This window comes from Alosa sapidissima, chromosome 3 (assembly GCF_018492685.1).
Source record: "Alosa sapidissima isolate fAloSap1 chromosome 3, fAloSap1.pri, whole genome shotgun sequence".
Taxonomy (NCBI): domain Eukaryota; kingdom Metazoa; phylum Chordata; class Actinopteri; order Clupeiformes; family Clupeidae; genus Alosa; species Alosa sapidissima.
The window spans coordinates 23,032,316-23,103,695 of NC_055959.1; the positions used below are offsets into that span (position 1 = coordinate 23,032,316).

Below are 71,380 nucleotides of genomic sequence, written 5' to 3' on the forward strand. Positions count from 1 at the left end.
CTGCACTCCCATGCAGGAAATACTCCCCCAAACTAGAGGCCCCCCAGCTCTTCATGTGCTCTTGCCCTCTACTGCACGCACGTGCACTGATACACACACACACACACACACACACACACACAGTACAACTACCTCAGCATACAAATAAGGCCCCTGTACCCCCGTATAACTGCCTGCCCCTATGATCTTTTAGTCAGGCTTTGATGGATTCAAATGACAAGAAAGCACTATTTCCTCTTGCAATGTCTGCGCAGTCAGTGCAACTCTACTTTCCATTCTGCTTCTTGTACTCCCATTGTATGAAGGACGAACCCAGTGTCAACATCTTTACTTCCAACTTTCCAACCCTTAAATACCTTTAACACCACCCTCATACTTGCATATGAGTATTAGTGAATACCAGCACAAATGGTTTTAAACATGTGTGGCACTGGTTATAAACACATTCTTCTTTTCAACATAATGTTTGCATTAATAACTTGACCATGAAAAAATATAATGTCCGCAACACTGCCTTTGACTCCCAATTATTCACCATTTGCCTGAAGAAGACCCAGCAGGGTCGAAACGTTGCATTAAATAATTGGGAGTCAAAAGCAGTGTTGCGGACATTATATTTTTTTAGTTTTCTTTTGTCCTGCACCTGCCAGAAGGTGGGATGTGCACACTATAACTGTTTGCATTAATAACTTGACCATGAAAACATGTCATTCAAAGGGTGATAAAAAAATTAAATATTAAATCATGTGAATGCATTATCCTCGAGTAAACAAAGAATTTGTATCAAATTATTCTCATCTTTCGACTCTCAGGCAAATGAAAACGGAGCCTCTCCACTTCCAAAAATCAGGAATGCTAGCTATAATTGAATCCGTGTGTTGGAACACAGGCATCGTCTGTGCGCCTCGCGGCCATCCGACTGCGCATTCTTGACTTTACGCATAGAAAGTACTTGGACTTAAATATTTCAAACGAACTGAATAGTTGCATCACATTGCAAAAAATGTTGCCTTTTCCGACTTGATGGGCTTATATAGATTTTACATTAACATAATTGTGTCTGCTCTCGAACCGTTATGGGTCTCGTTTTGCAAGTAGCCAATGCGCTATGTTGAAATAAATTATTTGAGGAATGTAAAGAGGGATTTGTAACTTGCAAGATGCAGACTGTACCCCTCTGTCGGTTTAGCATGTTGATATACGTTACAGTATCTATGGGATTTTACCGTAATCCCATGCCATATTTCAATACAATGCACCTTTCATCAGTCACGTGAAGGTAGCTCGCTAGTGGCTGTCGCGGTAAGGGCGGGCCGGACCGGGATGACGTAGAGAGGATGTGAGAGAGAGCCGTGGAGCACAGATGTGAGTGTGATGAAGGGGACGCATCACCAGCTGGATGGTAGGCTATCTGGAGCGGCTGCCTAATTGAAGCGTCCACTGACTTCAGCCTGAACCCTTCTTCGTCGACGCAGGAAATAACAACAAAAAGCCATACGGTGGCTTCGATGAATTTATGCCAGAATTAGCTACTCACAAATCATGACGTGTCTGTCCATGACAAGCAAGCGTTCCTTAGCCGACGTTTAGCCAAGCAGTTGTATTCGACAGTGCAACACATTGGATACATTTGAGAAGACTTCGCGACACGAACCCACATATTGTTTCAGGACCATTTCCACTCGTTTTCACCTCTGAGTTATAATGACAACCACAGACGAGGATAACCACGGTAGGTTTGCAAGTCATTTCAACTGTGGGAGATGTTGGTACCCAGTACTGTACCAACGGCAACGGCATGAATGGAACCTGTAGTATGACACATGTCTGCATGTTTATCTCGATCCAGAAATAGAGAATCATATAAACTGATACAGATGGCATGTCATGTCGGCAGAATGTTCTTTTTATAAGCTGGGCTGTGCACGCACTAGGCTACACATAGGCCACCCTATTTTTGTTTTGACAGTTTCTGGTTTTATAGTGGTGGGTTAATATGCAGTCATGGTTAATGTCACGTCTGAACACGTACTGGAGAAGTGTGACTTCCACTACTGTATGTCTTCCCTGTTCCCATCTGCAGGAGTTAAGTACTGTTTATGGTGTTCTGCATTTCATGTATACAGTGTATTACCTACACTCCCAGATCCAAATCTCCACCCCTTAAGTTTTTTCCAGTCCTTCTTTGGAGAAGCCATGCTATTAAATGTGTATAAATTGTATTTTATCCTGTGACAAAATACAGACATGTTCTGGTCCAGAAGAGAAGGCACATTGACTCTGGACTGGTCTGCTATAATCAGCTGTTGTTGGCTACTGCACTTGACTATGAGGGAACACTCACTGAGAAAGTAATAGCAAGTTTTTTAAAGGATAACACTAGGATGCCGTCTGTGGAAGCAGAGGTGTCTGAAGGCAGGCGTACAATATGACCTACATTTCAGCAAAGCATAGAGAGAAATCATCTCTCTAGAGAGCTCTGTCATGAACACACTTTTGCACTGGACACCAAGAGCTTTTAATCACTCAGCTTTTAGTGCTCAACAGGTCCTGTGGGGAAGTGTGTAAGATGTCGCCTGTTATTGTCAGCAGGAAAAGTGTTTTGAGACTGAGAAGTGTTATTTGACACAGTGGAATTAGCTGGCAGGGGCCCCAAGTGATTGAAGTTCCACTCTCTATGAAAGAACAAAAGGGGTTTATTTCCCTGCTAAGAAATTCCAAGTTGTTCCATTTGGTGCTGTTAAAAATGCTGCTTGGGTGCTATTTGGATGAGAAAATGTTTTTAGGAAACATAACCAGGCTGACAAAATATAGAGTATTCTTAAATGGCTCCTATAACAAACTGCCATCTCTGAACATTTTATGAAAGCAAACTATAGAGCAAATGTTTGATGTTCTGAGCATAGATGCCAGTGGAACCTCTTTGCCACCTCTGTGATGTTCTCCAGGCTCTCTCCTCGGATAACGTTGATGTGGGTTTTGTAGGTGGCGAGTCATTTGTCTTGAGAATTTCGCTTTTGAAGCATGTGCCACGATCTGTCTGGCCTCTAGTGGACAGTTGAGCTGTGTGTTTTTGTTCGGCTGCAGGACACAGTGGCCTCTTTGTGCCGCCCAAGTGTCTGTGTGTAAGCGCGTGGAAATGTCAGCACTGACGGGCATATGGACCGGTAATGGGAGCTGAAAAGAAACCCAGCTGCGGGTCCTTTCAGCTTTTTAACGGCTCTGCCAGGACCAGGCCCTTTCTCGAGCTGGCCTGCGAGCGATCGCAAGCTAAATGTCAGAAGTGACCTAAAGACTGCAGTTAAGTGTTTCCCCACTGTCTCCATGAGAGTGGACAAGAGGCAACCTAAGGGACAGAAGACGTATTCATACTCATACCACCAAACTGTCACTTTTATATGCAGTACTTGATTTAATGCATTTTCTAATAACAAAGCCAAGTCCCAGACTTTATTATTCACACAAATTGCATAGTAGAGATAAGCACTGTGGATTGGGTCCATCCTCAGCAGCGTATGGGTTGAGTGAGGGTGGGGTGGGGGGGGTCATGTCCTAAGTAATCCCACATTATTAGGCACCTTTGGGGGGTGTCACCTGGGTGGACCTGGGTTGATGGCAGCCGCCCATCAGTTGGGGGGGATCAGACAGGCACTGGAGGGAGAGGTTGCCCTGGCTGAGATCTCGTCTGAGACCTCCTGGGTCTTACGCTGCCGACCACCCCCTGCAGAGGCCCAGCAATTAATGGTGGTGGTGGGGGCACTTCCTGAGCTCTCCAGCAGCCACTTTTAAAGGGGGGTGGGGGGGATGAGGATGAGTCCGTTTTGTGTTTTGTACTGTACAACGTCCCACACTTCTCTGTAGTCTTCTCCGTTATTGGTTTAAAACTAGACATCTGAAACCGGCTTGATATTTTCTATTACATCAATCCTTAGGAACACAGAAACGACCTAGTGTTGTGGATTATTGAAGAGGAAAGTATCTGACAAATTGAGTTGATTCTGAACCATCAGACTGGAACATTGTGTTTGTGTAGTGTTATTACACTAGATTTTCTCAAATCACCGCTGTCCTATTTTTCCATTAAAAAGACAGAAGCAAATAAGCTCATGTACAGGGGAGCAGCAATTATTATTTCAGCAGACTTGTGCAGCTGGTTGTCGCTGCTAGTCGGTTCACATTCTCTGGCTGTATGCGCTGAAAGATATAGCGCTGTAAAAAAAATCATGCATATTCCTGGCGTCGGCCCACTCGAGTGCGACCTCCTTTTGCTGTGGCTTAGAACCACTTATGCTAACAAATTCACCACATGTGTACTGATGGCCTGTGGGTCTGCCACAGACCACACTATTTGTTCTACAGGAAAGCCAATCATTTAAATCTCCACACACTCACTCACTTGGAAGGTGGTCGTGTGGTGATGTTTAAGTCCAGACAAACCCAAAGAAAAGAAGAGGTAGAACAATCTGCGATCTGCTCTTAGCCTATAGTAAACCTTCTATTAGGCTGAAATGGGAGAGAATCAACCTCCTGGCAAACAAAAAATAATTTACTTTTTCTCGTGATTAGGCCACCAGAGGATAAGCCTGTCACTCCTGAACAAAATACATGCAGGCCAATTCTCACTCGCAGTGTTTGCAAATACAAGCAGGTGTTGTGTCATCATGGTTGTCCATTTTAAATATTAATGATATTAATGTTCATCTGGTGGCATGCAGATATCCGCTCAGTAGTATTGGCACATGGGAGATGCTGAGTTGGTTCTGTTTAGTGGGAAGAAAGTATCATCTTCATACATTGGTTTTAATACATTATTGTTACCAGTAATGCTTAATATACCCAATACTGTTTGAATAAAAAAAAAATATGACTCATGTCCATTTAATGTGATTAATGAAATGCTAGTGTCTCCAGTTTTGTTACACACCAGCATGGGATAGTCATTCAATACCAACTCACCAGGAATGTTATCTACTGTATCTGATTGCCGCAGGGTCACCCAAGCAGTGGCGTGGTAGGAACAGCCTGGTCAATACTGTAGTGTTGTGTGAGCTGGACCTGGACTCGTGCCTGACTGCCTGTGCATGCTAGGTCAGCTCATCTGCTGGACTCAGTCAAGTGTGTGGGTCTCCAGTCCGAACTAATAATCAATCAATGCCATTCAAATTCATATTGTCGTGCATTGCCAAGGCATGCAGGACTGCTATGTTTATTATTAGTAATAGGCTTGGAATTTGGGTGGGGGTCTCGTAAGTATATGTATCTGTTCAATTGTATAGCTCTGTTAAAGGCACTGTTGCCAACAGTGGTGCTGGATGAAACCCAACATTTTCTTGCAAGTCAATATTTCTTTTCAGATCTCCAACCAAGCCAATGAGGCAGACTAAACATGTGCCTGTTTGTAATGCGCATCAAGAAAGTCACACAGACATATAAAAAATGGCCTTTTTATGTCCGGTACTGTACTTTTGTGAGTGTTGTGAGACAGGGCTATAAAAGGAATAGGCTCAGTCAGCAGGATGCTGTTACGATGACTGAGCAGGACTCCAGGGCAAGGTTGCTTCCTTACTGTTGCCTTTGTTCTTTGATTATGCCTCACGCTGGCCATGTGTCGTTTGGCATTAGGAGAGACATCTGCTCATTTAGTTAGCCTTTTTATATTATATTTAGAAAACATGGTTATTTAACATTTAAAGAACCACTGTCAGTTGTCACTGCTCTATTAATTGTAATTGACACATAGTTAGCAGGATGTGGACTATATAATATATTTAGCAGTCTCATGTAAACTAGCCTAATGCTTTGATTGACGTTTATTCTTGATATATGTGTTATCTTGTAAACTTTGTATAGTATATATGTTTTCTGTATGTTTGCTTGCTAGCATAACTGCATGGGGAAAGGGCTCATCAGCACCAGACCCAGCCCCTTGGGTCAAGCCGAAGCTGAGGGGGCGGCTCTGACCAATAGGAATACCTATAAGATGGAGGCAGGGACTCCCCCACATGTAAAAAAGTAGTAAGAAAGTAGTCTGGGATTCCTTATCTTTCTAGAAGAGAAAATGTGCTTTGATGGATTTTTATGGCAGTACGGTGAGGTGTTAAAAGCATCAAGATCATGGATTCAGCACCCAAGGAGGATACGACGTGATGAAAATTATGTCTCTACTGATACTGATGTCTTGTTGGGGAAAATGTCTGCTGAATGAATAAACTCTATTTTTGCTCCATATAAATGTAGTCATGGCTACATGTGTTGGTCAAAGAGGTTTGGTTGTAAAGAGCTACTACTGGTGGTAGCACATGGTGATGACTGATATGCAGAACAGGCTCCTTGGCCAATTTCCTTTTATGAATCCACCGGTGCTATTTTTGCATATCTGGGTTATTCATACTCAAGAGGGACTTCTGAATTAGGGGCCAACTGCCACCGAGATATAATAAGATTGCGCTCGATAAAGCACAAGATTAAATGACCATCCCCCAGAGGTCAGTGAATTGCATGACGGTATGCATTTGAAAACCCCTTTGTCAAGTCCTGAGTACCTGCTTTCTGTGGTGTTCTAAAGCGAAGCTGACTTCCACATTCTGATATCCTCTCTTCAGTCAAACAGCCTGAGCTAAGCTCCAGACTTTGCCCTTGACTACATCAGCCATCAGCCTTGCTGCTTGAATTGTTTAGATCCTCCATGTCAGATAGCTACCCAGCTGCCAAGCCACCCTCTTCCCCACCCATCCACCCATCCTCACCCCTCCACTCCATCTCACCCAAATTTCTCTCACTAAATGCTCCGTGCCTCAGGAAGCGGCATCATTGAAAAATTCATTTCTTCGCTCCCTCTCGCCGTGTTATTTATTGATATGTGCTTGATACGCCGAGTCACCCCGACACTTCACTTATCCTCGACTTGGGGTGGAGACGCATATTTATAGGGCTGCAGGTTTGTCTGCTGGAGCACAGCAACACTCGGCAGCACAGTCTGCCGGGTGGGCTTTCTCTGTGTATAACAGCCGCACAGGACTCGCATAAACAGACAGACAGACAGACCTGCGTTTGTGTGAGCTGATGTGCACATGTGTGTTTTATGTGTGTGTGTGTGTGTGTGTGTGTGTGTTTATGTGTAAGGGCACAGCAGGGAAGGAAAAGAGGATGCCGGAGTGAGTCACACATTGTATATAGTGTGGTCCCAAAGTAGGTTAGTTGGTAGAGATCTGTGCACAGCTGTGTGTAGCTTATGTTTCCTCATTTCTGATGGAGATGGTGCTTAATCGGACTGTATGTGTGTGTGTGTGAATGAGTGCATATGTGTCATGTATTCCTCCCATTCCAGCCGAGTTGGTTAATCACACCGTGTGTGTGTGTGTGTACGTATGTGTGTCTGCGAGTGTGTGTGTGTGTGTGTGTGTCTCATTTCCCTGCATTCCGTCAGTGGGGATGAGATGTTGGTTAATCTGAGGTCTGAGGGTTGGGTTGTGGGGGATTTGCGACGGCCTGCAGCTGGGAGCCAGGGCGGCTCCTCTGAAACACACAGGCCGGCTCGACTCAGCTCAGGAAGGCAGCGCAGAGCAGTGCTGAGAGCAGAGCAGGGCTGGGTGACAGAGACCGGATTAGGGGTCAGGGGCTCAGCGCTGGCTGGCTGTCACTCTCCACAGGGAAAAATCAACGCGTGGGCTCAGTGTCTGAGTCTCTAACGCCCCCCCCCCCCCCCCAAACTCCAGCTGCAGGAATAAGCCTACACTAGTAAAACTGCATACACGCCATTGCAATAAATATTGCTTTTAGTGTTATAATTTATCATCATTTCTTAATGTGGTCTAATGAATCAACAATACGACGTTGAAAGATATAGCGCGGTAATTCATTTGCGGTAATTGATACTAATGAAGTATGAAGTGTAAAGACCAATATTGGAAGCTATAAATATTGTGGTGGAGCAGATTGAGTGAAGGTTGAAACAGCAGTCAGTGAGTGGAGATGAAGAAATCATGGAGTGTGCCGGCATCACCGCGTGACACATCAGAGTGGAGCCTGACAGACGGCTGTCATATGCAACTGATCACACTGGAGCAGCCGGGCGAAATATGTGGTGGTGGGTGGGAGGTGGTGTGGAACCGCTGCAGGTAGTTGACCTGCTGGGTCTGAGAGGTGGTGAGTTAATGGCTGACCTCCTCTCACCTCCCCCAGGCAGACCTTATGTCTGCACCCAGACACGGTGGCCCTGAATCAGCATCCTGAGGCCAACAATGGGCCCTGGAGTATGAGGATGTGGAGTAAAGATAAAATGGGTAAAAATAGAGCACTCTTCCAGGTTTACAGATCCTGCTGTGAGACATCGTATTTGTCTTAATGGCCTTATCACTGCGCACTGGTCCATTCTAAATAATAGGCCTGGAATGCGTGTCTGATTGAGATGGATTACGGTATTGTCAACAGTTCTTTGATGCTGCAATTGGAGTTTGACAATAGGTGCTAAACTGGTTTAATTTTGGTTTAATTTGTGACATGGAAGTTCTCCTCGTGATATCCCAAAATTCTATCCTGTCCTTATTCCTTGTCTACACTTGGATTGTGTTTCTTCGAAGGAAACAAGTGATTATCATCATAGATTTATCCTAACCAGAATGTAGTTCTGTGTGACATAGAGGAACATGATGAAAAGACAGTTCTTATCATAAGCATCTTAGTGAGATCAACAAGTCAATTTCACTGTCAGAGAACAAATCTGCAGTGTATAGTATGTTTTCAGAGTTTCATGTTTTGTGTCAGTCATCTTTGTGCCCTGCTAATATCAGTGCTTTTACAAGGCTGACTTGTCAAGGCTGGCAGCTTAAAAGTCAATCCATCATCAAGCTGGATAGAGCAGGATAAGAAGCCTGGTCAAAGGGGCTATAACCAAAGGCTTACCACATGAGTGAAATTGGGGGGGGGGGGGGGGGGGGGGGCAAGTGCCAAAGGACTAGTGTCCTCGCATGACTTGCAGTTATAGTGTTATTTTCTCTCTGTCTGCCCTTTTAAATTTTGTCATTTTGTTTTCAATTTATGTAGGTTTTGTTTTCATGCTTTCGCAGATGTGCTCTTGTGTTGTTGGGGCGCTGGCATTCTAGCCGGGGCTGGGGATATTTGCTTCTGTATGCTTTGTGTTCTCCCCGCTGTAAGCTCATCTGTTTGGAATGAGGGTGTGTACGTTAGAATGAAGATGTCAAGGCCATCGAGGGACTGGCTGCTCAAAGCCCAAAGGTAGCAGCCTGGAGTCAGGCCCTGTTGTTTTGGTTCTAACTTTTAAGACAAGCGAGGGCTTCAGAGCCTGTTCTCAGATCAGCTGTTTCACCGAGGATGTTTCCTGGAGATGAGGGGTTTCCCTCGGCACCACAGGGTTTCATCAGACTGGGCGTGGCTTTGAGGTGAACAGACAGAGTTGGGAATTCTACACTGTTGGGAAATGTGCCATGAACTTACTGGCAGGTGAGAGTCCCCAGGTGACGACGTCAAACAGCTGTGAGATACAGTGACTATAAGATGTACCAGTAACCATACAAACAATCTTTTTTGCTCCCATTTCCACTATTATGTTTGACCGTAGAGCCCATTTCAAGCTGTTCCAGATGGACTCATTTCCACTGACATTTTACATGATGTAGCATGTACTTTTATCCTTTTATCCAGAGCGACTGACAGTACGGTGTATGTGTAGGCTTATATGATGAGGACTGCTGCTCAGAAGGGCTTAATGATAACAGGATAGCACCGCACAGCTCCAACCTCAGATGGAGATTTCATTGGAGACGTCACGAGCGGTGCCAGAGCATGGTCCAGAGGCTTCCAGAAGACAAAGAACAGCTTGTGAAAGCACCAAAGAGCCAAAGACCACAGGAAGTCGGACCTTCTCCACCCACGTCACATTTGATCCGCAATAAAAGCAATCCCAGTCCTTCTCCTCTTTCCTTGTCTCTCTCTCTCCCTCCCTCCCTTTCTCTCTCTCTCTCTCTCTCTCTCTCTCTCTCTCTCTCTCTCTCTCTCTCTCTCTCTCTCTCTCCTCCCTCACACACATCTCTCCTCTGCATGCGCTCTTTTGCAGACACTGGAGAGTATGGGGTTAGCACTGCAGTCCCTTCAAACCCCCCACCTCCGCCCACCTCCACCCTCACACCCCCCCCCCCCCCGCCCCTCCTCTCCTCTCTCTACTCATTTCCAGATGTGGTGTCTGGCCGGTGGGAGCCAATATAAACAGGTCCTGTCAGAGAAGCAAAAGGCCTGTTTGTCTCTCCCTCTGCATGCCTCTGTATCAGACGGCCTGGAATGAGAGCCCTGCGCTCATTTCCTGAGTGACTCACGGAGAGGCCGAGGGGCGAAGAGAGGAGAAGAGCGTCCGCCCGGGCCTCTCACCGTGCAATCCGAGGGACCTTGTTAACTGTCCCAACCCTGAGTTCTTCAAAGTCCCCCACTCCCAACTGACCAGACTCGACCCCTTTGTTGTGTCTCATTCTTGTTTCCAGGCCGACGGAGCCCCCTCCGCATCTCAACACTGTGATCCCAGGTTTGGCCATGAGGGTCAAGGCTGTTTGCATCCTTTTGATGTGCTACAAGCCTGTCCTTTTATAGTCGAGTTTCTCAGTCTACGTCCTAACACAGTCCTGATTTTTACATAGTTTAATGCTTGCGACTTGCGACTGCAGAATGAAGTATAGCCATGCTGACAGTTAAGTTACAAAAGCTTAAAGTTTATTTTTTCTCAGGATTCAGTGGAAAAGACCTTGTGCGCCACTTTTATATTACACAGCCTCCCCATCGCACATCTGAAGCAGCTTGTTCACTAACTAAGCTTTGGCTTTGGCTTTGAAGCTCTGAAGGTCAAGGAGGACTATACGATAAGGAGCGGAGAAGTGGAAATGAAGCGCCTAACTCGTTAATCAAGTGGAGATGAAGAACAACAAGCCCCTGTGCCAAAAGCTTCTAATCTAATTTGTCGAAAGAGCATGACAGTCAATGGGCCAAAAATAGAGCAATTAGAATGTTTTTTTTTTCATCGCCATCAGGAAGCGGAAGGAAGCTTTGGATTTAGGTTCCAGACATGGAGGAGAAAGCTCAAACAGCTTGGGCATGAATGACCCTTTTGTGCCTGTCCCCCCACTCAAGGGCAGATTTTTTTTTTTTACTGTGGCGAAAGTGGGTATTAAGTGTTACACTTTTGGAGTGGCAAGTAACCTCTGTGTGTTTGCAAAACCTTTTTTCCCCTTCTAACTCCACACTAGTCCAGGAAGGTGCAGGTATATGGATATAGGTTGAATTAGTGTGTTTTCTCCCACACATCAAAAAGCAGATGTCATTCACAGTCTGAAGTCTCCATCCGTCTGCTGTCTGCACAGAAGTTTCCATGTGGATCCTTTTGCAGCCATTTCGTTTATGTTCAAAATATTAGTTCAAAAGAAAAGGTGCTGTATTACGGCCTTTCAAGCCAGATGACTTCTCCAGACTAATGGCTTTTGCAGGTCTCCCACAAGAGAATAATCCTCCATATTTTTTTATGGAAGCTACTGTTTTTTGTTTTTTTAAATGGCACTTCATTCAAAGTACATTAATTGAAAACTCTAATGTCTTTTAAAGACCTGGTGTTGTGTTTAAAATGAGATTTGCACACACTCCTCATAATGTTGTGTATATCGTGTGTTATGTGTTCTGCAGGAGAGCTACATAAATTTGAAGAGGCCCATTAAAGAAGCACTTCTTCTCCCTCTCCAGTATGAACTCTAACTGTCCATGGTTTGGCAACCTTAGTGTGAGCTGACTCCGCCTTCAGATGAGTGCCAGACTAACTAAGGAGTTTGCCATTAATGGTGTGAAATGGTCTTAAAGGATTATCATTCACCCTTTACAGTTCCGATTTGAGGGGATAAGTCAAAAAAGAATGTACAGCCGTGACGTAATAACTTATGAAACACACTGGTTACGTGGTGAGCAATGCCTCTTTAATTCAGGTTCCCTCATGTGAAAGTGTAGACTGGATGCCAACTTGAATCTAGCCAGCTCCTTACTATGTGATCAATGGCAATGTAGCATTTGTTTGCACCTCCAAAAGCATGGCGTACTTGGTTACCTCCCAAAAACACCCTCAAACGCCCACAAATACCCGTATGTTTGTGTGAAAGAATAAGCAACGTCTTGTCATTCACGTGACCTGAGTTCTCTTCAGTTGATTTTGCTGTTGCGTCTGTAGTACAACATATTGACAGAGGAATAACTTTAAAAAAACAAACAGAAAATAGTGATTGGTTCTGATTGATTAGGTCGATCCAATTGTGTGCAGAGGCATTTTCTTTCCTGTTTCATTTGAAACACGCCCCATAATCACGCAGCCAATGCTGCCCCAATGCTATGGCTACGTTAGCCTAGTGAAAGTGGAGCAGGCCCAGGGGAGTCATTTCGTGGATAGCAGCCACTGTTACCTTTTAAACAAGTATATTAAAACATAGGTGCTTCTACGGGCTTATCTCCTGTGCCACCGGATGTGGTGCAGAGCTCACCGCAGAATACACAAAGCTGGTTAGATTCCAGTGGAAACATTTAAACGCCTTTGTTGAAAGGGCCAGAGCTTCTCATTCTTAAGTCCATCACTACGAGTTATTGGACAGAGCCAAGCTAGGCAATGTTGTGTGGTGATAAATGCAATGTATATGGTTAACAGCAGGATACCGGGCTGCTGTTCTCTTGCCTTTGTTCCCTAGCACTTGGCCAGAAACACAATCATGCCCTAGTCTCTTAACAGCATTGTAGCAGCACAGGCTAAACCATACTGCTTTACATTCACAGCCAAGGCGCGGAGGAAAACGGGCCCTGCTTTCCCTCAGAGCATTTAACAAGACAGGGAGAAAAAAATGAGACAGCCTTTTTTCACGGGTTATTCCTGGGATTCATTGCACTTACACGGCCCCTCTCTATTTAGAGCTGCAAATTGAAAGAGCTCGAGAGGAAGGGCAGAGCAGAGAAGCAAAGTGATAGTGAGACTTAGAGGCCTGTTGAACCTGCCAGGTTGGTCTCTAGGAGGAAGATGTGTGTGTGACAGTAGGCTGGAATGTGGAAGAACTGTCGATGGAAAATAGCAAACAATTAAAAGTTAAAAGAGCAACCAGTTGTCAGTCTTCTTCACACCTTGCCGTGTGAAGGTGGTCAGCCATTGGGGACCACACACACAGATCTGTGGTCAGGAACGCTGACATGTCCAGCATACGAGTCAGAGAGATGAGGCCATGGAGATTGAGCCAGGGTATGTAAAAGATGTAAAAGAGCTTTGATGTTAGTGTGTGTGTGTGTGTAATGTATGTGGTGTGTGTGTATGTGTGTGTGTGTGTGTGTGTGTGCCCTTTTATGAGGGAGTGCTGATAGATTCTGATGATGTTGCTTGTGTAAGCGCTCTGGCTTTGAAGGGGACTGAGGTCGGTGGTGGCGGAGCCCAGCCTGTTGTTTTCGTGTGGTTGCCATTGTTACCCGGGAGGACAAGGAGCCGCTCTGGTGAGCGCAGACATCCTCTCTCATTGTCGAGAAGGCAAGTTTCTCTCAAAACCAGGAAGTCGAGCTCTGGTGTATCCCCCACCCCTCCTGTGTTTCTATGCAGTGACCTGAAACCTTTGAAACTGAAGCATGAGTTGAACTGAGGTGCACTGATTCATTGCTGGAACTAAGTGAGTGAGTGTAGAATTAGTATGCATCTGCAGGCCCCCCTATTTCTGACCTGGCCACGGCTTGAATCAGCAGTCTGCCAATATCTGCCTGTTTTATTTATGGCTTCTGTCTCCCGTCTCAGGCTTCTGTCTGCTCCTGGAAGGACAGGGTGAGGGATTCAGGCAAGGCGGCCATGCTCCGCATCAGAAATGAGCTGTAGAGAGGGCTTGGGCTGCTGCCTTACGCAAGCCCCATCCCACCACCTTCATCATCCACCCTCACCACCCCACCCAACCCCACCCGCCCTACCCCCTACCCACACCCCCTAAGCAGCCTAGCAGTCACAAGACGTGGATAAGAGCCCGGCGCGTCCAGCCGGGAGATTTAGAGCGTATTGGAAATTCTTCCTGCCAGAGGGTATCAGATCGCGGCGCACTAAGGCATGCTTCTTGCGTGCTGCCGGTTATCACAGCTGGCTTGGCATGATAATGTGTCATTCTGTCACGTGTGGGGTTAAGGGAACGGCGCTGGCGGTATGCGGCCCAGCAGCATATGATCTGCAGGGGAGCGAGGGACTGCCTGCAAAACCCCCAATCCTACTGATGAAGGAGCATCCCTGTGCGGTGGCACCTGTTGATGCTTTATCCAACGCAGGCAGATGCAGTGAAAGAGAGCAACCTGAGAGGTTACAGTGTTGCAGCAAGCATTTCATCAGAAGCTCAGAGGATGGGTGATCGGGTTGAGTTCATGAACATTTCCTGCAGAGTTGCTTCACAGATAGGTACTCTGCCTCTACTGCCACACAGATAGAGGCTTGATGACAGATTTGGGTTTGGTTTTTTTGAGGCTGCACTGTGAGAGTTGTCCTTTGAGTCGTTATCTGGAGGTTGATTTGGAACCCAGAAATCATGTGATGTGATTGTGTCAAGGTCATCAAACTGTGTCTATCATAAGCCTCCAATTCCTAATTCTCCCTGACTGTCACGCCAGACTCACCTAACACACACAGACACACATAGACACACACACACACACAAACCCATGCACACACACACACACACACACACACACACACACACACACACACACACACACACACACACAGTGTCTTCTTATGGTGCTACAAAGTCTGCCTGACAGATAGTGTCAGCCTGCAGCCTGCAGCTCACACACCTCCACGTGTTCCAGTACTACAACTCTGCCCTGGTGTACAGCCCGAGTCTGAGAGGAAGTGGGTCACTTTCACACAGGAGCCACATCATGATTGGGCCTCTCATCCACCACTGCTGCCAGCTTCCCACGTCCACGGATCAGGAAAGAGAATCCCGGCCGAATCATCTCGCTAAGCTGCTTCGCAATTCATTTTTGACCACCCCCTCCTCGATCAATATTAATATCTGCAGGACAGCTGTATTGGTTCGGGGAAGGAGGGAGGGAGAAATGCATTACTTGTCAGCTGAGATTCAAAGAAGCATCAACACAGAGAGGTGCATTACTGTTTATAAAACTCCTGTAAATGTCTGTCAGTTAAACTGAACTGAATAAATCACAAATGAATAAATAAATGAATATATCAAATCGAAATGACCAGCCGTGGATGCTTGCGAAGCTTGCTGAGTCTTTCCCAGCAGCGAGTATAAAGCTACGATTGTCAAGTGCTACCCCCGCAGGCAACCTACACTTAATGCGCAAAGCAGAGTGCCTGCCCACTCACTCACTCACACACAAACACACACTCTCAATGCACACAGACACTCTCACACACACACTGTCTTCAGAATTCAGATGTCGAAAAAGACAGAGATGGGGAGGGAATAATGTCTCCAATTGTCGAAGCACAGAGCTCGATGACAATCCCCCGCTGTGTGTTTTCAAGCACATGGTCCAGCCAAAACGCCGGGTAATTTGATATCATTGAGGCTGAGGAGGTTCTAATGAATTAAACATGACTTGAGAGGAGTCAGGAAAGAGGAGCGGTGGTGACGGAACTTTGACTTTGTGTGTGTCTGTCTGTCTGCCTTTACGTGTGTACTGTACATTTGTATGCATGTGGGTATATTATGTGCACAGGCACTGGGTGTTTGGTGTTTGTGTGTGTGTGTGTGTGTGTGTGTGTGTGTGTGTGTGTGTGTGTGTGTGTGCGTTATGTGTGTGTGTGTGTCTGTGTCTGTGTGTATGCATGTGTGTGTGAGTCTTTTTTAATATGGGTTACATAAAGCATGTATTGCTGCAATATCCTACTCCACAAAAATGATTGGGGCTCAGACAATTGTAGCATTGGCTTGCTAATTATAGCAGTGCAAGAAGGAAGCCTCTCTCAGCCTAACAAATAGGATAGGACAATGCTTCATTTTACCAGATGCTCATTTTTTGGGTCTGTGCCTGCCTGGGGATTCAGAGCTGTTGTGATTTAATAATGAAGGCTCCCTCCTTTCTATTGGCATGAAATCTCTTACCTTCCAGTGAAATAGGTCACAGACTCTGGAAAACTGGAGCAGAGGCCAGCGCAATAGATCATGGATTTGTTGATTCAGATTTACTTGCAGGAATGTCTTTTTTAATTTTTTTTTTTCGCTGGAATGCGAGGTCAGAGATTCAAGTGAGGATTCAGCCTGTGTAAAAATAGTTGTTGTTTTTTTTTTGCTTCTTTTTCTCTCGCAGTACCAGAGGACCTGTCCTTAGACGAGAGGGATGAGTTGTCAAACATACGGAGACGGAAGAAAGAACTGTTGGACGACATTGAGGTGAGACGGAACGCACACTGTTCTTTTCCCTCCGTGTCTTTGCCAGCCCAGTCCCCTTGATTTGTACAGGACCAATACTCCCCACCATTGATATACATGGTAACCCAGTTATACTGAATGCAAATCTGAAAAGGATATGAAACATTATATGGTCATAAATAAATCACAGCTTTTAGCTGATGAGGTTTTTGGTTGATTCCTGAACCTTATTAAAAGTAGGCCCATGCAGTCACATCAACTATGATAAATGAGTGAAATATCAATATCACAGCCTATGAAAATAAGGCCCAAACTGACAGGCCTTAAGTCACGTAAATAGATCTCCCACAAGCCTTTCCGTCCTCTGAGAGGGAATTATGTTTTGTGTTCTCTCGTCAGCGGCTGAAGTTTGAAATCGCGGAGGTGATGACGGAGATTGAGCAGCTGACCTGCGTAGGCGACAGGTGAGTCCCTGTCATTCCATCATCCTCTGTTTTGTCTCTGACCTGCTGCTGTTCACACTGCACGGGATGCTGGGAAGGTCTTTGGTAAGCAGCTCTTTTGTTACCAGTTAGCCCTGTAATCCCAGAGCACCCCCCCCCTACACACACACACACACCTGCTGCCAACCTTTGTGTGTTTGAGTGGGTGGATACTAGTGTATAAGTGAAGTATCGGTTTCAGAGAAAAGAGCCAGAACAAATGCTCTGTGAGGAGGTGTCCGAAACAGGACACACCCAAAACAGTTTTTTTAGTGATGCAACCTTTTCAGCAGAATGACAATTTAATGTCTTGCACTGAACAATATGTCTCAGTGGCTGGGAGAAATTGACCAGATTTTTGTTTTATTATTCTCTGAGCTTTTTGAAGTTCAAAATTCGCCCCAACCGTTGTTGGAATGTACAGTATTCTGTTGGCTTCCTTGACATCCTGAGGGTCCTGAAGCTCTCCAAATCCCGAGCTGCAACAGGCCCCTTTGTGATGCAATGGCAGTGAGCAATGTTGTGCAAACATAGCTCAAGTGGTGCAGCTTGTCTCCAAGGCCTCCTTCTTTTTACCCCGTGCCTAATGAGTGAATATGTGCTTCTCCCGCTACCGAATGAGCTTCAGAGGCTGTGAGGCTGTCAGCTCCTTTAACATACATCTGTACTGTGTACTGGAGCATTAGGTTAGCAGTAGGTTTGCTAGTCATGCTAATTAGATAGCTTTGAGATGAGCTGGCAGACCTGTTGCGGTGCCTCAGTGCATGTTGTGCCGTTTAAGTGATGGATAAGCGTGGCTGGTATTGTTTAGTTACACTTTGTTTTGGGAAGGCATCTCTCTGACTCTTTGCTGTGTTTTTCCACCCATTTGTCCCATTACAGCAAAACAACGCAGAGAAATAAACAGATCGCCATGGGGCGGAAAAAATTCAACATGGATCCCAAGAAGGCACGTTGACAACATGAACCCTCATGAAACACTGAGAATTAAGCCTTTTATGTTCTATGTTTATAGTCTATATTGATGATAACTCATTCCTTGTCTAGTTAAGGCCATGGTGATGTTGAATGTTCAATGTTATTTTGACTAGATTTCAATAGTGAAAATGCCATAACTTGTATTGTGTTTAGAATATGGACTTGGCACTGTTCTATAAACCTGTGGGCTGTGCGACTTTTCAGGGCATCCAGTTTCTCCTGGAGAATGACCTGCTGCAGCACACTCCCGAGGACATCGCTCAGTTCCTGTACAAGGGCGAGGGCCTCAACAAAACGGTCATCGGGGACTACTTGGGAGAGCGGTAAGCCAACCAGTCAGCGGGCCTCTTCCCTCCCTCCCTCTCAGCCTCCGGCCGACAGTCGGGTCTGTTTCACGTTCCTCGCTGAGGCTGTGGCACAAGCAAAAAAAAAAAAAAAGGCCCACAGGAAATCGATTGTCTGGATTTACTGAGCATGAAATGGGCGATGAAAAAAGTGGACAGGCTTGGGGAACATGTGTTTCTTATCTCTCTGAAGTAAATAGACCACCGCGTAGGGAAGAGACTGTCACAACAACCAGGCTAGTTTTTTTTCCCCTCCCCCTCTCTCTCGTGCCACATAACTCATGTAACAACATCCTGGACGCTGCCTCTTGTAGCCTACTTCCTCTGGTATGTTTATGGGGTGGTTTGGGAAGGCCACTAGTAAGGGGTCCTCATCGTCCTCATCTAGGCCCCATTGAAGCTCTCTAACACTCCTACACTCTGTAATGGTTGTGGATGGTGCTCAAGAGTGCATTTGTAGTTAGTGTAGCATATTGATGAGCTGTCTGTCTGTCTGTGTCCTCAGGGACGATTTCAATATCAAAGTCCTGCAGGCTTTCGTGGAGCTCCATGAGTTTGCAGACCTCAACCTGGTGCAGGCGTTAAGGTAAGCATTTCCTGACACTTGAGGGAGAAAAAAAAAACCCAGCACAGACCAGGAATTTCCATTAGAGTTATCCGAGAGACTTGTATTAAAAAACGGGAGTAGTAAATCCCTAGCCTTTCCTAACTGGGCTCCAGCACTATTTCCATAGAAATTGAATTTGGAGAGCCAATCCTGCAAGTCTTCCAGAGACGCTAAAGTCACACTTTGTCTTGTATCTGATGATTTAGGACTCTTTTAATACTGCTGCTACAGCCTCAGGCGGCTCCTCAGTCTCTCTTTCCTTCTCTGCTCCAATGCAGGCAGTTTCTCTGGAGCTTTCGACTTCCAGGCGAGGCCCAGAAGATCGACCGCATGATGGAAGCCTTCGCCTCCCGATACTGCCAATGCAACCCCGGAGTCTTCCAGTCCACAGGTGAGTCACTGGAAGAAAGCCAACATCCTCCACATTGATACATTCTCTCTCTCTCTTTCTAGTCTCTACTCTGTCGTATCTTTTTTGGTCTTAGCAAGCCATGCTATGTAGAGCAACTCAGGAAAGGGTCGAATTTAAGGGCTGTTTCTGTACTGTGCCTGTGTCTGCTATTGTTTTCTGACAGCCTTTGTGGGACAAAGACTGATGTATCCTGTCCTCTATGAAAACCATAATTAATTCAGCCAAAAGTATCCTGAATGAATGTCGTCTGGTCTGGAGTGGCATAGTTCTGTGGCTGTAATGCATTTCTCACGTCCTTTCATCTTGCTTCCCTCTGTACACAAAAGGCCCTCGTCTGAATATGCTCAGAAATGACCAGCGCGGTCATTACCCACAGTTCACCCAAATGTTTGCTGTGTGTGTGATGGAGAGTGAGAGCCTCAGATGTAGTGCTTAACTCCCTCCCACTGCAGCAGGCTGGCCGCCACTGGACTGCTGACCATACGCTGATAATACGCTTTCCCCTCTTGTGATGGCCACGTGGCTGAGCTGCTACTGCTGCTGCTGCTGCAGTAATGAGATTGATCATAATGATCAAGCGATCAATAGCGCTGGGCACCGCACCCAACTGGACGGGAGCCCGGCACGTGCTGCCACTGGACGGGACGCGGATGAAGCGCTCTCCTCGTGTGTCTGGTGGTGCTCAGTCCACACACACACACACACACACACACACACACACACACACACACACACACACACACATCAGCGTGCACAGAAACATGCACGCTAATGCACACTGTGACACACACACACACACACACACACACACACACACACACATACACACACACACACACACACACACAGCCACACATATCCCACTGAGACAAACCACTCAAATGGGCCTGGAGGGGGGTAAAGACTCCCACTGTGTTCAGACACAAGGCCAGGGCCGCGATAATGATTTCACTTGTGTGTGTGTGTGTGTGTGTGTGTGTGTCTACAGGGGCACGACTACTCGATCAAGTGAGCTGTGTGTGTGTGTGTGTGTGTGCGTGTGCGTGTGCGTGTGCGTGTGCATTTGCATGTGTGTGTGTGTGTGTGTGTGAGTGAGTGCATGCGTATGCATTTGTTTGGCTGAAGGGAAGAGACCTATTTAATTTGTTGTTGCTAGTACACATGAACTTGGATGAGCGCAGTGTTGTGATTCTGTTTACACGCGAGTGACTCGCCTTGCGTGGGAGCCTCTCGGAAGCGGCCGCCCTCCTCTGTGTCTGCCAGGCCCCTCCAGCTCTAATTTAATCAGGCCCAGCTCGGGAAATATTATGAAAGGCCTTGACATCCTGCCCATCACTGGACTGTCACAATCAGGACGTCGTCGTTGCATCAGACTAGAATTACCTCCGAATCAGACACAGAGCTTTGTTTAAGGAATTGGAATGTCAGTGCTGTGTTTTATTTCTGTGGATAAATTGGACTGGAATTCTGGTATTTCAAGATTCAATTAAGGACTCAGACATAAATGATATTTCAATCATTTCTTTTGACCTTAACTTGGTTCAAGGTCAATGCTCAGACTCTTTTTTTCCCAATGTAGAGATTTGGCTTGTGAACATTAATCAGTAAAAAAGAAAAGGAGAAGGATTTGTGAGGGAAAGCACAATGCAGTACATGTTATGGGATGGTGCATGTGGCGCTGCGTTTGGGGGTGCATGCAGCTGTTCATCTCCCACAGAGAAGGGAAAGAAAAAGGATAAATAAATAAGAAGCAAAATGGAATGTCATGTGAATGGGGAATGTGAAAGGGAATGTTCCCTTTGTCCCACAGACACGTGCTATGTGCTGTCCTTTGCCATCATCATGCTCAACACCAGCCTGCACAACCCCAACGTGAGGGACAAGCCGCCTGTCGAGCGCTTCATCTCCATGAACCGTGGCATCAACGAGGGCGGAGACCTGCCCGAGGAGCTGCTCAGGGTGAGATATGCATGTGTACACACACACACACACAAACATGCACACGCGCACACGCGCACACACACACACACACACACACACACACACACACACACACACACACACACACACACACACACACACACACGCAAACACACACACACACACACACGCAAACACACACACACACACACACATGCACACACTTTGACATACACACTTTGACATAAACACACACACACACACATTTTTGCCCCCACATGCACAGCATGAAGCTGTGTGAACATCATGCCTCAGCTCCTGCCTTCTCTGAAATGAACTCCCTCAGCTCAGGAAGTGCCTAATTAGTCTGAAGTGCCTCAAGTTGAAAAGGCCTGAAGCTGATCTGTTGGAGAAACTTTTGAAGAAATGTCTCAGATGACTCACTCAGTGCTTCAGTTAAAGCTGATAGTACACTATTTACCATTATGGGGTGAATACTATGGGTCAACAGCACAGTCCAATGCCAGCAAAGTCAATTAAAGGACAGCCAGTGTCAGTAGGGTTTTGAGAGTAGCCACTTTATGATGTTTCTTGGTGTTTTAAGCCCCTCAACATTGTCTTTAAGGCAGCGCTACCTGGACAACGACGTTGGGGGCTTAAAACACCATCAAGCTTTTATGATGCACTGTGTTCAGACTTTTCCCTGTCGCTGTTGCCCAAAATCTGCTGAGAGTGTCATCTGCTGTTGTCTTTGACATTACCTCAGGATATTTGTTTAACAACTTGTCCGTGGCCCTGTCTCCTCTCTCTCTCTCTCTCTCTCTCTCTCTCTCTCTCTCTCTCTCTCTCTGTGTTCTTTTGTTCTCCTATCACCTTTGGATCATCTCCACGTCTGTCCCCAGAATCTGTACGAGAGTATCAAGAGTGAGCCTTTCAAAATCCCAGAGGACGACGGCAACGATCTGACGCACACGTTCTTCAACCCGGACAGAGAAGGCTGGCTGCTGAAGCTGGGTGAGTGAGAACGGAGCAGCGGAACGGAGGGGTAGAACAGACCGAGCTTCCTCTTCCTCCTCTCTCTCTCTCTCTCTCTCTCTCTCTCTCTCTGTGTACTGTACCTCAGGGAACCCCTCAAAAAAGTACACGTCAGTGAATAAGTTAAGTTGAGAGCTGTTTTTTACAGTAGTGAAGGCTGCTGAGGGAAGAGATGGATTTTTCAACATGTGAGTGGCACACACTCCATACCAAGGCCAATTAGTTGGTGTGTGTGTGTTTGTGTAATGATGTGCTGCAGTGGTCATGAACATCCGGTGTTTTGCCTTTAACCCCCCCTCTCTCTTCCCAAAACACACACACTTGCACTCTGGCCCATGTGTTCGTGTGCTCACATGTGTTTTTAATTGTAGCAACCCCCCCCCCCACCCCTACACACATACACACACACACACACACGCACACACACACAAGCACACACACACACACACACACACACACACACACACACACACACACACACACACACACACACACACATTCTCCTTCCCTTACATGTACTCTCATGAGGTCTTGTGGTTTGTGTCTTGGTCTTTGTGTCTCTTTTGGCTTGTTTGTTTTTCTTGCTTGGCATGCTTTGTTGTCGTTGTTGTTGTCATTGTTGTTGTTGTTGTTTACGTGTTCCTTCTTCTTTTCCTTATCCTCTGTGCCCCTCTGTGCCTCATCCTTTCTGTTGTGTGATTGGCTGTCTCCCTCCTTCTTCTATGCTAGGAGGTAGGTAACTGACAGCACTCTTCTCTCTCTCTCTCTGACCTCTCACCCTCCATGTCCTGTACTCTCCTCTCCTCCTCCTCCTCCTCCTTCTGTCCTCCTCCTCTTCACCACCCACTGCTTTGCTGCTTGACATAGTGTGTCTGTTTCTTTTCTCACTCTCCTTCATCCACCTTTTCTTTTCTTGTCTTGCAATGAGACTGGCATCTGCGCTTCGCTTCTCCGCTCCTCTTATGGGGGATGTTGGGACTCTCGGGGGTCAGAGGTCAGGCACGTGCGCCTCGTGGCTGCAGTCACGATGTCCACACCTTACACACCCCACACCCCCATTCCTCACTCACAACACCCGACACCAACCCCATGCTAGCGCTGCAGGCTGCATGCTTGCCGCTGTAGGTAACGTCTCTATGGGTCCACGCTTTTTACCCAGGGTGCATTGGTGCGTGGCCCAACACCAGGAGCTACCACCGCGCCAGAGCTCCTTCCATATGCTTTTATTTTTGATGCTTTATTATGCCTATGACGAATTTGCATCGCTCAGTATGTGAAATCGACCAAAAATATTTCATAACAGATTAAGTCAGTGCTGACGTAAAAGCCCTTAACATTGTGGTTAATAAGATTGAAATGACAGGCGAATAGGTGCTGCTACATCTGACTAGTTTTATAGGGGAATTCTGAAAGGCCGTATATGGAGACACGTCATAGTTAGAGAGGAAGCTCCTGTCAGGTGAGATATAAATCAAGATCGTCGTGGGCGTGGGCAAAACAATTTTCCAGGGTGGCGCAATCAGTTCTGGATGCTCATTATGAGGGAAGAATCCCACAGCTCCTCTGACAAATGTGTGTGTCTGTATATGGGGGCGAGGTGACCGGAGCCAACAGCCACAAAATGAGTGCCAAGAATGGAGGGTGGGCACTGTACGCTTGTTGTGCCCTCCAGCCCCCTGTACCCCCACCCTTTCCCAGCCTTTCCCCATCCCTAGCTCCCCCTGCTACTGCTGGCAGGCCCCAGCATGCCAGCTCCCCCTGCTCCACGCTAATTGCTTCACCTCTGGGCTTCTTGTCATTTTTCTTGGCCTCCACACATGGCACCGCAACCCACCAGGGAGGCTCGGCAGCCAGCCCCCTCTCTCCCCGCACACACGGCGCTCTCCTACCAGCTGCAAAGTCAGGGTCGTGTCGGCCACAGCGACGGCCAGCCTCAACCCAGGGCCTCTGTGCTTGTGTGTCTATGTGTGTGTGTGAGACTGTATTTGTGCGTGTGTTCTGTATCTGTGTGCCTGTGTGTGTGTCTGGACGTGTGTGTGTGTGTGGCTAAGTGCTCCTCAGGGACGGCCTCTCAGCTCTGATTTGTTGTGTTAGCGTCTGTGGGCTCAGCTCTGGATGGCGGGGACGACAGCGAGGTTTCAGCTGTGGGCTCTGGGCAGCTTTTGAACAGAGAGAGAGAGAGAGAGAGAGAGAGGGAGAGAGAAAGAGAGAGAGAGAGAGAGAAAGGTAGAGAGAGAGGGAAAGAGAGGGAAAGAGGAAGAGGGAGAGAGAGAGAGAGAGAGAGAGAGAGAGAGGCCTGGTCTTTGGGTGGATAACGGGGGATAGAGTGCACAGTGACTTTGACTCCTGCTCTCCCCGAGCTAGTGCAGCTGTTTGCTTTGGCTTTGTCAGGCTTCATCTGCATATGCTAGCCGTCTGCTAACCCAGGAGTCCGCATGAATAAATGGGACCACACAGAACTACAGAAGAGCGGGGCCAGAGAAAAGGGGGGAAATTTACAATATCAACACAGCTAAGCGGGTTGTCTAGTTTATGAGAGATGAATCTCATTTGTTGGGTGTCAGTTTTCAGTCTTCAACATGCCAATATTCCATCTGTTTGCTCCATTTCAATTGTACTTTCTTGACTAGGGTACTGTACTGACATGCTAATAATGCTAATAATTAGCTAATAATAAGCTAATAAACCTTTTGGTCAGGAATGCCTCCAGAAATCTTTGGTCCTATGAATGAATATAATATTAGGCGGACCCAATAATAATGTTGATCACTGTTCTACGAGGGCCCCATGTCATTCCAGTGCAGTGCCCTTGGAATCATCCTTATTTCCCCCAGTCTTACAGCACCTTTACTTTTGGTTTCAGCCTCTCTGCTGCATCTATGTAGAGAGAGCGCGAGGGGCCAGGTTGGGCTCCTGTGATGCAAGTCAGCCCTGACATGTCCACAGAGAAGCCCTTACGCAGCGCTGGAGTCTCTTCCAGCCATGGCCGTGTGTTCTTGTTCTTTTTTGACGTGTTGTAGCCCCGAGTTGTGCTCTGCTTCACCCAGGTCGGGGGGTGGTTGAGAATCGAGTGCACACAAACACAAGTTGAAGCCTTTGCATGTTCTTTTATTTATTTTTCTTCTAATGCAACAAACACAGCCACAGAATCCTCACAGAACTCAGAGTGTGCGGCTAGCTTCTAAGGTCCAGTGAGAAACAGTGCACAGCACTTTTTATTTGAGTTATTTCTCCCTCCTTCCCCCACACTCACACACAAGGGTAGAGATTGCGGCCAGAGGCGGTGAGGCCCTTTTTTTAAATTTTCACCAGGCAACTAGAAGTGTGCCAAGGATGAAAGAGGCTCCTCTGCTGCGTACTCTGATTATTCACACCTCTGCTGCTGAGGCTCTCCCTGGTGGCAAAGTGGAGAATTTATGGAAAGCAGGTCTAAGCAGGTCTAACTATTAATGTTCCTCTCTCTTTTCTCACTCTCTCTCTCTCCCTCTCTCACTCTCTGACAGGTGGAAGAGTGAAAACCTGGAAGAGGAGATGGTTCATTTTGACAGACAACTGCCTCTATTACTTTGAGTACACAACAGTAAGTTGCACTTTCACTTTCAGCCAGAGTCACATATCTCAAGAGTGACGCCACATTATTCAGATCCAGTCTGTGCTTTGCTCTGCTCTATCCTGATATTCTGCTGCAATTTCTCCTCTCCTCTCCTCTCCTCTCCTCTCCATCTCTGAGTCTCTTCTAAGTGTTGTCAATCAAGGCGCCGTCTGGGTGTCTAGTCTGGTGTTTGTCTGTTTTTTTAATTTTTTTATTTATTTGTCTGTTTGGCTGGCTGGTCGAAGCAACAGCTCAGACAGCTGAAACGGGAGAATTTTGACTTTTTTGTAAACCTCTGTGTTCAGGACAAGGAGCCCCGTGGCATCATCCCCCTGGAGAACCTGAGCATCCGAGAGGTGGACGAGCCCAGGAAGCCTGTAAGTGTCCCCCTGGTGTCACCACCAAACAGCACCAAAGCTCCCCCATGCACAGACAGAGCCGATGCTGGACCATGCATGCAGGCCCACCACGACTCAGAGCAGCACATCTCACCCACAGAAAGAGCACGCACCTCTTGCACAACATGCAGACCACTGAATTATGATCACTGACCACATGCTGTAGTTTTTGTTTTACTTTGACCCAAACAAAGTGTGATATTGAGTCATTCTCTCCATTCCCCAGGCTCTCTCCACATCTGCTGCTGAGTAGAGTTCTTTTCCTTTTGTCCAGCTGTGTGTGTGGGCAGTTTTTGCCTTTGGGTCACTGAATATTTTCTTTGTTTATCTCTCTCTCTTTCTTTCTTTCTTTCTCTCTCTCTCTTTCTCTCTTTCTTTCTCTCTCTCTCTTTCTCTCTCTCTCATACGCAGAACTGCTTTGAGCTTTACAACCCCAACCACAAAGGCCAGGTCATCAAGGCCTGCAAGACGGAGGCCGACGGGCGAGTGGTGGAGGGCAACCACGTGGTCTACCGGATATCAGCGCCCACGCCCGAGGAGAAGGAGGAGTGGATCAAATCCATCAAGTAAGAGCCCCACACCACAACTAGTACTCTCTGACACCTCACCTTCTAACAGACCTTGAAAACCAGTTACTGATCATTAGTTTTGTGTGTGGGTGTCCTATCTGAATGCTAAGTTAAAATATGAATTAAATTAATGTTATTTAATTAAACCTTGCCAAAGACCTTCCGTTGTGTGGGGAACTATTGTTTATCGAGTGGCTGTGCTGTTTCTAGTGCAAAAGGACCACACAAAATGGCAGGATTTTAGTCATAGCAAAACGAGCCACGTTTTTTGGCAGCTGCACTAGGGCTGGATGCGGTGGAAGTGGAAGGCTTTAGTTGAGTTCTCCTGAACTCTTGCCCTGTCCCACTGGCAGAGCCTGAGGCTGGAGGTTGGAGTTACCCCACTCTGCAAAACTGACAACCCCAGTTTGTAAGACGGGGAAGATAAAATATACATTTACTCTTGTCATCTTTTGCTTGCTAAGTGAGAGAGGCTCTCCAGTATTAATGTGCGACATTAGCATTTTATCTACCTCAGCAGCCTCCACTGACTCCTGTAATTGGCCTTAATGAGCGCAGACAGAGCTATGCGGGAATTCCGAGGCTTAGCGTGCGGCTTTTCCGGACGTTCTGTTCGCTTGCCATTGGAGTTTCTTTAACATCCCAAATGTGATTACAGCCGTGTGATTGTTATAGTGTTGGAGATGATAATGCAGCCGTGTGCAGTGGATGTGGATGGAGGCGGAGATAGAAATAGACTGGAATGTAGCGTTGCACTGCGCAGTGCTGGGGTGCAAGGTAGACTGGGCTGGCGGTATTCCGGCCTGTCAGGGCTGTTTGTAGAGAAACAGCAGGCTCATCACATATCTCCCAGTGACTGTAAGCCATCCACCCTTTCCCCACACATATACCCCTCCCCCACGCTTTCATGGGCAAAAGAAGGGGAGGATTAGCCTCTGCTTATAGGTCCCTGGAGCGGAAGCACGGGTGGGGGGGTTAGTAAGCATCACCATCACCAACAGCAGCAACAGCAGGAGGCCTAGTCCCTTGTACAGTCCAGAACTCCACTACCCCCTGCCCATACACACACACACACACACACACACACACACACACACACATACACCACCAGTCTGCTAATCTAGCCCCATGCTAACAGGGATCCATAAGGCGTGTTATCTCTTTCCAGAAGCGTCCATGTGGGATTTGGGCAGATGAAAGAGGGTTTTATCAGAATCTGAGTTTTTTTTAAATGCCCAGTAGGAATGGTTATGGTTTTCCATCTCCACCATATCTCCTTTAATCTTTAATCACGCTTTGCAGACTGGTGACAAAAAGTGCCCCCCCCCCTTTTTTTTTCTCGGGTTTTGTTTTTGGAAACGATTGGGACCCTTCTTTGCACAAAAGCTACAAAATCAAACTGGAGTGAGACATTACAATGCAAATCTGTACTAAGAGTGCTCCACACTCCATCTTGAAATGGCAAGCTAGTATGTACAACAGCATCGGAGCTTCTCGCTCGGTCTCTGTATAGGTTTGAGATGCAGAGATGGTGTGATATAGAATGTGGTGGATCTGTCAGCCTGTATTGTTTTTAGCACTTCCTCCCTGTATAGTGTCCTGATTTTTTTTTTTTTTTTTTTTTTGAGGAGAGCCTATTCTGAAGCGCTTGCAGGGATAGAAAGAGGGAGAGGAGCCATGGAGAGATATCTGCATTAGGTTCGCTTTGGAATGGGGGTGGTGGAGAGGGTTTGAATGTGTGCCGGAGCTAACAAGATTTCCTGGCGTGAAAAGCTCCTCTGTGAAGCGCCGCCAGAGCCTTTGGTCTGTTTCTGCCGCGCGCGGCCCGTGTCTCTGTGCCGAGCGCGAGATGATGCAGTGCACCCGAGTGCGATTTCAGACCGATAGCTTTGTTCCTGTTATTCTTTCAGATGATATGTGGTCAGAGTCGCTGGGGGGGGTCAGGGAGCAGTCCACAGCTGGGGGAGAGAGGAAGAGCGAAGGTTAGGGGAAGGGTGGCGGTGGTGGTGGGGGAGGAGGCATCATGGTGATGAAAAGAGAGAGAGAGAGAGAGAGAGAGAGAGAGAGAGAGAGAGGGTTTAGCTTCAGAAACCATGGAAACCAAACTGGGTCATCCAACAAACTTTGTTCTGTCTTCTTCTTCTGCATCTTCCTCTTCCTCTTTTTGATCTAGTTAAGGCAGGGCTTTGCAGAAATGTGCTTTCATTTCCATATCAAAGATGCTCAAGTCCCATCCTCCTCCTCCTCCCCCCTCGCCCCCTCCCCCTGCATCACTCTGTGTTATTTATTTGATTTCCTTTCTTTAATTGGACTCTACAGAGCCAGCATCAGCAGGGATCCCTTCTACGACATGCTCGCCACCAGGAAGCGACGCATCGCCAACAAGAAGTGAGACCCTCTGCCTGCCCAGTGCTGACCCGATGTCAACACCCCCTGGTCTCCCCACTGCCTGCTCAGAGCTGACCCCCCCTCCCACACACACACACACACACACACACACAGACATACCAACAACAAAGACACACACACACACAAACACACACACACTACCCCCTACCCTGGGCAGTGACAGCTGGCACAGACTCATGGGACAACCCGCCGCTCCACTCCAATCTGGTTGCCCTCCCTTGATCCTTACCCACCCCCTGGACAGTGACAAAACTGGACAACAGCAGGGGCACGATGGGACCAACTGTGTCGAACAGCGTCCCGAAAAATCCCCCATCTCTGCTCCATGCCACCACGCTCCCCACGCAAACACAAAGCACCCCACGCACTCATGGGGCCTGTTTAGTCTGCTCCGCTCCTCTGTTTATAGACAATCCCATCCTGTGTTTCTCTCAGTTCCCGGAGAAACAAATCTGTGGTTAATCTGTCATTTTTCACACGCATGCATGTGTGTGGGTATGTAAGTATGTGAGTTTTGTATGTATGTATGTAAGTATGTATACAAACGGACTGAGTATATTTGATTGCTATGCCAAGTGTCAACTGGACTTGTCATGTCTTTTGTTTCTGTAGTCGTTTTGTTCGCTCCAATCATTCACTGTGAGGGGACCGAGCAAAGGCTGGCATTTCCCCCTGAGCTAGCAAGCGTGCTTTATCTGAGACGACCCAAATTATGGTAAAACTATTGCAGTCTCTTCAGCGCTCAGTGTGTCAAGAGTGTAGCTGGTGCCATTTGTTATGCCGAATGAGCTTATCGTCAGTCTTAAGTTTTATTTGAATCAAACAATCCTCAATACTACAATTTAAAAAAAAGTCAGCTGGACTGATTTCAGACCTTGTGTTAACAAGAAATTGATTGTCCATTATTTTTTGGGAAGGTAGTGACCAGTGAAATTAAGCTCAGTCCTTAGACAACGAGTGTAGAGACAAATCTACAGCCAGATGTCAAAGTGATGTAGTGCATTTGCACCCTCTCGCCAACCCCCCCACCCCCTGTTTTTAGTCCACTATTAAGAAATTTCTTGCAGTTGTGTCTACCATATGAAAAAAATATATTTGAATATCTTTTCTAAATATTTATTTTCTCTGTGAAAAAAAAGTTCAGATTTTACCAGTAATTGTTAAACTATAGACCTAAGTTATGTGTACATAATGTATAAAAATTTGATCTACTTTTTTTGTGGACTATATGTATTACACTTGCAATATATACAAGCCCTGTGGATGACTCTGTTAATTTGTGGCTGAAATAGTGAAAATGAAGCAGTTCATTGCCAATGCTAATGTCATTTTCTAATGGACCTTGGCAGTAAGAATGAGCCGTCTCAACTCAAGCCTCAGACTGAGCTGATTTGTCCTGCAGCCTTAATCATAACTAATGTGAACGCAACAGTGTGAGGAAGCTTTTATTTTGGATAAATGTTATGATTATGATGATAATAATTATACTGTATTGATGATGACTATTATTATTATGCTAATGATTACAGTCATACTGACTGATTTCTGTCTTTACTTTTTTCTCACCTCTAGTAGATATATAAACGTTTGTACAATTATAAAGAGCCCCATTAACAGGGCAGACTATAACCTTCTACTGCTGAGCCCTGAGCTTGTAAACTTTTTTAAATGTCTGTAAAAGCTATTGGTCATACTGTACATTACATGTGAGAACATAAAAAAAAAAAACGATTGAGAAAAGCCGACACCTCGCCTGTGAGCAGCATCTGTTACACTTCACACATGACCCAGATTCACTTGTTCATTATTAAACACCTCTTAGACATGGATTAGCTTTTAATTGACATCAGAGAGGAGTGGAGTGAGATTGGGAGAGTGAGTGAGTGAGTGTGTGTGTGAGAGAGAGAGTAAGGATGAGAAAGAGGAAATGCAAGGAGAGGAAAAGAGAGGAAATGTCCATGACTGTATGCATGTATGTGTGTGTGTGTGTGTGTGTGTGTGTGTCAGAGAGATGGGAAAATACAGATAGTTGTTTATGGTGTTGGAGGGGTGTGTGTCTGTGGCTGTAACTCACTCAGCGCTGAATAGGAAATGGACCAGAGTAAACTGAGGGGACGCATCCGGACACACAGGGTGTGATCCTCACTGGTGTAGCCAGCTGAGGCCCTGCTGGTGGGTTAGCTCATCGCTGATCACAGACAAACAATGAAGCTTATCGCATCACTAATAACGAAATATTTCCTTATTTAGCACTCCCTTTTTATGCATAGAGGAAATCTTATTGCAGTGAACACTTGTAATGAGAAAACAGATATGAGAAGATACTGACCAAAAAAACATTTTCTGATATAAAAACATTAACAAGTTCAGTTTATTTGCTAGTCCTTTGCTGCACAGGACTGTCATTGCAAACAATTATACTGAATGAACATAAAATACTCATATAATCATATCCAAATATAATACTGTGTCATGAAGTGCAATATCTTCATGTTAAAGTGTTTCTTGTATAAAAGACAATACAAGAGCAAGAACATTTATGAAGTATAAATAGTACGATTTATGGCAGAAAATATTATCCACAGTTTATCTACACTACACAGTCACATGCAAAGATGAATTCAACATGATCACCACATGTAGCCTACAACATATATATTTTCTGCTGCCCATGGAGAAAAAGCGAACATCTGCTTAGAGATAAATGCACCAATATTCATAATAGAATCCAAGAGTATGGATTAATGGCTGGAAATATTATGTCCAAAGATTATCTGTACTATAATGTGGGTTCATCAGTATGTTACATACAGCATACAGTACTTTAGACACAATAAAGGTATCATCTAAGCAATAGAAAGCAATAAAAACCCAAGCAGTCTTTAACAGCAGGAGCTCTACATAACGTACCATGGAATGAACTAGTGTGAGGGACTGTGGGGCTTCTCTGAGATGAAAGCAATGTGCAATATGACAAGATCTAAGAGCTGAGGAGTTATTCAGAGGACATAGCAGTAGGCTATAGCTGCTACTGCTGCAGCTTAAACATCAATCACCAATGCAGGTTGTGCACTGGTCTACTGTGCAGATGCAAAACTAACAACTAGAATTGTGTTGCCCCTGGAGTGTCTCTGTGTTACTGGGAAGAATGGTAAGATTTGTCAGATTTACCTTTTAAAGACAAATAAGGCAACAGAGATAGTTAGCATATGGTTCTGTATGTCTGTGAAGTCATAAGGAATTCTGGCAGAGCGAGAGCATTTCAAGAAGCTGCTCGGACAAAAAAAAATAAAAATCAGCACTTTACAATTCTGCTGTAATTAGATGAGAGTAAGCAGTGTCTCTAGATGCTCAGTCTGACGAGCTTAATTAACACTTCACATACATAAGTCATGAACAAATGTTCACACGGAGAAAGCGCTAGTTGATAAGGACTGTCACACACGCTGGATGATTACAGTATGTATAAACGTCATTTGTCGAGCACCGTTCATGTATATCAGGACTAATAAAACAGCAAACGTGCTTAAAATAGATATGAAAAAAAGAAAAACAGGAAGAATGACAAAGAAAGCAAACTAACAAAACTAGACAGACAAAAAATCAAAAAAGACTACAGAGATAAGCAAGACTAATGTGCATACTAAAAAATCAAATATGTAAGAAATTAATATAAAAATGAAATAACATTTGGGGCACTCTCAATGAAGACAAATAATAATGGCCATTAGCACTGGCTCCAGCTAATTAAATCATGCGGTTGTAAAATAGATGGACTTTGACACAGCAGCTGCACCACTAAGATCAAAAGCAACAGCTCTGCTAAGCCCAGCAGCAGTTTGATTGTGATGTTCCACAAACAGCATTAATAGAAGATATTTTCTCAGGGCTTCAGATCAGGCCATTTCCCAAATTAATTTACCCTCTATCAGTTCTGAGGTCAATGAATAATGAGCTTGAGTTATGGCTTGTGGCTGCCCCCTGCAGGATTAGACCAGTACTGCAATTCACTATTCTCAGTGTGCTTACTTGGCCACTGTGCTTTCGTAGAGGCAGAGACATTTACGATACTGCTGTTTTGATACATAATTCAAGCATGCCTGACAGCACGAACACCAGCCCCACTTATGGCTCCGAGCAAACTCTCTCAACCTCACTCAGATGGCAGAGAGAAAACTCTGAAGGCACGGAACATTACAAGCAGAGAGTAAAACAGAGACATAAACAGAGAAACCCTCCTCCCTATCTCAACCACATCACGATAAAGAATATGAATAAGCACCTCCCTGCTCATCCATAACCAGATCCATCTATCCTTCTCAGTCCTTTTTTTTGTACGCTCAACTCTTCAGTCTTTGCTCCAGACTCAAACCTCTCGACCGCCCGCCGTGGGTCAGGGGGGAGACGTGAGGCCGCAGTGTGCGGGCCCTCAGCAGGGTGAGGAGGTGACCTGCTCGTACTCAGGGCACTTGAGCAGGGCCGGGTAGCTAGCGCTCATCGGGAGCGAAGCTTCGCTGGACAGGTCAGAGGGGCTGCGTCCACGCGCCCACGCCTCCGGGTGCAGGAACTGGCCCGAGTGGTCAGAGCAGTCGCTCAGTCGTGGCCGGTAGAAGCTTGGGTGCGGGCGGTACAGCTCCTCAGCCGCGTAACGCTTCATGAAGAGGTAGACGGACATCACGCCTGCACTCTGGTGGACACAGACACAGAGACAGGTGACAGGTGAGAGAAACAGACAGAGAGAGCGAGACAGAGAGAGAGACCAGCATGAGAACTACAGGCACAGTGCGGCGCAGGCGTAAGACTCACCTCAGTGAGGAGAAAGGAGATGGCAGCGAAGGCAAACGACCAGCCGTACTTGTAGCTGATGAAGGACTCACTGCTCTTGGTGCTGCTCATCATCTCATCATTTATACTGGAGATGTACAGGACCAGACCCACCACCAGCGACAGGCCTGCAGAGAGAGAGAGAGAGAGAGAGAGAGGGAAAAAGAAGTAAAGAACCGGAGAACAAATTATGGAGAGAAACACAGGAAGAGAAAGAGAGAAAGAGATAACAGGAGAGAGAATGATGATAAAGACACCAGGAGACAGAGAGAGAGAGGAAGGAGGAGGGAGATAGAGAGAGAAAGAGAGAGCAAGTAGATAGATACCTGAGAGGATGAAGAATATTCCAGAGACGAAGGCCAGAATGGTGCGATGTGGCCTGATATGACCCACGTTGTTGAGCACAAAGCCGATGAACATGAAGAACAGGCTGACCAGGGGGAAGGGTGTGGCTGAACGGATCATCTCTGAACAGGGACAAACCCAAAATAGAAATGCTCATTACTGACAGTCACCAATGAGGTCAGACACAAGAGCCTACCTTGCTTCTAACCTAGCACAGAGATTCTGCTCTGAGGTATATATTTCGAACAATTTAAAAAAAAAAAATTAAAAACATCATTTGTAGAGAGACTGCATTCTGAAGAAACACATATTCAGTAATATATGTACTCTATTTATTTATAGGCTACAGTATATTGTTAATATTTTTGCAAAAGCACCTTATCGAAGTACCTTAGAAAAATACCTTATCAATATTTCCACTAATTTCTATAATATTCCTGATGAGTTCTCTGAAATGTGTTTGTGTGTGTCTGAGTCACCAGAAGAGGGCAGCAGAAAATGGGACTCACTGAGCACACTGACAGTGGACTCACTGGTTAACTGGACATTCATGGGCATGATGTACTCGATGGTGAAGCAGCGTCCCATCTCTTCACCTGAGAGACAGATTGTTGAGAGTCACATTGGTACATGAGAACAGGACAGAAAACACTGGTCAAGTGTGAAAGAGACAAACACAAGGCTGAAGTGACCAAGGAAATGGACACGCTGTACCTTACAGTAATATGAACAGCCATACACAGAAATCCCGAATTAGACACATGGCTTAACAGAAAGTGCAGAACATCTGAACAACACAGCATATAGAATATTTTCATATCATTAAATCTCAAATGATTTGCTTACTTGTGTTCTTGAATACCCAAAAATCTACAAGTTCATGTTAAGTTGATTGGCAGACAGTTACCATCCTGTCTGACTTTCTGATGTGAATGATATCAGTGTGAGTATGTGTGTGTGTGTGTGTGTGTGTGTGTGTGACTTTTTTGCAAGAAAATAATGATCCCAATGACCCCAAGTATCAAAAACTGAAAACATACAGTACATGCTCCATTTCACTAGTTCACATTCCGTAATTTTAAACAGATATAATAGCATAATAGAAAAGCATGTTTGGCGAAGTCTCTGGCCAGGGTCCTGAAGTGATTTCGTGCAGGAGTCAACTGTGCAGGCAGGAGTCGTGCAGGATTCCGCCATACACACCAAAAGATGCATAAAAGACAGGACCACGTGAACAAATTCAACGGGAGAGCGCGAGGTGCGCTAATTTCCTCAGATCAGAGACATTTGACCAGATATAAGAGTGATAGGCGTCGGAGGACCACGGGCAGAGAGTTTTGAGAGCTTGACAGACCGTTAGGTGGCTGCACCATAAATTTATGAGTAGAGTAATGGCCTGCTGGGATTCCGACTTGCGTAAGAACAGCGTTGAGCTGCGTTTGAAACCAGAAGCGAGTTCCGCCCCTGATCCACTAGCACGCCATGTGAATTCCCCAAATCGCGACGCTACCCTCCATGAAGACGCTTTGATGGGCGTCCCCTTTTGTAGATGTGTGGTAACGTCAGGGCAAGAGCAGGCAGCCTAGTAAACAACCAAACAAAATGTTTCCCTTCACTATTTTGAAATTACCGAGGGAAAGTCATATCTATAAATTAGTTTGCAATTTGGGCGGACATTTCAATCATGAAGTTATCCATATGGAGAGCGGCAAGGCGGGTGCGGAATTCGCTTCTCATAGAAATGAATAGGGATACTGCGTCGCGGTGTTCGCATCGCATGCATGCGATGCGAACACCGCGACGCAGTATCCCTATTCATTTCTATGAGAAGCGAATTCCGCACCCGCCTTGCCGCTCTCCATAGGAAATGAATGGGCTATGTGCGGCGCGGTGGGCTTTGCTGCGATAATGGACACGAGCCGTAAGTGTCAATTATTGCGCGTAGACACTTGCAGACACCTAGCCCTCTCCCCCGTCGCCGCTTGTGGGCGTGTATATAGGCTAAAGTGTATGGTGTAACGTTTTATCTAATTACACAATGCCAGCTAACGTAAGCTACTAAAGTAGAGGTAGCCTACTTAAGACGTAATACTGTTAACATCTTTTATTGAAACACTCACAAATATCACTGACATGTTCCCAGAGCCCAACTTCTTTACTTCTCTGTCACTCCCCGATGTGAGTCGTTACCCGATGTGAGTCACGCATGCTCAGATTGATAGGTTTTACGGCATAACGCCAAGGGATCCGACTGAAATCTATAAAATTATTCACTTTTCTGTTTAAAAAACGTTTTAGCTATCTGAGATTGTTTGATTGCTAACGTTAGCAAACGCCATTCAAGTGACAGCCTTTGTTGTGCTTGATTGCTTACTTAGCCTAGCAGCTACTTGCTTACTTGCCAGCAGTGAACAAACTTCATTATGTAGGTCAATTTTTATTGATATTACAGAAGTCTCTCGCTAGCAGGCTACTTCAGCCTCTAATCTAGAACTGACATTAGAGATCATGCCGTGAAAATGTGATGCCTTACGCTAAATAATGCATTACTGCTGTGTAGGCTAATGTCATTATTCTGTGGCTAACAGCACTGGTAGTCGCAAACAAAGATTCTAGAACGGAGCAAGATAGATCAGTTACGTCATAGGCATGAAGTACGCTCTGAGCCTGATAGGGCGCCATTTTAATAAGCTCAGCGCAAAATTTCATATACAGTTCCAATTCTATGAGCCCACCTGAACAGCTGTTTATAACGTTACCAGCTGTTTTTTTTTCTTTCTCGGTAATGAACTGCAAGAACTGACAGTGTGAAAGGCCCGATTGATCTTTTTCCAAGTTTACACTGAATAAGGAGAGGTAAATAGGCCTATTATTTAGACAGAAGTAGCTATTGCACTGGTAAATAGATCACATAAATTCCCATTGAGAGACTGTATAGCCTACTGATAAGCTAGCTAGCAGGCAAACTAACTTAACGTTAGTTATATTATCACCATTTTTCTTTTTTCTACCTGTAGGCTATAAGTTAACCCTTTGTTCACAGCCTGCTTAAACACAGCGCATAAGATAGGCTATATCAATCACTAATAAGGTCGAGATTTCACTCAAGCGTCTGATGTTCATAACTTAAATAAATGCAAATGGTATAGGCTAAACACAACCGTGCTTGACACTATTGTATCGTTTCCATGCAGTAAAAAACTCCCAAATTGTCCTGCTTGCCTATGTAAAATGCATATGACCACAGAAGTTCGTTTTCAAAAATCATTAGCCTATTTACAGGCTGCAGCCAACTTAAAACACGTCCAGGTGAATCTAACCGTTGGACTTAATTTGTGCAATTATATGTTAATAAAACAATTTGCTTAAGTTATAAAATAGCTGTAGTCCTATTATTTAGGCCTACTCATCTAGGCCTACTGTAAATCCTCAAATTATGGCAGGGGTCTTTTCTTTACTTATAGGCTGCGTAAGCACATGCCTTTATTTAATTAAGCATTATTTACTTTTTATTATAGGCTGCGCAATTGGTGTAAATATTAACTTTCAGTGTTTTACGATGTCTTTGTAAATTAGGCCTACGTTTAATTAAAAAGTGTTTCTTGCGTGCGTTCATTCTCTCATTCCCTCTCCAAAATGTTCCTGTTCTAGGCTGATCAGGTGCATGAACCCAGCATCGGTGTGCGCATCACATGAATCACAATTGAGACAATAGATTGACCATCTTGTACAACTGCAAAGCCTTATCATAGGCATGTTACATTCATGACATGAAAAATGGAACTTATAGAACGAAAATGACAAATTAGGCAGTCGGCTAAACGTTTTAAACTTGCGCAAAACTGATGAACCCAGCATCGGTTTGTCGCATAAATCAAAACACAAATTGAAGCAACACTGACCATTGCACAATCCTACCACAAAACCTTTCCATAGGCATTTAACGTTTATGACATAAGAAGTGGAATATGAACGCATTTCATCACACCTGACAATTAAACGAGACAATTAAGAGCTGTGGCTTTTCGCGATTTGACTGATTCTTGAGTTTTCAGCGCAGTGTTGACTTGCATGCGCGTCTTTTTAAGATGGTGAGCGTAAACGAAGGAAAGCCCTCTAATCGGACGGGCAAGACTGACAAGTAGACCGTGCCGTCCGTGGCTACGCGTAGGCCTATGTCAAACAGATGCTTTCTCTTCGATCTCCACAAATGAAGCTACAGTTAATTCCTTAGCCATTTGAATAAATTTGCGTGTGCGATTAACAACACGACAGACAACGTTGTGTTAAATAGGGTACAATACTAACTTTGTTCAAAATTAATGAAATTTAAATGTAGGCTACCTTTAGACTACTTTGTTTCCCAACAAAGTAATAAAATTACATTAACAACACTATATCCCAAACATAGGCCTATTGAACTTAGTTTTGGTGGATGATGGACAGATGTCAGTGCCCTAGCCTAATTTACCCTCGGAAATAATTCAACATTGTCTTTATACAATATATTTAACTGGTCTAGACATGGTGTGGTCTATTGGGTTTCTCGTAATTTCAACATACAGCTTTAAAGAACAAATATTGTTAACATTTTAGGATCAGCGCCATAGGATTCCCACGGTAGCCAGCGTCTGTGACGACACCTGAGCTTATTAAAATGGCGCCCATAGAGTCATAGAACGTACTTCAACATATCCAACGTATTTTCCAGGCAGTAATCCATCTTGCGCGTAGCGCTCTAGAATCTTTGGTCGCAAAGTAGCAAAGTGACGCATGCGTGACTCACATCGGGGAGTGACACCGCCTCTGTTAGAATGGCCGCACCGCCTTCCCAAGGTGCACTGCGGAAGCGTAAACCACGCCTTGCCGATCTCCATAGGAAATCAATGGGCTATGTGCGGCGTGGTGGACTTTGACGCGATAATGGACACGAGCCGACAGAGCGTCCGTAGTCTGTAGAGGGGATCTATCCATGCGATGGAAAAAAGTAATTAGCCAAAATTGTATAGGGCTGCAGGAGAGATGTTGAAAATGACAGCCCAAAACGCGCGGTTGTGAAGTTCGCCATCTAATGTACCCCAATTTAGCAAAATAAGCAATTAAAATATGGAGCAGAGATACACGGTGGTGTAGGTGCTCCCTTGAGCTAGGGAAGGGCTTTAATATGCTGGCACTCTCTGAACACAGAGGAAGGCAAAAAACTCCCAGATATTTAAAGGAGAAAAAAATTCCTTTCCTTGCCCTCTTAGCAATGAGCGATAGAGCCACAGCTCCTGTGTATCAGCTACCTTACGGCCAACGCAGGCATTGAGTTGGGGTGAAAGCGATGCTCCCTTAAATACATTTTGTGATCACCACATAGATTATATTTTGTTACTATTTCATGTAGACATGGTCTCAGATGAGATGCCGAGATGGGATAGGGTGGTGGCACCAATCCAGGGAAAGGGCTGGGGAAAAACGCGGGCTCGAACGCGGTTTGCGCCGACGGGAGATGATGGGGAAAGGGAAAAAGTAGAGACTCGGACGCTACCGGGGAAGGGGGAGGAGGTTGCGCAGCACCCTGTGTCGGTAAAGAGAAAAGTGGGGAGGGTAGATTAGCTGAATAAGAGAAAGAGGCCACAGTAGCGGAAGACAAGGTAGAGGGCAGCACGCTGGCTGCCATAACTTGCTAAGTTGAGTGAGCGGGGGGAAAAGGCTGATTAGGAATAGAGAAAGAGGCCGCAGTAGCGGTTGGCAAGGTAGAGGGCAGCACGCTGGCTGCCATAACTTGCTGAGTTGAAAAACATGTTGCATGAACAGAGGGGGAGACGCTGGAGGAACGGAGCTCCGCGCTGTGGCGCTGGTGCTCGGTTGATCGGCTATAGGAGTGGAAAGACAAACTGATTGTTGGAGAAGGCAAAGCAGGTCTGCTTTCCCTGCGGAATGAGTGACCAGGGTATGCAAATGAGATGCAATGTAATGATGTATGTACAGGCTTTCAGTGCAAATAAAAACCCAAGCAGTGATCTGCTGGCATTGCTCTTAAACTATGATCAATCCCCCCCACCCACCCCAAACCACCCACTCCAAACCACCCACTCCCCTTAAAATGTCCTTTAGCTATTGCCATGGTGATAGTTGTCAGGGAGGCAGCGTTTTTACCACGCTCTCAGTTCCACCCATGTAATGAGGGCTTGTCTGGTGTTGCTAAATTGGCTGCATTGTTAGCGAGGGCAGACAGCTCCGGGTGGCGCTTTGGTCTCCCCCTGCTGTGAGCCATCACTTTCTGGGTGGGTGTGCTGTGCACAGGCTCTGCTCCAAGATGACACAGTGTGCCAAAGCCTCCGTATCCTCCAAACATCAGGGACCAGGGCTGTGGTTATAAGCCCAGAATAGCAAAAAAGGGAGACACTTTTCTGAGACTATCTGTTTGTTGACAGTGCAACACCGTCAACAAACATAAGCAAACTTGTCTGATTCCAATTATTGGTTTCTTTGAGTTTGTTGGTTTCTTCCTGTATTCCCTTGCTTCTTTCTGAGTTTTTTTTACTAACACTGCAATATATGACTTTATGACTGTTTTCCAAAGAGTACATTTGCATATTTTTTGCTTAAAATATTAATTTCTTAAGAAAAATACTACTATTACTACTAAATTACTACTAGTAGTTGGTGCTGTTTAAACGTATTTATAAGTGGTGCACTGTTAATGTGAGGTCCAGTTGTGTTAATTATAGATATTGTACAGTATGCAGTACCCTCCACAATTGTTGGCACCCCTGGTGAAGTTGAGTAAGAGATGTAAAATATATTTTTATATCAACACATACATTTTTTTTGCTTATTTGTGAAAGTAAATTGGGACTTTTTAAGAAATGTTGAAAGGCTCGTCTGTTCACCGGCACTTACAGTAATTAATACATTTAGGTTAGGGTTTAAATGTTTATGGTTTTTGTTAATGTGAAAACGTTTATTTACATTGTTGCCAATTATTCTTATTGTTGACATTTTATATTCTTACTGATATTGTTGTTATTATTACTATTTTTTAACTAATGTAGTGTTCATATACTGTAAGTCACTTTGGACAAACTTATCAACCAAATACCATAACCAAAGACCCTCTCTGCCATAACCATAACCAAAGAGAATCTTTGCTCTACACACAGATCTGAGTAGGCTACAGCTAGTAATCAAGGATTTTTGCTACAGCTGAATGAACATTCTACCCTTTGTTGCTCCTCCAGATTTAAAAGACTACATTTATTGCTGTGACAACATCAGGTACAACGTTTATTTGCAAAACTCTGAAGATTCCATTCCAAGATGTGCAAAGTAGAATCTTGAGTGAATTCCAAGAATCTGCTAAGTCACTTCAAAGCGAACAGGTGAAAATAATGAAGCTCTGCGAACTTTTCAGCTACTGTCTACCGATCCAAAAGAAGAAGCACAGGAATGAGAGGGTTGACACCAGCAAGAAGAAGAAAAGAAAGGAGGCTAAGCACCTCAAGAAGGAGATGGCAGACAGGAGGAGAAAGGAGGCCCTTGAGATGGACATCTCCAAGGTGTAGAGTGTGGAGACTGTAGTAGTGTCTCTGGAGGAGGTGAAGGATAGGCCTGCAGAGAGACTTGAGGGTGAGCATACAGTGATCGCTATCCACCATGCTGAGATGGCTAATGCTAGGCTTGTGTCTCGCCCAAGAGCTGAGAAAGAGAGCATCAGTGAGCCTGATCAAGAGACCAGCAAAGAGGGCTGCAGTAAGTATAACATTTTCAGATAGAATAGCCTAAAATAATCAAAATGGACTTATGAATAAAAATAATCATTTCATCTCTCTCGACAGCCCTGATTGAATCATCTGTTGACCAAGGGATACCTCAGCTGGACGAGGGGGGTGGTAGGAGCCCATCTCCACTGAAGGTTGATGGAGATGGTGATTGAGACTTCAGCAAAGAGGACTGCAGTAAGTATCACATTTTCGGATGGTTGAATAGAGTTTAAATGGACATTTTAATGTTGTCAGTCTTACTAATTATAATAATTTCATCTGTCTCCATAGCCCTGAATGAGTCATCTATTGACCATGGGACACATCAGCTGGACGAGGGAGGCGGTAAGACCTCATCCCTGTTCCATGCTAAGGGAGACGGAGCGTGACCTGTGCCTCAGTTGAAACTGGACTGGCACAGACACCAGCCTACAATTGGGAAGCCCACACCACAGGCCGGTGCGTGGCATACGCCTCACACCCCTGAGAAGAGTGACGTGATGGAGGAAGAGAGGAGGAAAATTCTGCATGGATCTTTTGAGAGGAGGGGCATTACTACCCAGAATACAACCACACAGGCCACACTGACCACTGAGGAAGACAATCCCACACCACAGCCTGCTGTGTGGCACACAAATAAAATCCCTGAAGAGAGAGATGAAGATAGGAGGAAAATTCTGCACGGATTTGTCAAGAGAAGGGGCCTTACTACATGTAGGCCAAAGAGGGAATTTAGATAGTCTACATAACATTGCATTAACATTTGTGTTTACAATAAATGTATTGAATTTCATTTAAATCATACTGCATCGTGTTGTTCCTCTATTATCTCATGTTACATTTATTTAAGAGATTTTAGAGTTGAGTAAAAATGTATATACATTTCACAATGAAAACAATGAGGAAAAATCCAATCTTGAAGGGAAGCACATTTATTCTGTTACTTCATCAAGGAATAAATATTTTTTACAAAAGCAGTTGCCAGAATTACTGGTATCCCTCCATATAATAGGCTACTCTCTAAAGTTGATAACAGCTGTTAGTCTTACAACATCTAATAAAGTTACAGAATGCAACTTGCTTTCTACAGAATCTCTCCAGATCATTCAGATTCCTGGGTCCTCCCCTGTGCATTCCCCTCTTTAGCTCACTCCAATGTTTTTTTATGGTGGTTAGGGGGTTGTCCTGCCTTGCATGTAACATGCTGTTGCATTTGGACATTGTAATCGTTTGGTAGAATGAAAAGCAATTTGAACTAAAGCTACTGATATTTATTGCCTAAATTGTGATGCCCCAGACGCCCCTTGGCGTCGTGATGCGCGTGGTGGTAGCAGCGGCACTGTTGCCAAGGACGGTTGCTTGATCTACAGGTGGCTTCTCCACTGGAGGCTTGAGTGCAGGGACACGCAGATGTCAATACTCACACAAACATACACATGCACGTACACACACAACCTTGCACGCATGAACACACACACACGCACGCAGACACACACACACACACACACACACACACACACAGGCACACACACACACACACACACACACACACACACACACACACACACACAGTCTCATTCACCTGCCATGAAGCAGACCCTCCAGAGGCCCGAGTGCAGGGACATGCGTATGTCGGCGCTCTGGTTGAGCGGCAGGATGACGCCCTCCTCCAGGTAGAGCCAGTAGTCGGTGCTGACGGCCACACCGAGGAGGCCCAGGCCGCTCACCGCCAGCACACTGCTCAGCAGCGTCAGTGCCTTCCGCCCACACAGGCTCATGCTGCTCCCGCCGGCTGACACTAGAGGGCGCCAAAGCAAGCAACACGCACGCACACAGCACCTGTGGAGAGACATGCATGAAACAGACCGCACACAGACACGGATGCTTCTAATGCAGACTAATGTGAACTTGTGGACATCAACGTCAATATTCTTGCATACTATGTATTATGATGATGAAGTATATTAAGTATATAAGTATATTAAACACTGCAGAACCTCAGAAAGACACTCGTGCAAATAAATAAACACAAAAGAACATATCTCTCCACATTTTCCCTGAATCATTGCAATAAACATCAGGTGAGTTTCCCATGCATTACAGCACACCAGCAGTTACAATGCTACCTCTAAAAAGCTATATAACTCAGTAGGCCTACCGGGCTGCTTAGAATGTTAGATTTAGATTCTGATTGCCTTGCGGCTCTGACACCTGAGGGCTGAAGGGTGTCATGACACCCCTAAGGGTTTTAAGATCTTCAGGTTATCTGAAGGCCAAACCACAAAAATACTTTTTTCGGTGGGTTTCCTCATGTTGGTATGTAAAAGCGTGTGATAGCTTCTTAAATGGAATCGAACAAAAACGCACAAATGTATTGTTGTCTGTAAATGTGCCATTTTTATTTGAATCGATATAATATGGAAAACGCTCTTAATAATATCCTTATGGAGGATGATGACATGATTTTATGACATGATTTCCGATCCAAGGTTATTTCAACTGGTAGGCTACCTAAAGGTGATGCACCTGTCGAAGACGGTCGACAGCTGATCGTGTCAATGCTCACCTTGATAACTGTCCGATTTTAGATTTACGCACAGCATGACCATGGCAAAAATTAATGCCAAAATCTTAAGTCAGTTCTGAATCAGTTCAGAAATAATATCACAAACCACAAAGGAACCTCTTCGTAACTGTCCGGTCAGTAGTGATCAACAACACATTCTGAACCGGCGGGTGCAAATCAAGCATACTGAACACATATAATTGCTCACGTAATAACACGAGTGCTCTATCACTTCGCCAGGTGACATTCCATTCGCATCTACTCAAATACCCATTGAAAACATAGCTGGAGTTAATGAATTGCCATACTTGGATCTCTGGACACCACAGTAAAAAGAAATAAACAAAGAATGCAGGTGGAAACTTTTACCGTACCTGGAGTCGCGTGAGCTGCTGTGCGTAATTTGCGTGTTCAGTTCTTGCAGTTGGAGGCAGTCCACTTCTTGCTGCCTGTGTAAGTATGAGTAAACAATGCGAAGGGCGAGCACACCAGTTGTGATTGCTGTTTCTGTAGTCAGAAGCCTTACACAGGGATGAAGACGTTAATTGTGCTGTGTTTCAAGTTCTTCTCGGCTGTGGTACGGTTGAGGTTGAACTAAAATTGATTTGTTCTCATCCTGCACCTCACAATGCTCAGTTGGACGTGAATTAGAAACGCATCGTTCCTGAACCCAATGTGTCTGTTGTCTGGTGACCCAATCGTTTCAGTGGAAGAGTCAGATTAGGTCTTGCCCTCCTTCCAGTAGGTCCGTTTTCTTCCCTTCAATAGGCATTTAGTTTTGGTTATTTCAACTGAAGGCGGCGCTGCGCAGTGCGATGCATGCTGGTTGCACGTGCAAAGCCCTTGCATGCTCAGAATTTATCACATTTTGCGCCATGGAAGCAGCAGGTGTTTTGTTTAAGGACAAATCAAATTATGTGCACTGTATATTCAGTACTGTATATTCAGAGTTAATAACATACTATTGGCACATTCAGGCACCGCAGTCGTTTTGGACATAATGGGTATGGCCTGTTAAGTGGAAAATGAGCTTAACAGAGAAAGCTCTTACTATACAAATGTTGGAGAATGGAATTATTGGTGATATAAGCTTGACTTTACATAAGTTAAATAAGTGTATACATTTCAGTTAATTAAAAAAGACAAATAATACTTGCCCATTGACTTGATGTGAAGAATGCCAATCTCCTGGAATTGTACCATACTTCGTAGCAGTCTTCCACTCTCCTGCTCAGTCAATACTGCAGTCAATGATCTCAGTTCCTTGTATACATGGTGGTCAGATCCTAGGGATTTGTGTCATGTGAGGATCTTTCTAACATTTCAACATGGTATTTATTCACAGTGTAAATAAAGATAATAAAAAAGCATAGGCTACTGCATGAAAAGCCTGACAATTTTAATTTAAAGAAAAAGAACTGGGCCCCAAATTAAATTATGGGCGTGTGATTTCAGTCATTTAGCAAAGTGTCATGAACTAAATTTATTGTGTTGTGTGTGGGAGCATTGAGCCGATCCAACAATGTTTTTGCTTTGAATCTTTCTCATGGTATTAAAATAGCAAATACATTTAGTATGTCTTTATTATTTTTGATTTCTCCTCCATCTACCCATGTCCTTGATTGCCTAGCCTTTCTTTCTCACACATATTGCACACTGCCCTCTCCCCACATACACAGCACACTATCCCATCTCCCCTGTCATCCCCCCAACACACACACCAAGACCCCTGGCAGTTGGGTTAGGCCCTTGAGCCGTGGATCTGCCCAAGGTTTCTTCCTTGGTAAGGGAGTTTTTCCTTGCCCCTGTTGCTCTTGGGTGCTCCTTGTTGGTGCCCCCCCCCCCCCCCCCAATTCCAATCCTCCCTCACCTTTCTTATGCAGCCCTTGCCACTTAATCTACTAAACCCCTCCTCTACTGCCCCCCCCCCCCCCCCCCCCCCCACACACTTTGGACAAATAGGCTGACACCAGACATAATTTCACTGCATTTCTTACTTCCAGTAACTATATGCATGTGACAATAAACTTCCTTGTATCCTTGTATCCTTGTAGTATAGTTATGCATTTTTCTTATTTTTAAATTAGGGCCCCTGGTATGTGATGATTGAATGTTTTGGAATTGTATACTGTGTATTGGTGTGTTAAGGATCTGATTTCTTTTGTTTGATCTGAGCTCAGGTTTAGCATTTCTATTTGAACAGCTCTTGTATAATCACTTTGATGCCTTAATAAAAGGCATGGGAAGCTGGTATCTGACATTTATAATGAGTAGACGAGACCCACACTAGAGGAAAGAGCACTGGAGGAGGCCAAACTATTTATTAAGTATGATTATAGCTGGTAAGGTCGATTTTGTCCCACCAGAACAGAGTAAATGATTTGTGTCCACATACTGTACTGCTTAATGTGTAGAGGTGTTTTTATATTCATGTTTATCATCTTACATTGAGCAGCTCTGACTTCCCTTGTGTGTTCTTAGCTTGGGAAGTAAAACTCTTATTCACTGTATGTCTGCAATATGTAAAGACATATCGGTAATAACAGTACTTTCTATGAACCCAGTATTCATACAGTATTATAAACACATTCATAAAGGGGCATAAATAATTTATAAAGCCTCTTAATTATTGGCATCATATATAACTATTTATACATACTCATGACTGTGTTCATAAAGCATTATGATGTTACTGTATATGCTATAAAGTGGTCAAATAAGCTTTATAATCCTTTGTGACACTTCAAGCTTTCAAGTCTTACACGGTCTTATTTTTGCTCTACTAAAACCAGTTGCTCCGTTTTTGTAAGACTTTGTCTAGTCTTTTCTTCAGAGTCCGAACCACCTACAGCTTCAAGTCTTATACGGTAACATCATAATACTTTATGAACAAAATCATGAAATGCATACATGGTTAGATATACTAATGACAATACATGAGTCTTTATGAATGGTTTATAACCTATAAATGTATTCATAATGCTTTATGAATACTGGCTTCATAGAAAGTGTAATTTACTGGGTTCATATAAAGTGTTACATATCTGATGTGAGGTCATAGACAACATTCCTTGGTATGGAAAAAATGCACTATTAACTTTTTCAAAGACCACAAAAGCTGAGTATTTTTAAATACATTTATTCATACACAGTATCCTTCACACCACAATAAACAAAGAAAACATATACTGTAGCAGGATCCTGGCAAACAGCATGATAGGTGAGTTGAAAGTAGAGAAACGTAGCCTAATTCCAGAAAGCACTCCAAGGATTCACCCTCCAAAGAGAAGATGAGCTCAACATATGATTATCTGAGCAAAACCAGATACTTTTGTTTTTCGCTCCATATTCGCAGGGCATCTGTTTGAAAGGTCAAATCAAATCTTGAGCTGTGGGGCTACCAAGGTGTGTGCCCGATACACAGATCAGGCAGCTTGTCTGTCCTTGGGGCTAGTGCATATCTAAAGATGAACCTGTGTACAAGTTCATCTACTCTGGAATTTCATTTGATTGCGCGAGGGATCCTACTTTGTGGTTAAGACGAGCATTCTGGATGATTCTCAATGTGAGACAATGTTCCAGAGTGGCTGCCTCTGTCATCATGGTTCATGGAACTAGAACTAGTTGAAATGGTTTTGCTCCCACAGGTTATATTTTGGTACCCAAGATGATATTATTATTGATATGATATAATTATTCTCAAATATGCTGAGGGGTCTGATAGAATGGCATGACACTTGAGGATCATTGAGGACTCGAGCTTTGATCAGATATGATGAAGTTCACCAGTTAGAGCACCTGATAATATCTGGGTAGACACGATTTGGCACATGTGGAGAGAGGATTGTGGTAAAGATTCTGGAATCTTCTATACCTTGTTAAAGGGCAAAGGAATGACCGTACATAGTGGCTTTTAGGTCTCTAACTACTGGTCATGGAATAGCCACTCTTATAACACATCAGAATTGGTATGGAGAAGAGTATGTGTACATTAGTAGGCTTTGGCACAAAGAGTGGATGAGAATACAATGATGTACAGTATGTCATTTACTGCAGAGATGGATCTGATTGTTTTAGCTGAATTCAATCAAAGCATGTGGAGCCCATAGTCCAGGAGAAGTGTGGCCTTGTAATACAGTAGTGACGTTTCCTGATGGAATTCCACCAAAAGTTTAAACAAGCTTTCGTCAGCAGGCTAAACACAATGCACACAAACAGCCGAGTTCTTCAAAGCCTAAATGTTAGAATCACTTTTTAGACATGCCTGACTGAATCCTTTTCAAATTCTTGGAAAACAGAAAATACACTATATAACTGAGAAGAAGAGAGAGGAGAGAGAGAGAGAGAGAGAGAGAGAGAGAGAGAGAGAGAGAGGTGTAAGGCAGGACAGGTGTCTCACTTGGCAAGTCGTATGACATCCGAAATCCATGCTGACAGACCTGGGGTCTTTGGAACATGCTAACACCTTGTTTTTACTGCATGCTTGTTTTGCCTAACCTTACATGCATGAAGCAAAAGCCCAAAACAAAACGAAACAAAACAAATAAAAACTCAATAAAGCAGGACATGTTGAGCCACTTCAAATAAAGGATCAAGGCAAGCACACAATCAATCAGCCCACACTTCACAGTCAGTCCTTAGATACTGCTTACCCTACTATATTATAAATTAAAAGACAAACACATAGCCAATACATATGTGATATGTGAATACATATTACAAGGTTTTCTGATACCAAAACTATCAAAGATTTAGCCAAATAATCTCCTTTTTTATATATAATCTAAACATGTAGAAATCTTTCACCATCTAAGTTAGTAAAAGCACATTCAATTCTTGGTATAAAATCTGCAACTTAGTCTTTTGAAACTGCCTGTTTAATATTTACAAAAAATAAAGATCAATTATTGTGTATTTTTGAAAAGTAAACACCTTTGTTGTCAAAAATAAAACAAAACAATAAGACATGAAAAATGAAAATGAGCTTACTCCAAAAAGAACAATGCAAAATAGTAACTTATCAAGACATAAAAACCTACAAGAAAAAAAACACACAAAACAAAACAAAAATCATATTTTGTGTAATACATAACCTCACGCTCTGAGCGTGGCGTTGGATACTGGACAGACAGAGCCTCCCTAGAGAATAATCTACTGAGTATTTTCGGCTCGGAGGAGAAGAGGCATGCGGTGGGGGATTGACAGGGTCCTGCAGGCAGCACCACAGCCCCCTAATTGACTGGCCCTAAAACACCTCACACGCCTTCTGGACGACGGGAGAGCGGACGGCAGGTAACCGCTCCGCTGCTAGCATGGGGAGGTGCCGCGAGCATCATGCGGCCAGTGAGCATGTCCACCATCTCACCACTGTGCTTCCGTACGGTATATGTTACTTGGTCAGCAAGCAGGGCCCCCGCTTACCAGTATTTAAAAAAATAATAAAACTGCTCAAATTACTTCTGCAAAGCAGTGCAAAGTGTGTTCATATCCAAACGCGTTTGCTCAGTTGCCATTCACCTCCTCTAAGAATGATACAAGAAGCACATGTCATCAGAGTGCTGCTTTTAAATTCTCTCATAGCTTATCTTCTGTAATTTTAAATCTGTTCTTCTACGTTATTTTACACCAAAGTTCATAATGTATGTATCAGTTGATGTCGTCTTGCCATGCATTTTCACACTCCGCTGTGAACAACTTTACTTTGTCCCTCATATACTCTGTAACTGGCATCGGTCACCTCTGCTATGTGAGGGAGGGTCCTCTAAAGGGCATATTAAAGTCTACAGCCTCAGTATACTGCAGGCTGCTGTCCACTGGCAGAGGTGGGGGGGGGGGGGGGGGGGGGAGTGCATCAGAAAGGGTCTCGTCATGCTCAAACTCAGAGAGTCCAGAGAAGAGATACAGTATCCACAAAAGAGTCGCTAAGTAGGAACTTGCTAAATGCATACAGACACACTAAAATAGAAAACAGTTTGGGTGCAGGTATTGTCTCGTTTTGGCACTCCCGAAACTACAGATGACTATTATTTTATACATAATAATTTTGTCAGTTTTTACAAATATAGATATATTTGTATATATATATGATATATTGAATACCGTAGTTGTGATAGAAATGGCAGTAAGGTAGGTAGGGGGGGAAGGAGCTCTAAAACAGCTGTAAGTCTGCATGCTTCACAAAGGGAGAAGAGACGGTGGTGGTGCACAACAGGAAAGGCATACTGCGGATGGAAGAGTATCACACTGTCTATTGTCCCTTGGAATAGCGCACCGGACGTGACCGCAGTGGCCACCTCACACACACATACACTGAGCTGGTTTTTTTCAATCGGAGAGTTGTGGACCCTAACCAACACTGACTGTCAGGAGATCTGGGGGACGCTGGCTGAGCTTTGCAAATGGGACTCACAGGGTCTGGACTTTGAATGGACACAATTATCTCTGTATCTCTCTCTTTTGGGACTTATTATAAGTCATTTGGTGTTTGTAATGCCAGAGACATAATGACGGAGGGAGAATTGAATGGGGGAGTCTGTAATGTGAAAGATGGCAAAACTGTAACTGGAAGTCTGCCTTGTATTGTACATTGTGCCTCTCCTGCACGTTCTGTTTATTTCTATAATTGCTACAGCAGAAGCACTATCACATTGGGTGCATGTACGCACAGCAAATCTGGGAAAAAAGTCAGCATTTCAGCCTTATGTCATTGACTACTGACAATTGTTTTGCCATTCATGTCAGATTTAAACAGTGAATCCAGCGATTTACTTCTAACGTCTGTTTGACCATTTTATGCAGAGTTATGAGACTCTCCTCTTTCCTTTCTATACTTATTCATTTCATTTGGCTGACGCTTATATCCAAAGCCACTTACATATGTCAATTATTACAGGCCAGTTTCCCCAGAGCGACTCGGGGTGAAGTCCCTTGGTCAAGGGCACAACAGTGGCACACAGCCAGACTTAAACCAACAACTTGTCGGGCTGCCCGGCTCCCTAGCCACTACACTACCACTGCCCATTTAGATAGGAGTCCAATCTGTTTTGTCCAAAATAGCTGTTTGGAGGTGTTTCCAAGATGGCTGCTAATTAGCGATACTTGCCAATACAGACTTTGGTAATGCCACAATCTTGCCCCTGTGCTAAGCAAAATGCATTTACATATGGGGACCTTGTTGTTAGTAAAAATGGAAATTCATACTTTTTCCTCGGATAAGCTGTTGAATTTTGGGTTTGAATAATTCTTTTATGGTGACCATCTGTAATGACGTTTTAATTACAAGCAATTTGGATTTGCATGTCCTGAAGTGCTCAAAAGCCCCGTCCCCCCTTCAGCCTCTCCCTTGGCTCCTCCCAGTGGCCCCTCATACGACACTGCTGTGCAGGGACGGGTGGACGAACTGCGGGTTGATGTAGGAGAAGCCGGCGAACTCGCTCTGGTCGATGTTGGCGATGACGAGCTGGTCAGGCGGAGTCAGCACAGGCTGCGCGCGTGTGAAGAACTTGTCGAAGTTCTCTGCTCCTTTGCCGCACTGCACAGAATAAAAAAGACAGGGACAGAAACATCAGATCAGAAGCTGTCACCCGTACGGCCTGGACACAGCTCTACTCTGCTGGCCTTATCTGTGAATGGACACTGATGGAGTGGACATGTTTGTTTTCCTCTCTTTTATCTGCGAGGGCTATTTTAGGCACTTGCCTTTGAAAGGCTTAAGTGATATGACCAAAGGAACTCTATGGGATCCTTTCAGGAGGAGGGGGTCAGGTGACAGACAGACAGAGAGAGACAGAGAGAGAAACTGCTCTATACTCGCTAGCCTCTGGGGGAGATGAATCAGATTGATGCTTAGAAAAGCTTTCTTCTTCCATTCATGCTTTAAACTCACACACACACGCACACAGGCACACACACACACACACACACACACACACACACACACACACACACACACACACACACACACACACACACACACACAGCTGTCCCTTTTCAACAAGTAGCCCTTATTTAGAGTCAGTGAAGCATCCCTTCCATTATCGACCATACAGCCTCCATTCCTGCTCTGCGTTCTCTCTGTGTTCTCGTTAAAGAAGACTGGACCCTCAGGCGCCGGCCTCTATAGGGACCCCAGCATTCTGCCGCTGCTGTGAACTCTCGTGAGTGATATCTTATGACAGCTAGTCTGCACTACATGTTGCAACGTATTTTCAGCTTCTTTCCTTAAATAGATCTTTCTGAGCATAAAAGTGTGTGAGAGGGAGAGAGGGGTGTGGGGGAGATGGAGCGAGAGAAGGCCATAGAAAAACATGACTAGAAGGAAGGAGGAACAGGAGGAACAAATAGCAAAAGGAGAGAGAGAGAGAGTACAGACCAAAACAGACAAGAGAATGAGAGAGACAGATTGAGAGAGACAGAGAATGAGAGAGAGAGAGTAAGAGAGAGAGACAGAGAATGAGAGGTACAGGAAGTGAGAGAGACAGGAAGTGAGAGTGCCGGAGACATCCCAGTGATATCTCACCACTTTGGGCTTGAACGGAGGCTGGATCTCTCGGTTCTGCAGACGGTCCCAGTCGATGCGGCGGAAGAAGGCCTGCTCTCTGATGTCCCTCTCCCCCTCCGGCCCACAGCCCAGACGCTTGGACGGGTGCTTGGTCATCAGCTGAGAGTGTGTGTGAACACGTGTGTGTTAAAAGAAAAGACATGAAAGACACCGGGCTTAGTGAATGTATCAGTACAGTGCTAGAGTACACCACTAATAGGTTCATTTGGGTACATTCACAAAGAAACTCTTTCACATGTTCCCATGTTCCCACTTGTGTTGACACCATCTCAGCCTCATGTAAAATGGCCACTGATGTCCTGACCTCTGATGGCGCTGGTGAATATTCCCTCTCTCCCTCTCTTTCTCTCCCCGCATCCATCTTTGTTCTGAATCATATTTCAGATGAGCACTTTCACACAGCACAGTGCAGGCAGCGGGGAGGGGAGGGGAGGGAAGCTATTCTCCATTCTTCACTCAATAGGAACAATAGGGAGTGATGAAGGCTGGCTAAGAATAGAGATGTCAGTCACACGCTGGATCTGTCTTCCATGTTATTAAAGGCCTGAGTGGATCCCATTGGCAAGTGTGACAGGGAGACTCTTCAGTGTTAATTACAGCTCATCACTCACTCACACACTGAACAGGTGACACCGACATGAGAGCTCCCACCTACACCCCTCTCCACAAGACAAAGAGGTGCCACACTCTGCACCACTACATTGATTTTGGGATGTGTGCACAGTGCACACACACACACACACACACACACACACACACACACACACACACACACACACACACACACACACACTCACCCCCTTGCAGATGGACACGGCTTCTTTGGACATGGACTTGGGGTAGGACACGTTGTGCTCCATGATGGACTGAAAGAGCTCGTCCTCATCCTCGCCATCGAACGGCGGCTACGGGAGACAGGAGACAGGAAGTGATTAACAGGCTACATCACCTGGACATGAACCTGCCGAGAAATACATATTGCCATCCCACATACATATAATCATTTGTTTACCTTCCTACACTGTAACCTGCATACAAAAATGGCAATAATAGAAATATTTCATTTGAAAATGATCTTGATAATAATGATAATGATATTGATATTGCTAGTTGTGGTTCAGTTGTTAACTAGATGTACCGCAGAGCGGTACAAAATATGACCAGTCCAGCACATTTTTTCCACAAAAAGAAATCACGCTGAAAGGCCTATATGATTCTAACTGTCTCACTAAATTGCATTATCCACACTCAATTCTCACTGGTATCTGCTAGACAACAAGTACCAAAACATGATTAGTTCATAGATTTCACATGTAAAATTCATTTTATACAACCCCACCTCCATCTTGCCTGTTCATAATTCTGAGAAAGTCTTGATTGTTTGTGTTATGTTTATGTTATGTGTGTGGGTGTGTGTGTGTGCGTGCTTGTGTGTGTGCCTGCGTATGTGCCTGTGCATGCAAGCGTACATATGTTTACTGTGTGAGTATGTGTCATACGTATGATTACTGTGAATGTATGTGTGTGTGTGTGTGTGTGTATCTGTTTGTGCACATGTGTGCACATGAAATGGGTTAATATGACCCCTGGAGGCAAACATCCGGGAAAAAAATGGTCATCCTAGGCCCTACGGTTCTCAAGATATTCACAGAGAACTGTGTCTGCCCTACCCTCCTTTCGGGGGGTCCAGTCCAGCTGGGGGGCTACAGATCAAAACGAAAAACGATGGTTCCATGCTATCCATGTGGGGTTACATGCCCACCAAGTTTCGTGTACCCCGGTCTTTCAGTGTCCCGGGAATCATTGACGGAAATTTGGGCATGCGAAAAAGAAAAAAAAAAAAGAAAAAAAAATCTGACTAAACCTATATGACCGCCGCTTCGCTGCGCAGCGGTCATAATAATTGATAGATAGTTCAGTACCATGTGGGTTTTGAGGCTGGGTGCTATCACATCTCACACATTTGAAAGCAGTTCATCCCATTCTATCTCAGTTCTCTGACATTTAGTGCCATCTGGCCCTGTGATAAGAGCTCAGGAGAAATGGGGCCAAAGTGTCATTTTCAGACCCACATGGGGAACAAGCAGTCTGAGGCAGCCCGCTTAAGAGCACAGATCTTAAGGTCAGACCTGGCACTACCCAGAGACAGAGAGACGAGGCAGATAGACATTGTGAAGAGGAAACATAGATACGAGGGTAATATGCCAGCCCAGGCTCACCTTATTATACAAGTACAGTACATCATGGAAGATGAAAAAAGTGAAACAAGAGATTTCAATATTTTTTCCCAGAGTTCATGTCACTAAATGACAAAATGTGTCTATATACAGTATAACCCTACACACACCACGCTTACATAATTTCATCAGTGCAAGCTTTTCTTAGAATGAGCTGGTATTGCTGCACTTGCCGTCATCACCATCAGTCATGGTGAGTGATAATGCTGAGCTACTGAGAAGAAGGAATTTTGCATTTGTGATAGAACAGGGGGTTTGGTACGGCCTTACGTGAACCCTGTTTTATAACCTACACATGACCGTGTTATAAATCATGTTATAGCAGATGCTTTATTGTGTTAATAGTAACCATGGCATGTCATGTATCATGGTTACAGGACAGAACAGTGTTTGTTTTTTTTGGCTTGATGAGGAAGTGAGGTTACCACATACCTGACCAGCCAGCATCTCGTACAGCAGAACTCCATAGGCCCACCAGTCCACTGACTTCCCATAGGGCTGATATGCAATGATCTGGGGAACACACGAGAATCACAGAATGACACTGGCTTCTCACCACTGTAGAGCACGATGTCAGTGGTGCCTCTTCATTGTCCTTTTTTCGTTCATCAGGGTCGCCAAAGTGACAGATGACTTTTTGTAATCGAAATGTCATCTCAATTATAAAGTGACCTTGTCAGAAGTAGAAATGCAAGAACATACTTTAACAGAATCAGAGTCTTGATGATGAACAGCAAATGGAGTGTTTTACGGACAAACACATTTGAGACAGTCTGAGTCTACCCATGTACAATACAGATCCATCCAGCACAGAAGCATGTTGCTAACTGCAGAGGAAAATTACAGAGGCTGTGTTGTTGCTATTTTTACATTCTATTTAACAAAGACCATGTTCTCTCTATAGTCCTAATCTTCCCACACAGAACTCTCACTCTCAACACACACACACACACACACACACACACACACACACACACACACACACACACACACACACACACACACACACACACACACACACACACACCAATACCAAGCTGTTAATTATAGACTCCTGGAAGCCAAAAAGGGCACTGTACAGTGTACAGCTTTCCCATGTTTACCAAGTGGGGGGCTTGAAACGATGTTTCCTCTGTTTCTAAAAATAGTCTCGGAGTCTGTGATGCTAGTCATTACTCTCCAGGGGGACTAGTGACATGTTCTCTACTAGCTTGTGTTGTGTTCTACATAACATGTGTGCTTAATGAAACAGACTGTACTCAACAGTGACAGAAATGCCAGAAATGGCATTGAAATGCTGCAGATAGTTCACACGTAACTATTGTAGCTATTGCCACTGTTACCTAATTGATGAGTCAAAGGCAAGGACTACTGATCCAATGACAGATCTGACATTTGCAACAAAGCAAGACTATTTCCAATGCCATTATAATAATAATATAATAATACCTTCGACTTATATAGCGCCTTTCATGGTACCCAAGGTCGCTTTACAACACATGGATGGGGGGACCTCACTAGTAACCACCATCAATGTGTAGCACCCACCTGGGTGATGCACGGCAGCCATTATGCGCCAGAACGCTCACCACACACCAGCTTGAGGTGGAGAGTGAGGGAGTGAATGAGCCAATTACAGTGGGGGATGATTAGGGGGCCAGATTAAATGAGCCGGATTGGGAATTTAGCCAGGACACCGGGGAACCCCCTACTCTTTACGATAAGTGCCATGGGATCTTTAATGACCACAGTGAGTCAGGACCTCGGTTTAACGTCTCATCCGAAGGATTAGATATCCACTGACTAATCTGACTGATTGCTTTGAGTAATCAATGCTAAGGGACTGTTTTTTTCCCAGAACAGTGGGTTAGTGGGCTTCCCTTTGCTTCCTCTTGCTGTCTGTCTTCTCTTTACATGTACATGAGAGACTACAGCTGACAGGGCTCTGGGCAGAAACCCATCACTGACTGACAAAGTATGTTAGTCTTGACAGAAGCAGAGAGAGGGGGGGAGTGAAAGAGAGAAAGAAAGAGAGAGAGAGAGGGAGAGAGGGAGAGGGAGAGAGAGAGATGGAGTTTTGTTTTAGTGATGACCTTCATTAGTTTACCCTCTGGGTGAGAATGTTGCTGAAGAGACGGCATGTGTGCAACTTTTGTAAGCCCTGCAGAAACTCACCACAATTGTGCAGGACTGGAAAAAGAATGACAAAAAAACAAACATATATCCCAGCTAGTCCTTCCAGTCAATATTTACTTGCATACAGTATCTCTCGCATTGATTTACTGTCAGGATACTGCTGTCTGACAAGTAATTTTAGGTAAAGTGGTACTGTATAAAATGCAGTTCCACAAATTCCACGGGCAGCACTAAACTCTATCCACCCACTCCTCAGAGACGCATCTCCCAGCAGCATCCATCACCTCGGCTGCCTCGAAAGCGAAACAGAGTGACCCCTCAGACGGATCTCATCGGGGAGGCATTAGCATAACTCTGCCTCCTCAGCCGGGCTGCTCCCCAATGAGAAGTGACAGAACTGTCCGCCTGGGAATGTCCGCCAGAGCTCACAGTGACTCTCCGCTCTGCAGGTGCGAGCCGCCTCCGTTAGCTGAGAACCACTGGAGGAGCTGCCACGGCTCAGAGTCAGACACAGACGACGGCGGCTCACAAAGGCACTGGGAGAGGCCCTGAGCACATCCAAAGCCTCTGGCATTCAAAGGCATGTAGAATCTACCACATGTATAGGGTTGACTGACACCAGTCATTTTTAAGTCATTCCGGAACTGCATTAGTCTTGTCTTGCACACATCACAACCCATGGGATTACCAATATTGATAAGCAAATGATAGAAATGCCCTCTCTTCTCCTTTGCTTCCCTCACAAGTTCACCTGGACACCTCTGGAGGCATAAACAGCAGAAATGAAAGACTGGCTCATGGGGCTCATGGGGGCTGAGTGATTACTGCTCACACATGACTATCCAAACCACACACACACCAGATGCTGGCACACTGGGGTGTGAGCCTCGTGCAAATTGGAATGGGACAAGCTCAGCTGCCCTTGAGACATTAATGAGATAGACTGTCCCACAATCAGACATTATACATTATACATTATACATTATACATTATACAAGTGTAAGACTATATGTATCAACTGCGGTGCACTTGAGAAAGAATGGTGATCATATTGGCTGGCTACCATCACTATATGATCTCTTTCTGGAGACATCCATAGTGAAAGAATGACTTTCTGCCTTCCATAATTGACTCAATTCTTTGTCTCTGAGTACTGTTTGCCGTCTAGAGCAGGCGGAATTCAAGGGTTATTAACACACACACACACACACACACACACACACACACACACACACACACACACACACACACACACACACACACACACACACACACACACACAAAGACACACACCTCTGGGGCGATGTAGTCAGGTGTCCCACAGAAGGTGCGCGTGGTCATGCCCTCGTACATGTTCTCCTTGCACATTCCAAAGTCGGCGATCTTGATGTGGCCCTCCGAGTCCAGCATCACGTTGTCCAGCTTCAGATCTCTGTGGAAGGACAGGCGGACAGGTCAAGGTCAAGCCTGAGGTCTGATGTGCTTCATCACACCTACCTAAGACACCATCACACCAACAACCCACACAGGCTCCTCCACAAACATCTCAAGGACACCATGGCATCTACTCTATTACTGTATGCTCTCTGCACTGCTCTTTATAGAGTTCTCTATTGATTTGCAAGGCGGTTTCAGTGTTATGTATTTTGTTTTGTTTGTTTTGGTGGCTGGACTTCAGGTGACATTGGTATTTCCATCGAGCTCTGCCACCGCAGAGGACAGTCAAAAACAGTGAGTGTTGGCCTCCGCAGGGGGGGTGTGAAGGCAAAGCGAGGCTGTTTTGGGTCCAACACACAAAGCTCTGTTCCACCTCAGACACTTTCTCTCCCCCTCATTCGCTCCTCCTCTCTGACATTTTTCTGCCTTTGTAAAAAAAAAATCTTCTCTTCGCCTGCCGATCAGCTTTGTCTCTTGTCTCTCCTCCTCACTCCTCCTCTCTCCTCCTCTCACCTCTACCTCCTCTTTCTCTTAGGGATGACTCACATCACATCGCTCCATTTGCACCATAATATTGATACCACACATTCGGGGTTGGCAATCTGTTAGAGCTTGTCACAGTTTAAACAAGCTTGGGACCTGAGCCATGTTAAGCAGAGCTTCAGTGTTAAGCAACATACCAATAAAATACAAAACCTATGGCAACACTGAAGCAACAGAGTACTGCAGCTTTAAAAGACCCCGGTTATGCAACGTGTAATGCAGGACATGAAAGCTTTGCATTTCTATCTAATTGGGAATGCAATGCATACAAATACAAAAAGGCAGGATTCAGGAAACATACAGGGCTCTATCTTGCACTTTAGCGTAATTGACTTTGCGCAAATCGCTTTGTGGGCGGATCTTGGGCACTGTTTATATTTTACCAGCGGGATAATGACTGTTGCGCCCGACGCAAATCTAAAATGGGGTGGTCTGTAGTAGCTACATTATTCTTGGGTGTGGTTTGTGCGTAACATGCAATAAACCAATCAGAGCGTTTATTGTTAATGTTTACAGTACTCACATTCCCTTTAACAACAGGCACGCTTGTTCCATAGCGGATTGCTATTATGATGGAGGATTTGCCAGGCGCAGCCAGGAACGGTTCACAGCGCTATAGTCAGTTGGGAACAGTTTGCTATTGATTTTTCCTCTTGACAAAATGTAATACAGAAATGTCACTTTCCGATGTTTTGGGATCACTCTTACTGAATCACGAGGTTATGAATGCATGGTGATATTTTTGCAATGTAATCTAACATTACCTCACTATAGACAATGCAGATCTGTCAGATAAGCTCTCCTCTCCCGTGCTGCTGCTGGGGCATTTGGGTTAAATGGCATCGGCATGCAGTTCAACATCACGTCTCATTAAGTCCTCTAATATTTCCTAATTTATGTCATCAACACATCCGTGATTCGTGGAAATGTGTTCGCTAGATTTATACCTGTTTTTTCACATCGGACACCACACTGATTTCCCTCGTGTAGCAATATTTGTCCTTGTAATTATGTATGGTTTGGAGAAATGGGAACTGCGTTGTAGATGAGAGGAGCAAAGTGCATTGCGCAACACAGGCGTACAAGCAAGCGCTCCTGCAGGTGTAAGCTACGGCTGTACCTTACCAACAGGCAACTCAACAATGAGAAACAGTTTTCAAGTTGACCTTCCAACTCTGCACAGTATCCCATTAACTGCATGACAGTACGCTATTTACAATATTTATTTTATTTAAAGTAGAGTTTGTAAACACATTATCATCAACTTAATGCATGCACAACTTTTGTTTGAGAGAGAATAACAATGAATGGACGCTGCAACTACAGAAATTGTAGCCAAGGCTACTTGCTGCTTTCTTTTACTGTCTATGGTTGCTGGTTAACAGCACATAATAAGCTTATTTAAGCAAATTCACAAACTCAAGACTTCGAGGCCATCATGGATATAAAACGTTTTTTGAAAACAACGAAAGGATGGACGGAACAATATTTCAGATGGGCTACAACAAGGTAGGCAAAATTGTGGTGCTTGTCAAAACCTTAGCACAGCTGGAATAATGCTTATAGGCTGATGTTAAAGCGCGCACAGTGTTTAAAGCCATACACAATGGTAAATTGGAACAAAACTAAAGGTAACTTTAGCCTTTATAGGGCTGTATAAAGTTGTCCAAATTAATAGGTCGTAATTAGGCGTTGTTGTTGTAAGGATATTGCATGTAGATGTACTATATAGGCTACTAAATTTTTAGTTGACCAATGCACGAAAAAAAATGGGAAACGGACAAATATTATCAAGGCTTTGAATGTTTCCATCTGTGCACAGGGTCTCTGTAGATCAGTGTGCATAGCATTCATTTCTGCAGGCCTGTGGCCATGCATGCGCCCTTAAAATAGCATCTGAATTTGCGCCACTGACTTTAGACCAGGAGGTTCCTGGTCTGTGGCGGAATTGTTTTCTGAAACTGCAAAATATCAACAGGGACCGTTTGCGCCGGAACACGCCCCCTCTTTTCGCTGAAACGCCCCCGTGGGCGCACATGTACCTGTAGAGGGAAAATTCCAATATGCGCTGACTGCAAAATTGGAAAGACAAAAGCGCGAGTATACAAAGTCAATTGCGCTGGTGTGCAAGATAGAGCCCTCAGTCTCTCTCTCTTTTAATTCTTCTGTTTGCACAAATCATAGGCTACACAAGTTATACGGAACTAGTATTTACATTTGGCATAAAATGTACTCAACAACTGAAGAGCACACACTAAATACTGGTGTTACATCCAATGGCTTCATGGTCACATCTACCTGTATATGACTCCTTTTCGGTGCAGGAAAAACAATCCTACTGCGATCTCTGCAGCATAGAACCTATGGGAAACATATGGAGAAGAGGACAGTCAACAACATTTTTAATTTTTTTCTATTCAATGTTCAATTTTTAACAAAGTATAGCAAACATTACATGAGATATGATATAGAGTATAGCATGAAAGGCTCTAGTGGGGCTATACAGTATTTTGAGTATTTGCTGCACATCACAAGCTCAATTCAGATGAGTGTCCTGAGACTCTTACACAGCCTGTGGCTCCTTGAACTTGCCCACGTGCTGGATGTGATACATGAGATCTCCCCCGTTGATGTACTCCATGACAAAGTAGAGTCGGTCCTGCCAACAACAGCAGACAGGTGCACCTCCATCACAAAGACAGGTACACACACACACACTCACACATGCTATCTCCAGAGCCCGCGGCTGCCATCAGCCTCTGATCTGACCAGAGAGTGGCTAGTGATGGACAGGGGACAGGAGAGGAAGGCCACGCTCCACTGACAGCAGTCCTAATGGGTCTCATTATACACACTTCACTGAGGCGGCGGCAGCTCGAAAGGCTCCAGCGGAAATGAGAGTAAGAGGTGTCTAGTGGTTTATAAGCCCATTTAGCACCGGAATAAAGAGCCTCTTGAAACAGCAGGGAAAGCTATACTACTAGCAGTTGTAAAATAAATATGTCATCCGGTGAGTAAGAGATTCACTTCTCAACACCCTCTCATGGAAAGTTCGAAATAATGATTGTAACTGAACCAAATGATTATTTTTCAAGTCTCACATGGACATTTACAGTATATTTGCACAGATACTGTATACTTGCATCCCACGAGACGTACATAAGAGGCAAAGCACATTCAATGTCACCTAAGAATAGCAAACTGCTGTTATGAGGGCCAACTCTGACACAAATGCCACTTAATAATAGAAATTCATCTGAAAGACGGGAGAAGGTTCTAGAGAAGTCACAGAGATAACTACTCTCAGAAGCCAGGGTCAAGGCAAGAGCTAAACTTGTTAATTACGCTACAAACTCTTTTCAGCGTTATGGTCAGTGCCCAACTTCTGAGGGTAATGAGCAGTGGTAAGATGACAGCTGAGTTGTGCTGGCCTCTGTGACTGGAGCCGTGAGTCACAGTCCCTGCAGTTTATTACATGAGAGAGAGAGAGAGAGAGGGCTGACAGAGAGAGAGAGAGAGAGAGGGCTGACTGAGAGAGAGAGAGAGAGAGAGAGAGAGAGGGCTGACTGAGAGAGAGAGAGAGAGAGAGAGAGAGAGAGAGAGAGAGAGAGAGAGAGAGAGAGAGAGAGAGGGAGAGGGCTGACTGAGAGAGACCAGCCTGCCTGGTGTTCATAAGGACTGGAGTTGTCAACATGACAGAGGGCAAAAAGTGCACGCACACACATGCTCACTCACACACACACACACACACACACACACACACACACACACACACACACACACACACACATATGGAGCCTCTCCCTCCCTCTCATTTTCTGTCACGTCACTCAGACAGTGGACAGGTGAGCCTGTGCTTGTCCTGCCCTGCCCTGCCCTGCCCAGTCCATCTCTCTCACCACGGTCTGGAAGCAGGAGTGCAGCTGGGTGAGGAAGGGCGGCTTGTCACGCTGGGCCAGCACCCTCTTCTCCACCATGGTGCACTCCACGTCGTCGTCCTGGATCACCACGTCCTTCTTCAGGATCTTGATGGCGTACAGCTCCTCTGTGGTCTTCATTTCCGCCAACATCACCTGAGCACCACACACACCACAGACAGGGGAGATGACTCAAACCACCTGTGGCTCTACTGGTAGACCATGCCATGGGCTGATTCAGGACAATACCATAGGATGGTAAACATACAGAAAACCATTGGTAGCATTAAGGTAACCAGCCTGTAGGAAACCCTTCTGAAAGACTGAGGAATTACACTAATTTGTGCTAGTCAGTAATTTCAACCATGTCCCTTCATGCAGATGGATAAAAATGTAAGTGTCCTAATCCTAAAAAAATAAAATCCAGTGCTTGATGAGAGTTCCCTCCCAATCCAATAAATTGGTGCTTAAAGATCCAGAGTATTTCCAACAGCTGAGGGAGGTACACTGGCTGAAAACATCGTCCCCTGAGTCTTGTTAAACAGGTTTTAGGATTCGACAGGCTTTGAGAAGCAGCAAAAATAATGATAATGAATGAATGACAATGAAAAAAAAATACTTTGATGGCATGCTGATTTGAACTAGCACACAATTGTTTGAAGTTTTTTAATTAAACTGCATTTTTCCATGAACGGACAGAAATCTGTAAAGCCCACTTTTATTAAGCCTTCTTTCAACAAAACTGGATCTGAGAATTGATTTAGTTAACCTAAGGTTCAGTCAGTGCTTGATTCTTTTTAATTACTTAAAGCCTGAGATAAATTGTATTGTACAAAAAGCTCAGCTTTTGAAAGGCTCTTATTGATAGTAATGGCAAAGCTGCTGAACTCTCACCTTGCCGAAGCTACCTTTGCCGAGCAGAGACAAGAAGTGGAAGTCGCTGAGGCGCACCCGGTCCATGTTCCCGGACGGCAGGCTGAACCGGCGATAGTCTGAAGAATTGATCATCTTTTTCCCAGGACCCATCTTGGCTTTCTGCAATACAACGTGTGGAGATCAAAAGGTCTGTTGCATACATACAGGAGCACTGAACAGTTTCACTGCATCACAGTTGCATTAATAAATATTTAACTTCTTTGTAATTACAAAGAGTATGGCTTCTACAGCTCAGTTACTACTATAGTAATTACTAGAGAGATTAGGATTAATCTCTGTGAGATTAATATCTATGGCTTGATGCATGAGTTATACATGCAGACATGCAATTTCAGATGACGGGAAGAATGTCAGAATCTAAACTCAACTCTTGGTCTCATTTAGAGAAAGCCACCGATCAACCAATCATAAATAACTCATAAATATAATAGTATACTATTATAATATAATAGTATACTATAGTAGTAGTAAGCGACAACCCCAAAATGTATATATTGCTGTTTATTTGTAATTAACAGTAAAAGAATCCTAAGAGAAAACAGGGAAATAAGGAGAATCCCCAGATGATTATGGTAAGTTTTTAAGCAGACACAGAAGAAGAAGAAGAAGAAGAAGAAGAAGAAGAAGAAGATCACATATGGTAGAGGACAAGGGACTAGGGTTAAACCCCTTTGATTTGGGACATTCCAGATTGCTCCATGGCCTGGGAGTCTGGGATTAAAGCTTTTCAGTAACAGTTCCACCAATTATAGGATAGTCCTGAGCTAATACAGTACGTGCTTCCTTCATTACACAACCCTCTGTTCTCCATTGAAACCTTCTGGTCACGACCTGTTTGTGTGCTCTCTAAGCGAGGTGACATCTTTCCCAATTCCCCAACTCAGACTCAGACAGACTGCAAAACTTCTGGTCCCCAAATAGCTCAGACACCACACTGATGAACTCAAATGATCTTTCAGCATCTCCACAAATAATTAAAGAATTGTACTCAGCATTCCACAAAGTTTGTCCTTAGGATACCTTAGTGCTTTGTGTGCATGTGTTCCTTTAAGTATAAGTATAAGTAAGTATATATACTCTTTTGATCCCGTGAGGGAAATTTGGTCTCTGCATTTAACCCAATCCGTGAATTAGTGAAACACAGCACACAGTGAGGTGAAGCACACACTAATCCCGGCGCAGTGAGCTGCCTGCAACAACGGCGGCGCTCGGGGAGCAGTGAGGGGTTAGGTGCCTTGCTCAAGGGCACTTCAGCCGCGGCCCACTAGTCGGGGCTCGAACCGGCAACCCTCCGGTTACAAGTCCAGAGTGCTAACCAGTGGGTCACGGCTGCCCCCCCCTTTCATAGTTGTCACAAAGCTATTTAAGGCTACAGAGGGGAAAAAAGCATGACACTCACAGAGAGGGATCACATCAAAGCATTCAAGACATCAATAATAAAAAGAACTCCAGTGACCTAGGCATGACATCATTTCCTCTGGGGCCATATGGGGCCACTTTCATAGTCTGCATTTAGCTTATTCTGTATTTCTTCATGCCTGTAACTATTCAATGCACATCATTTCATCCAAAAGCCACTACTAGAAAACAAGAAAATATCAACGATGCAGCTCACTCCATGGGAAATGCACAAAGACTGAGGTCTCAGCTCTTGCTACGAAGCTCTGCTCTGCCACCTGATAGCTCATTTCTGCCTGATATCGCCCAACCTTCCCAGAGGCGAGGGCAGCTGGTTGTGGAGGTGTCTGAGAGGGTCACAACTCGAGGACTTGATCCCCTCGTGACCCAGCAGGTGCCATGGAGAGCTGAGAAAAACACCTGAGCCTCAGGTCATGAAGCCCTGCTCCCGTCCTCCAGCTTCTTCTGAGCCCGTATCCACCCCCTCCATGATCATATCTGAAGCCTTTGCAAACACAAAGCCACGAGACCAATAACTGCAGTGTTAGGAGCTCTTCCCCTGCAGGGAGCGTGGGACATAAAGACGGCGGTGCCATTATTGGTTTCTAAACTCCGTGCCCTCTGTATTCCTAGTCCCACAAACTTTTAATGCGGCGACAAAATGCATGAATTCCTACTATGCTCACATTATTTTTAAACCAATATTCAAGACGCATAGAATATTGACTTTTTGCTGCCCCCAAGTGGCTTGATACTGAATGTGCACTGGGATATATGCTTTGTATAGGTAATGTACAGCACATGCACATACATTTTGGTGAAGATGAGTACAAGAAAACATTCTTTCTCATAGCTGAAACCAAGCTGATGCTCATTAGAGGTCTTTAAAACACTTGGACTCTGGCTTACACAGTGCTCCATTAGTCCTTAATTAGTAAGCATGGAAGCATGCTGTTGAGTGCTGGGCCCATCACTTTGTAGGTTTCTTGCTCTTCCTCGGTGTGATGGGCGTTGGTGGCACAGGACAGAGGTGTTAGTTGTGCATGTGCGGGTGGCATGCGTGGCATGATGGAGGGGGAGCGTGCCAGGGGCGTGCAGGGCCACTGTGGTCTGGGCCAAAGGTGTTCTCAGGGTAACAGGGACTCGAACCAAACACCTCCTCATACTGACATCTCCCAAATGCACACGTTTACTAACAACAGCACAGCTTCAATGTGTGTGTGTGTGTGTGTGTGTGTGTGTGTGTGTGTGTGTGTGTGTGTGTGTGTGTGTCTGTGTGTCTGTGTGTGTGTGTGTGTGCGTGTGGGTGTGCGTGTGCATGTGTCTACATCTACATGTTGCACAATTTTGATGCAGCCTTTTAGCCAATATTTATGATGCACCTAATTCTTATTTCGGTTTATGGTGAGGTGTGTTTCTGGGAATATGTGGTTATATCAGCAGCGTTCAGCACAGTGAGGTTTCATGTTTGATCAGGCACCTTCTCGGGCAGCTTTGTTAGTAAAGCTGATTGGTTTGTGGCAGCTGGCAGTGACTCACAAACAATCAGAGGGAGACCAGAAGGTACCATTTCATTCCAGTGCTTAAGAATATGGAGATATATTCTTCAAATAGAGAAAGAAGAGTGAGAGAGACAGAGAGAGAGAGCTACCTTTAGGAAGTGGTTTAGTTGGCATGCCTACAGAACAGAGGAGAAAAACTGCAGCATTAGTCAGAACGCACCTTTGTGTGTGTGTGTGTGTGTGTGTGTGTGTGTGTGTGTGTGTGTGTGTGTGAGTGTGTGTGTGTGTGTGTGTGTGTGTGTGTGTGTGTGTGTGTGTGTGTAAAGGCAGGACTGGTGATCTGAATATGCCCCTTCCCTAAACCATGAAGAATAATATAAGGACCCTTCACACAATTAGCCTACCACCCTATTAAATGTGTCAATTTATCTTGCAAATCAACATCCATGATGCCTAAAAATCTTCATGCATTTCCGATGGCATCTGCATGTTGAGATGTGAGAGAATTCCTGTTGAGGCAAAGAAAGATGATCTTTGTAACTTAACAAGATCTCCATTGTAGTTTCCATGGGAACAGGAACTTGCTTGTGCTTAGCCAGCAAACCCTGTGTCTTAGGGATTCACTCATACACGAGTCCGACCGCACACTAAAGCATGAAACACGCAAATTGACTTATTGAGAGAAGTCTCCTCGTCTCTCAAACACACACACATACACACTCACACACACTCACACGTACATTCCCTCTATATTGTATCTGAGTTATGTTCATACTTTGTAGCAAAAGGGGCATATTTAGTTTGTTTATAATTGTGCTTCTCAACTGTAGGGGGACCCCGAGAGCAAATCTTCTTTGGTGCCGCTTTAATCTGCACTACTGTTACCATGGAGATATAGGCAGCCTTTTGGATAAATACCCAAAACTATAGAGGAGAAGAAATCATTTTTAGACAAATTAAAGGCTTGAGTGATGAGGCCAAAGAGAGGTGCAATTTTGGGAAGTGGCTTTGTACAACAGGATGAAAGAAAACACAGAGAATACTGTAGGTGTGCAAACACCAACCTCAAACTTCTGCCGGAGCTCCACTTGATTGATGTCCTCAACGTCTGGAATGGGAACATTGTAATACTCGCCCTCTTCCTGGTTCAGCAATTTGTACCTGTAAGACAAAGAGGACCATGGGAACTGTAGTATGTTATGCAAACTCATCAATTCAGTCTGTGTTGCTCTCCTCACTCTCATACAGTAGTTTAACTGTAGCCACCCAAATAAAAGTGCCATTTAGAGTTATATACTGTAAATCTATATGGTGTGTGTACTACGTATCAATGGTTCCTCTTGATATATTATAGATAAATAAGTGACTTGACTTGACTTGATATTATGATAACATAATTCGACTAAAACATCGTGTTTGCTCTTCTGGTTGTTAGTCTTGTGCTGAGTAAAGCCACTTAATGGAGCATTACGGATAAATAAAACTGAGTGGAAAACACTCAGATGCCTCTCGATGCTTCTGTCTATTTTAAAACAGCCCAAAAACATGGCCCATAATGTTTTACTAAGCACTCTTATATTATTCATATCAGTGGCTCCATGCACACTTCCTCTGAACAGTTCGGTTGGGACAAAAAGCAAAGAGATTTCTACAGGAGGTGAATTAACTCGTGATTTACCATTTCATGCCACCAAAGTTGATGGAAAGATTATTCAAATGAGTTTGCATTCTTTGCAAATTTATAAGGCGTTTTCGCACTTATGCTTGGACAGCCTTACGTTTTGATCGCACATGCTGTTTGCAACTCCTCCCTTGATTACATTGAGACCTTTTTAAAAAAAAAAAATCACATCACACAGTGGATGGAGACGTGCACAGACTCGCATTTTCTTTAGCCGATTGCACGTAACATAACGAAAGCCAGCTTCTGTAGTCTGTGAGTGGGTCCAGACATTTCAATCTTGTCCCTCACACACTCACCATCCACACATGGGCGCCTTGATGATCTCAGACACACCGAAGGACATGGAGCCCATGAAATCATTCCTGGTGGTCCGGTCCCAGTCCCATACCTCCACTGAGAGGCGCCGGTCCTTGTCCATGGCCTTCAGCTTGCTGTTGAAGAGCATACAACACACACATACACACACAGAAAAATATGAAAATAGATACATACTCACAGACATTTGCAAAAGACCCTCTTCCCATTCTAGTAATGACTGATCTTTAAGTATTTTTTTTTTTTATCTCAAGCTTTGGTTCAAACCAAAGAGCACCCCGAAAGATCAGTTCGGTTGGGTATATGTGAATACAGCAATCGCAATCATTTCGGAACAAAACAGCCTACAGGAGGTAGTCTTGGGTCATTTCCAATCGAACTCTAGAGCAATATGGTATTTTTGGAACGTTTGTCAAAATCAAAGCAATGATCTGATCAAGAGTATTTGACCAAGAGTGTGAGAGTATTTTAATCGTGTAATCGAGTTTTTGTTCATAAGCTTTGTGAACTCAAGGGACAATTGAATTATTTTTTTTTTATCAATTCAGCCCATGATATGAAACAAAATGGGTATGAAAAGGCCCTAAGGGTCCTGAAGGTTCTGCTGAACTCACAAAGTGAAGGACTCGTTCCATGTGGGATTGAGGGAGGAGCGGATGGTCCTGGTCTTCTGCTTGGTCTCGTTCTTGGGGTCAGGGATGAGTTTCAACTTGACGTAAGGGTCTGACAGCCCATTGGGGTCCATCGGAATAAGATTACGGGCTTCCCCGACTAATGAAAACAAACACAAATAAAGGAAAAAAGTCAATCTCTTCATTTGTAAGCCAATTAATACAGTAGTTACATCTAGGGCTATTCATTAGTGTGGCACTGGACAAGCATTGACATTGACAGAATAACTCGCGGCTATTCTGACTGGCATCAGTGCATTACTCCCTGCGCTAATGTAAGTGGGCTGTGGAGAGAGAGTTTGAGGAGCCAATCTGTGACAAATCTTTTATTTACTCTTTCATCTTAGCCCACAGATGAAACTGTGCCTCTCCCTAATTAGAGGCAGTATTTTTAATATCATCAGTGTGGCTGCCAGTTTGTAACAACATTAAAACAACACATACTTGAGACACCACAATTTTGAGCTAAAATTGGATAGACAGCTTCTGAGTCCGCCGATAAAAACAGCACTTCTCTCTGTCACTGGTGGTAACCACACCAGAGGAGTGTTTTTCAAGGTCAGCCCCTAACAGCAGCACTCTGGACAAGCTGTCAGAGAAACACAATTGTAGCACGGTGGTGGAGAACACAAAGAGCCCAACGTCATAGCAACCTCAAGCCTATTCCATCTCCACGGTAACCTCTGCGTCTACATTGGGTGAACTTGGGGCCATGGACAGAGGAGGCAGAACCTACATGTATCATATATGGAAATGTAGTTTGGGGCGACAGGACACCACAGTTGACATACAACACAAGACTCCTGCGGGAAAAACCTACCCTGACTATAGAGCTCAGCAGTGGTACTTTCAGATATGACAACATCAACCAAGCACAAACAAACAAACAAACAAACAAACACAGAGAGAGAGAGAGAGAGAGAGAGAGAGAGAGAGAGAGAGAGAGAGAGAGAGGATCACTGCTATTTATAAAGTCAGACTTAGTGATCATTAGAAAATGTGTACAAATAAATACAGAAACTGCAGAAGAAGTGAGAATTGCAGAAGAGAGAGCAGAAAAGAACAAAATCAGAATATCTAGAATATGAAAGACAAGGCAACGAGAAAGAAAGACAGAAAGAAAGAAAGAAAGAAAGAAAGAAAGAAAAGATAGGAGAGGAGAGAAGAGGAGAAGAAGAGAGAAAACGGAGGTGATAAAAGCCATGGGGGGGTGGGGGGTAAGTCCTGTCACTTGGTGGCACGTCAGACTCAGCTGATGCTCCTGGCTGTGTGTTATGGTGAGCTGATGGATGTCTGACGTGGGTGTTTCATCACCTCCACCACCCCCACCCTCCATCTCTCTCACGGAGGTCTTTCCATGGCCAACATGAAGCTGAAACAGATTAAAAGAGCCTTGCAGCCACGATGCAGACATAAACGAGTCTAAGGTAGAGCACAGC

At 44.7% G+C, this 71,380-nt stretch overlaps 3 protein-coding genes and 1 long non-coding RNA gene across 11 annotated transcripts in view; 2 read left to right on the forward strand and 2 right to left on the reverse strand.

Moving 5' to 3' along the window:
• Positions 1-1,355: 1,355 nt before the first annotated feature.
• On the forward strand, positions 1,356-29,934 carry cyth3b (cytohesin 3b). 3 transcript variants are annotated; one of them, XM_042084814.1, is made up of 14 exons: positions 13,083-13,255; positions 16,312-16,394; positions 16,773-16,837; positions 17,738-17,804; positions 18,038-18,156; positions 18,683-18,757; positions 19,016-19,021; positions 19,063-19,175; positions 21,007-21,155; positions 22,019-22,130; positions 25,655-25,731; positions 26,049-26,120; positions 26,553-26,707; positions 29,030-29,934. In XM_042084814.1, exons 1-14 carry the CDS (start codon positions 13,207-13,209, stop codon positions 29,100-29,102), a joined length of 1,215 nt encoding a protein of 404 aa, XP_041940748.1. In that variant the 5' UTR covers positions 13,083-13,206; the 3' UTR covers positions 29,103-29,934. The 3 variants fall into 3 exon arrangements, with proteins under 3 accessions (XP_041940749.1, XP_041940748.1, XP_041940747.1); XM_042084815.1 differs by lacking the exons at positions 13,083-13,255; positions 19,016-19,021 and adding an exon at positions 1,356-1,732 and having other exon boundaries at positions 18,683-18,763; XM_042084813.1 differs by lacking the exon at positions 19,016-19,021 and having other exon boundaries at positions 13,084-13,255; positions 18,683-18,763.
• Positions 29,935-32,345: 2,411 nt separating this feature from the next.
• On the reverse strand, positions 32,346-43,835 carry cacng5b (calcium channel, voltage-dependent, gamma subunit 5b). 2 transcript variants are annotated; one of them, XM_042085699.1, is made up of 5 exons: positions 43,622-43,835; positions 34,798-34,884; positions 34,270-34,410; positions 33,926-34,071; positions 32,346-33,806 (listed from the first exon to the last, which is right to left on the reverse strand). In XM_042085699.1, the coding sequence occupies exons 1-5, from the start codon at positions 43,815-43,817 to the stop codon at positions 33,549-33,551; spliced, it is 828 nt and encodes a 275-aa protein (XP_041941633.1). In that variant the 5' UTR covers positions 43,818-43,835; the 3' UTR covers positions 32,346-33,548. The 2 variants fall into 2 exon arrangements, with proteins under 2 accessions (XP_041941633.1, XP_041941632.1); XM_042085698.1 differs by having other exon boundaries at positions 34,822-34,884; positions 43,622-43,825.
• LOC121705023 lies at positions 41,517-42,763 on the forward strand. Of its 2 annotated transcripts, XR_006030698.1 has the most exons (4): positions 41,517-41,554; positions 41,691-42,028; positions 42,115-42,234; positions 42,331-42,763. It is a non-coding gene; the product is annotated as an uncharacterized LOC121705023 (long non-coding RNA). The 2 variants fall into 2 exon arrangements; XR_006030697.1 differs by lacking the exon at positions 41,517-41,554 and having other exon boundaries at positions 41,645-42,028.
• A 3,893-nt stretch (positions 43,836-47,728) lies between the features above and the next one.
• Positions 47,729-71,380, reverse strand: part of prkcab (protein kinase C, alpha, b) — a 115,998-nt gene continuing 92,346 nt past the window's right edge. The window contains exons 6-18 of one of the 4 annotated variants that reach the window (XM_042085694.1): positions 69,885-70,041; positions 69,252-69,386; positions 68,336-68,432; positions 67,421-67,447; positions 64,330-64,470; positions 63,418-63,591; positions 62,086-62,177; positions 61,817-61,879; positions 58,832-58,970; positions 55,835-55,915; positions 53,963-54,070; positions 53,124-53,264; positions 47,729-52,136 (exon numbers count right to left, since the gene is read on the reverse strand). In XM_042085694.1, the coding sequence (XP_041941628.1) occupies positions 51,969-52,136; positions 53,124-53,264; positions 53,963-54,070; positions 55,835-55,915; positions 58,832-58,970; positions 61,817-61,879; positions 62,086-62,177; positions 63,418-63,591; positions 64,330-64,470; positions 67,421-67,447; positions 68,336-68,432; positions 69,252-69,386; positions 69,885-70,041 (1,523 nt within the window). In that variant the 3' untranslated portion in view covers positions 47,729-51,968. Of the gene's footprint in view, positions 52,137-53,123; positions 53,265-53,962; positions 54,071-55,834; positions 55,916-58,831; positions 58,971-61,816; positions 61,880-62,085; positions 62,178-63,417; positions 63,592-64,329; positions 64,471-67,420; positions 67,448-68,335; positions 68,433-69,251; positions 69,402-69,884; positions 70,042-71,380 lie in introns of all 4 variants that reach the window. The other 3 variants (XM_042085693.1, XM_042085697.1, XM_042085695.1) reach the window with 3 other exon arrangements.

Bases quoted from the DNA above. Each gene is read 5' to 3' on its own strand.
- cacng5b (XM_042085699.1), bottom strand. From the start codon at position 43,817: ATGAGCCTGTGTGGGCGGAAGGCACTGACGCTGCTGAGCAGTGTGCTG. The intron at 34,072-34,269 runs GTATCTATCTAC...CTCTCTCTGCAG, and splicing joins AATATTCTTCATCCTCTCAG to GCCTGTCGCTGGTGGTGGGT. The intron at 33,807-33,925 runs GTGAGTCTTACG...TGTGTCCACCAG, and splicing joins TCTCCTTTCTCCTCACTGAG to AGTGCAGGCGTGATGTCCGT.
- cyth3b (XM_042084814.1), top strand. From the start codon at position 13,207: ATGTCCAGCATACGAGTCAGAGAGATGAGGCCATGGAGATTGAGCCAG. The intron at 21,156-22,018 runs GTGAGATATGCA...GTCTGTCCCCAG, and splicing joins TGCCCGAGGAGCTGCTCAGG to AATCTGTACGAGAGTATCAA. The intron at 26,708-29,029 runs GTAAGAGCCCCA...TGGACTCTACAG, and splicing joins GAGTGGATCAAATCCATCAA to AGCCAGCATCAGCAGGGATC.